The 72,089-nt window shown below is 47.7% G+C and overlaps 1 protein-coding gene across 1 annotated transcript; it reads right to left on the reverse strand.

Moving 5' to 3' along the window:
- Positions 1 to 30,136: 30,136 nt before the first annotated feature.
- LOC144139918 (alpha-(1,3)-fucosyltransferase C-like) lies at positions 30,137 to 57,537 on the reverse strand. The gene is made up of 3 exons (XM_077672142.1): positions 57,469 to 57,537; positions 56,175 to 56,308; positions 30,137 to 31,175 (listed from the first exon to the last, which is right to left on the reverse strand). Exons 1-3 carry the CDS (start codon positions 57,535 to 57,537, stop codon positions 30,137 to 30,139), a joined length of 1,242 nt encoding a protein of 413 aa, XP_077528268.1.
- Between the last annotated feature and the right edge of the window lie 14,552 nt (positions 57,538 to 72,089).

Consider the following 72,089-nt stretch of genomic DNA (forward strand, 5'->3'; position numbering starts at 1 on the left):
ATTCTTTATGCGTCTCTGAAAAACACAAAGACCGGCTTCGTTTTTAGCTCGTAGATGGTCTGCGGATTTACGGAAAAAGATTATCCGTCCTGGCTCCTCGAAGATAAGAAAACAAGTTTTCTTTGTTGGCTGCTTTGGCTGCCTCGAATCTCACAGCAGCCCTGATATTAGAGGCAGCCGGGAATTGCTCACCGCAGTTTCCACGAAAGCTGGCTGGCCTAAACTTTTCTGAATAATATTACGTTCCAACGTAACCTAACATAAAAAACTCACCGAACCTAGCGTTACTAACCGAGCACGTTATAGCCAACCTAAATCCAGCCAAACTGCAACAAACCTAATCTAACCCAGCCCAACGACACAGTACACTACCTTTATTAAACGTATTTAAACCCATTCTAAAAGTCGTGTGCCTCGTTCTCGTGATATAGTAAAAACCAGAGTAAAAGTATTACAGAATCACGGTGACCGAAAAATCTCTGCCCCCCCCCCCCCAAAAAAAAAAATCATCGCATTGTCGCAATCAAACATGAGCCTTCTAGCTTAAAACCGACTAGTATACCACAGCGTTAGAAGGGCAACAGAAACCGTAGCTTTCTAGGGAATATGTATCACGTACACGTAGAATCTCCGGGTAGCATGCTTAGCGAATGAGAGGCGGCAGCCGTGAGAAATTTCTGACGGTAATTCGCATGGTCGCCATGATAACACCCTCTACCTTCCTTGTTACTTCGAACTGAGTGAGGATTGAGCAATATGTGGGCTTGCTGCAGTCAAATCAGCCGCATTGTTTTTACGTTCTCTAACATGGCTCGGCAGTGACAATTCAGCAGAGAATTCAACAGTGTATTCTGTCAATTGTAACTTACTTGACGCAGTAGGTAATCATTCAAAGTAATAAATCTGCCGATCGCCCGTTCAAAGGAAAGCGGTATGCGGTAAACGCACCGTTGCGAGCAAATATATAGCAGACTACGGGGCAGCAATGAACCAGACGGGAGAAGTGGGATGGTGAGGTATTTACCGTTTGCCGAACAAGGAAGGAAAACAGTCAGCGTGTGGCAGACCAAGGAAGGAAAGCAGCTCCCAGGCGTCCGGTTCCAGTGGAATGATAGAATACCGATGACGACGACGACGATGATGATGAAGATGATGCCCTGAACGTTTGGGCGCGTGCCCACGAGGGGTTGACCACGGCTAAATTACTCATGAAAATAAGTAAGCACTTCAAAATACTGAGCATTTTTGGGAAGAAAGCGGCCGCAAAATTAAAGTTGAGCCCCTAAAACACATTATTATTACCCTTCAGCAATCCAAGCGACCTGTAGTAGAAATGAATGTGTGAATACATTTATGCATATTCCTCTTTGCAAACCCAAAACTTGTTTCACCAACAGAGAAGGGGGCCGATAGAACCAACCCCAAATGCCCAATGCGGTCCTCCAAAAACAGTTGTCTGGCCGCCGAGAAGTGGCGACAGGCAAGAACAAAAAAGATCGATGGTTTCCGCGAGCGGGAACCACGCACATAGTTTCGTAGGGGAAAGCCCTCTTCTAAACAGATAGAAATCTACCCTTGGAATCCTGCAGCGCAGGTCGGTGATTGTAACTTCGCATTTCTGCGAACACAAAAAGGAAATTACACCCGAAGTTTAAACCTTGATGTTTTTCAATAGATAGGAGGCCATTAAAACCAGTAGCGTTAATGTCAATGTCTTTTGAAGTGCTGCCGGTCGCCATCTGAGAGGGAGGAATTCAGGAAGGCTCCCCCTTTTTTTTCCTCCTTTCACCCACTTTTGGGCAAAATAAAGTTATTATCATCATCATCATCAATCTTGGAGGAGAAAAAAAGGCTCGATTATGTAGGCCGAATCGAACAGGAGCTGTTACACCGAGATTAGCTAAATGACCTTTTATCTCGCTGCCCCCTGATGTCCGTATGGCCAAGGACCCAAACGAGACATACCTCCTTCCCGTTCCTTGGATAAAAAAATGAAGCAAGCTCACAATAACGCGTAGGAGTTGAAGGTGGAGAAGATGCACGCAACCTTAATGACCATAACGAATGTTTAAGCCCACGATTGGAGCCGCTTTGCTGCTTCGCTGCCGGAGCGACCTTGATTCCATCACTGATGTTTACGTGTGGCTTCTTTCATTTTTTGGTAGCGATAATCTTTGTATATCACCTTGGAAGGGCACATAAGTGTTGCCACGTGTTGCCCCGATTACGGCGAACGCTGTAGTCTATTCTTCCGAGAAAGTGTCAAGGTAACTGTACGTGGTAGCGAAGCTTCGGGCGAAAAGCGGCTCGGAACCGATTGCCAGCGACATCCAAACGGGGAGTAACTGGAGTGGGCATTTCAGCGTGACTAGGTGAGGAAGGAACCAACACTACGAATAAAAAACCAAGTTTTATTCTTTAACAAAACAATATTTATATTGTACGAACAATATTTATTACGTAATAACATTTATTTAGGCACAGTATACAAAGAATAATGATAATGTTATTCATTCTCAAAAACCTTAAAACCTTTTTTGTAGCGCCCTCTGAAGAAGGGTATGTGCCGTTGCTCTGCGATGGAGTCCTTGTAGTATAAAGTTCGTCTGCAAGGAAACGCATTTTTGCGTGCTTTGGTTTTGCGTACTTGGATTCGTTTTTATTTACTTATTTGGTGTGAACCTAATGTTTGCTTAGAGTGGAGTTGCGAGGTGTGTACGACGGGTACCGTGTCCAACGGGATGATGCTGCCAATGGTTGGCGCAGAGCGCGTTCCTCGGTACCCACCGAAACGATGTGCTGTACAAGGTTGCAACAGCAACTCCCGTGCGCCTGATGTTTCAATGTAGCGTTTGCCTTTCATTCTGACAATTTAAGTCAAAAATATAATACTGGTAATAGGTTCCCAGGGGTTGTGTAAGGGGACGTCGTGGTGCTTTAAAAAGGGGTTTAAAGCTTTATGTAATATCACAGTTACCGTTTCATTTCACCTCAACTTTTGCTAGGAGCAAGTGGTGTCAAATACTCTAGCACTTATCAGCGTATTCCATTGGTGGAAGAATTTTGCGCCACTCGGATTCAAACGATTCGTTTTAATTGTCTTTTGCAGGGCCTTCTCTCTTGCATAACAAGGCTTGTAGTGATCGTAGCTTCCCGCGCTTGCACGTGCAAGCAATCTTTCCATCGCATTACTGTGTAGTGTTGCTCTGTGCGGTGCTGCTGCGACATATCTTCCCTCCTATGTGTCTTTAATTACGGCCATCGCTTTCTTTTTCATTGATGCATTTTTTCTCCTTTTACGTGTCTTTCGACGCTTGCCTAAACAATGTTACCATGAAATTGCAGGCATGAACTCTGTGTGAAGTTCTCTAGAAACACATGTCTACTTCATAAGACGCCCGGACAGCAACTGTTTGGAGTGATGTGCTTGCTGCACTTTTGTGAATCGACCTCATTGCGGCTCAGTTTTCTGCGTCAAATTGCAGTTGCTTTCATATTTCCAGTTATCGGTTTTTTGGGGCGCGTAAAGAAAATGATAGTGTATGCAGTGCAAACGATCATTTAGTACTTATTTTCATGCTTGAGTTTGTATAGTGTAACAAATATGTTTTGTGTTTATCCAGGAATAAAATTTGAATGTCACGAGTTTGGCATAACTGTGCGTTATTTCTTCTCTTAGAAGTGAAGCACACACACCGCGCAGGCTTTTATAAGGCCGGGTTCAGGCTATATTCGCAGCTGTCGTAATATCTCTAAATAAGGATGTGATATCACCTCTCAGCCAACCGAACGGTGTGAAACTCCGTTTTTTACGTTCAATTTTTACTCCGTTTTACTTCAGTAGTCTGAACATAACCTAACCTTGATCGAAATTTACGGCACGCACGAAACCTGCGTATGTGCGGCGCAATAACAACGAAGAAGTGGCGTAGGCAGAAATTTGTATCGGAGGAACAGGGGCGCACGTTTGTGGTATGAAAGGGGGGGGGGGCAGCAGAAAAGTGTGGTCTAGTGTCATTTTGTGCTTTGTATCACAAGGAAAAAAAAAAGTTCTAGAGAGGGGGGGGGGGTGCCCGGTTTCGTGTTTGCTACCTGCTGCAATCAAGGTGAACAACTGCTTTCTTATATAGAGCGGTGGAGGCAATGAATGGGGAAGAAAGATTCAGAGAAAATACAAGAAAATACAATACAAATCATACGACCGTATGCTTAAGCATGTTCATCTGGTCACAAGTCTGCACTAGTTATGCTGGTGTTGATTTGAATCATACTCGCCCAGCGCTCGCCGACGTGCGTGGTAAGGCAATGACATGAGCCCTCAGCAATCAGAGGCCTGCTAAAGCTATTTTTCAGTCAAATGTTCGCGCTAATCCAACCAAAGTGACGTTACGTTTTCACCGGATCTTGCATAACATCTGATTTGTTCTTTGTTCCGCAGGAAGTGTTCCCTTCTCAAAAAGACAGCGCTAATCCCGATGAGCAGCTCAAGGGCTTCATTTTCTGAACTCGTGGGTTTCTATGGAAGCTTCGCTACCAGTCACATTCACTTTGCAAGTGTTGTCACGGTTGAGGCGAATGCTGGAGTTTTTTTTGCCAATCTTGGCCAACCTCCCTGAGATGAGCACTAAGCATTTCATTGTATTTCATTGCATTTCATTGCTGGCCCTGGCGCTCTCCTTCGTTTGCCCCCTCTTGGCTCGGTGACCAGACTGGGAGTGGACTCGGTGTCCTGGCGGTTGGAACTGGTGTCCGGGGTCTTCTGCCCGGAGGGGCGGGAAGTTCCTACAGCTCATTCGGCGAGATGCAGGTGGTAGCCCGGTGGTAGCCCTTGGTAGGTTACGGGTACTTCAGTCTCTGTGGGCACTCGCGCGCTGCCGTTGGTCTTCTCCCTGGCACAGCACACATTTGGGCGCAAATGGGTGGGCAGTATCGGGGTTGGCTGTTCCCCATGTCTGACATTTTGCAGTGTCGGGGGTAGGGCCCACATCGGCTCGATTTCCCTCTTGGAAGCAAATTCGGCAGATGTCTCTTGTTGGGCGGTAAGGAGTGCATCGCATTTCGCCGTTCATGTAATACACGGAAAAGGGGAGTCGTTTTCCGGCGAAAGTGTTTACTGCTGTATACGTCTGTCCCAACATTCTGGTATAAAGAATTTCATGCCCTGGTACTTCCAGGTTGTCCAAAGTGTCGTCTGGTGTTGTTCCCGCGGGAATTCCATGCACTATCTCTTTCACTGATTCATCCGGGGCTGCTGTGTATGCCGTGACTGCGTAGTCGCTTGCTCCGAGAGGTAACGTTCGGAGTTTGGTCAGCTTGTTCGCCAGGTTCTACTCCGGAGTGCTGTAAATTATGATGTTTTGCTTCGAGTCGATGCGCAGTTTATTGGGTCGTAGGACAGTTTTGTCAAACGATTTCGATGTGTCTGCTTCCAGTCTGCTGCGAAGGATTGTGCCCACTTGTACGGTTGTCCAATAATTGAGGTCTAAAGAGTCTCGAGGTCGGATGATCACCTTTAAGTCATTTGTCAGAAGAGGTTGCAGCTTTCAGTAGATTTCTCTGGTTCGTTGGAGGCCTTGTTGCCTCAGGCGGTGGCGCTGAAGTACTAGCTAGTTGACGTTTCTTGGCTAGTTTTCGTCGCCTACTGCGGCTATGTATCTCCAACCATGAGCCTTATTCCGCTTCTGCATGTTCCTCTGGTGGCGCACGGTATTTTCTAGGTTGTCTTCGGCTTCTAATTCCATGGCGTGTTAAGGTTCCGTTGCGAGAGGCGTCGCATGTGGGGTTTCGGAAAGCGTGTTGGCTGTTGAGATTGCGCCTTCCTCGCCTGTCGGGTTTCTAGTGGCATGAGCGGATCTTGGGCGGTGCGCACTCAGCTTCAGTTTAGGCAGGGCCCGAGGGCGCGTGCCCAAGGCGAAGGCGCAGCACGAGCCCAGGGAGGGTGGCGCTCATAGCACGTGGCGCTCGTCGCGCGTGGCGGCTGTTCTTTTCTAGGATAGGTTTAGAGAGCCCGCTTGGTGTGGTCGGGGTTTATTGAAGCGACAGCGGCTGAAAATGCCACTCACCGGTGTGAAGTTGGATATGTCCAGTGTCCATTCGTCCTTACGATTGCATCGGTGGCACTCTCTGGGAGATCTTTGCGTTCTAGCCGCAGGTTTGACAAAAAACGTGGGAGCACATGCATCAAGCGACTGATACAGTCAGCCCCCTGGTGGGCTTTGACATTGCTCTGTCGATGCTCGCACTGATTTCGCTTGAGGCAGCATCTCTGATGTTTTGTCTTAAAGATGCAGTTGCGGACATTAACGTGTACATTTAAGGGAACTAACTCCGGTCCTCTAAACCCGCTTGAGAAGTGGACTTTCCCCAGTACTCCAAACGGTGACACCAACCTATATGTTTTATCGAATTCTACTAAATATCTCCATGGTCATTTCCCCATTTGAATTTAGTAGACTGTATATATAGTGATATCAGGGGGGCTTTTCAGTGCTGGAAAACTAACCCGTTTCACGGCCAGTTCCAATCTTTGTATGCTCCATTTAATGAATTAGCAACAACTACAACCTGGGACGTCGAAGCCGCCTAAGCTGCCACTGCTTTCCAGTTTATACTTGATAACACGCTTAGTGTGCCTCGTAAATACATCCCGTGCGTTGCCACGTTACATCGTTGTCCGAATTTCCTAGGCAAGACATCAAAACTCTGCGAAATACACTTCCATGCAAATTCAGAGCATTTTTCAAACGTTTCTTACCAAGTGAACAAATGTTTAACGGAAGAAACTGTTTCTTGAAGACATTGGAAATGCTGCTGCACCGTACTCTTTGGCTGCTGGCTCTTCTATCGAGCAATTATATGCTAAACTAAATATTTTTGATGCTAACCATTACGTTGAAAATAAAAATGGATTTCAGTATCCTTCTAGAAGCATACTGCTAGGGTTCGGGCAACATTTCGTCTCCTGACACTGCGTGAATACAGAAGCATCTCAGTGTTCGCGGAAATAATTTACCGAGCTAATGTCTCGTACATCTTCCTTAAAGCTACCACATTGCAGAATCCCAACTACTCATCACGCACTTACGTAGGTCAATCGCTTGTGGTCACACGCACCCGCTTATGGTCACACACATCTCCGACAAAAGCGATGCATCCGTAGTTTTTGCTACTGCCTGATATGGCAGTCGTCTTACTGGGTGAATCATATACAAGCCCAAAAGTGCCCAAAAATCACTCAGAGCAATTTCCCCTGGCAGTTGACTGCTGTAATGAGTAAATCACGACGGGCTCAGATTTTACCCTTATATTATGCTTCCAATTCGAACCACGTCGCAAACTTAATTTTCGCTGCTCTTATAAATGCCGCCGACGAAACCTGAGCAGCTGCCTGGTGTTGTGAATGGTTCTTTTGTAGTACGCTAACATGTAATGCATCTATTTTTACAGTAGTAGTGAATAGGTATGCCGCCCTCTATCAATATATGAGCCACGGACATAAAGTACACATGACACAATGCTTTTCGAACGGCGAAGCGGATGTTTTATCGCAGCCATTCGTGGGTCCTCTCAGCATTTCCCAAGAGAGAAAAAGCATTTATGAATTCTTTTTTATTCTACATAACACCCGACCACGATCGAAACCCCTGTCATATATGACTCTCTGCAGAGGAAGTAGCTTGTTGATTGAGCAGCCAATGGAGACGCAAACAGCGCCGTTCTATTTATACCAAAGTTTCCAGGCCTTGCCAAAAACCTTTTTAGCAAGAAAAAAAGGAAACAGGCTTCCTCTTCTGTAGCGATTAACAGGTTCTATGTTAGAAAAATCCACAATTCCCCAATATATCTTATTTTTGGAAAACAATTTGTCAACATAATTCGGCATGCACTGGTCTGAGTTCTTGGTGATTCATAAACTTTTGCCAACGGCTAAAAACTACACCAAGGTATTTTGAAAGACTGAATATAAACATGTTCTTTAATGTTTGATGCTCCACTAATTATTTGCATGGGAAGAAAATTTGAGCCCGCTGCTTATGGCAGTAGACGAGGCCCAACTAGCAAGTAATACGAATGTGCCGATGGTGGCCCCACCAGCAAAAGCAGCCCCGTTCTCCGTGCTTGGACGCACCAAAATTATAACAATAAATAAAAAAAATTATTTCTGGAAACAAAGCTTCAAATTAGTCTGTTAGACGTGTCCTGTGCGTATGCTGCACTCCAAGCAGTACCACCTGCCCTAAACAGATTTGAAGATGATAATGACTGAAATTCACCTTTGCAGGTGTATTGGTGGGCCAAGCGTGATTCGTTTGACTGAAGTCTAGACTTCTGTGCAGGGATGGACTTGTTGACGTTAAAAAAGTCACTAAAACAAGTTTCGAAAGTTCAAAAAAGCCTGACTGGGGATATAGTAGCAGGCAAAAATAATACAGGAAAAAATATAGATAAGAAATAATTAAAAAGAAATATTCATATCGGACCGATACTTTATGTATGCTGGTAAAACGTTCCTCGGTTCCTGCTCACGCTTACAATAGAATTATTTATTAAAAACGATCCCAAGGTTCCTTTCGTACGTCCCAGCCATTTATCTTTTGGTTTTCCACAACATTTGTATATATACCAGGAAAAATAACACGTATCGATGTCTGGCAAGTTTCTGTCATTTTGTGCAAGAATGATGGACGCCTTATGGTGAACCTGGTGTCTACATACCGAAGGGCTAATAAGAAATTCTGACCAAAGGGTAGTGTCATGACACGCTGCAGGATCGCGGCTAGCAAACCAGGAGCCGTATCTTTGCTTTAAAATTATACAACGGCTGATGGAGATAAGGGGGACAGTTTTTGAAGGTTCGCTGTAGCCGAGTCTATAGTATAAAACGAAAGACGCTGCACGCATAAACACAGAAAAATCAAGGCGAAGCCCTTTTACCCCGTGAACTGCTTGCACCACAGTGACATAGTACTGAAAAGCCTTCTTTGACGCATCCAACAACAGACAGCCGAGATTAAAATATTCGACAAATAGATTGAGTCCAACATAAATACTAACCCAAAGTATTGATGAAGAAAATAGAACACGTTTTATGAAGAAAAAGTAAAATCGTCACCCGGCCGACATTAGGAGGCGTTTAAGAACAAAGAATCAAGACAGAATCTCACACTTGTACTATCGGAGTAATACACAACAACGCTGTTTCTTCAGTCGCAACGCAAACTAAGAATAAAATGCCAAACCATCACGCGTCACATCATAGAATTTCAACAGCACCTTACTCATTGCTGACTCGAGTGATTAGGCTGTAGCGGCAAGCCATTTTGTCAGCGGAAGCAGGTTGACGTACCCCAAGGAGCAGGCTCACCCGACGGAGGCTCGCGCGGAGCTGGAGTAAGAGAGGAGATACGGTTTTGCTCCGCAGTGGGGTTTCTCTTTGAATGAGCTCTACAAGGTTATTCCGTGCAAAGCTACAGCAGGACATTTCCCAACAGCAAGGTTCCAATGCCTTTCTTTCCCAGCAGCACTTCGAGGAAACGTTTAACGACAGTGAATAACCAAAATGTGAGCACTTTTACCCGACCTCAGCTTGAAGCTGCTTTCACAAAACAGAAATTAGAATGCGCTTTTCGCGCATAATACAGGCAGTGACAAATTAACGCGCACAGTTTAGACAGATAACTTCACACGCTAATCATATTTTTGTAGGCAAGAGTGGGAGCAGTGATTATTATGGTAGCATTAAACAGTTGAAATTTGAACCACTTTCCCATAACCACTTTGACTAGGGACCATGCATAAACTGTGGAATGTTTTTTCAGCGGAAATATGAATAATTTGATATAGACAGATGCTACCTCGGTGAAGTGGATGCTTCAAGTTATCTCTAATTACGTGCAGTGCCTGGTGGATATCATGTGGGTTCTCATGACTATAGGTTTTCGCTGTGTAAAATAAGAAAGCCCACTAACGATACAGTACAAGCATCAACGGCTGGGGTAGCCCAGAAGAAGGCTCTTGGTATTTTCATTCTAAATAGGAACGTAAAAAAACAGTAAACTTTTTGCAGCCTACATAGAATGTGCGGCCGCCGCTTTTGCTTCATGCGGAGAATCAAGAAGGGGAAGAGGAAGAAACATCCTCCTCGCGAGGGGCACGATCAAATGCAGAGCATTTCCGCGGGGGGCGCGCCTGCAAGTCGTATGAATTACGTATTGGTTGTTGTTGTAATTGTTGCCTTTCAGCGTATACATTGTCGATGAAGTCGATGGTGAAACGTTAAACGTGCCGTGAATCCCCTGCCGCGGCTATGACGCAACGTGAAGCGGCTATGACGCAACGTGGCGCGGCTATGACGCAACACAATCCAACACAATCCACTTTAATCCAATCCAATCCAAACCAATCCAAGTCAAGCCAAGCCAAGCCAAGCCAAGCCAATCGAATCCAATCCAATGCCAGTGCGAACCCAACACGGCGAGAGAGGGTGCTGCGCACATCCCCACCTGTTGTGCACCCGAACCGAACGCGGCGAGAGAGGGTGTTGCGAACGGAGAGAAGGCGAGGAGGGTGCGGGGGAGAGGGCGCACCCGTGGCCAACGGTTGAATGAGTCAAGGATATAAGGCGCGTTCGTAACTTTCCGTTCTGTGTCGGCTTTGTGGCCCAGTGGGTTGAGCATCATGTACATTGCATTCTGCCCGCAGAGTCGTGGGATCGAAACCTGGCGCCGGTAGGTATTATTTTTTATATAGTGTAGGGGGAGCGATGAGGACTACGGACGCCAACGCGGGTGACATCGTGGGTTACTGAAATGCTCTGCATTTATAAGGTTGATGCAAATAATTTCCCAAAGACATATTTTATGAATTGTATTGCAAAAGATTCGCCCATTTAGAGTATGCTATCAGACACTGCGAATGACGCACTATGCCGCATATGGGTATCCTCTGATACGGTGGCCATGGGGAATAATGGGTATGTAGTAAATGGGGGCTGTGAAGACGACGAGGAGATATCACCGGCCTCTTGGAGAACGCGCGACGATCTCTGGAGCAGTGGGGCTTGGTCGGTGCAACGGTGATGTTTTTCGCGCTCTTCACTCATTTATTGCCGAGACAGGTCGCTTGCCTTGTTATTCAAGAGCTTCAACCCATTTTTGATCGTTTATTGAAATACCTGTTGGTACATAGGCTCCCCTCCGGCGCCTGGGTCTCGCCTTGTCGGTGAGGAAATTATTGTCATTTGGGGCAGTCGGGCTTGGTCGGTGCAACGGAGATGTTTTTCGTGCTCTTCACTTCTTTATTGCCGAATCAGGTCGCTTGCCTTGTTAATCAATAGCTTCGATCGATTTTTAATAGTTTATTGGAATAGCTGTTGGTACAGTAGTATTGAATTTCTTCGGGTTCCAAAATTAAATACCATCACTGTACCCTATTTTTCCTTCGTTTGAAACTAATTACTAAGCTTCTTCAGCAGTGAAATCACAATAAGACTTGGGCAATCCCCCAGAGTGGGTACGCGCCATTCTCGTCCCGGATCCAACCAACCAACCAACCATCTCTGATAGCTCGCTGCATTGTGATCATTGCTGCGGCTAGTCCTCTCATCGCCTACCTGAACACCGTTACCTGGAACGCTACCATTCCGTGCCAATAAACGCCTCTTCAATTGGTGGAGTGTGTGGTTCCCGTCCTCACCGCAGCCTGGAGTTACGAAGCAGAAGTCTCCGTCGCGTCCTGTCCACTGACGACCCTCGGGAAATGGCGTCTCCTTCGCAACCCCCCATCGTCTGTTCCGGTGCATTCCGCAAGCGAGACCCACCGATGTTCAATGGCGATGACGACCATGACGTCGAGGATTGGCTGCCATCGTATAAAAGGGTGAGCGCACATAACAGATGGGATGACAGGATGAAGCTGAACAATGTTCCATTTTCCGTCAAACGACTCGCTGAGACGTGGTACCTGAACCACGGAGCCGACTTGCAGTCTTGGTCAGCTTTTAAGACCGATTTTCTGAAAGTATTTGGCCGCCCAGCCGTGCGGAGACTTCGCCCCGAAGAACTTTTGCGAAAGCGGGCGCAGAACGCAGGCGAAACATTCACGAGTTACGTAGAAGATGTTATGGGCCTGTGCAAGCGGGCAGACCCTTTTTTGAGCAATGCTGACAAGATCAAGCATCTCCTTAAGGTGATAGACTACGACGCCTTTCAGATGTTGCTGAGTAAGGATCGTCGGAGTGTCGGGAATGTCATCTACTGGTGCCAGAGCTTCGACGTACTCCGCAAACAGCGGCTTTTCATGCTGCGCTCAGCCTTACAGCCGGGAGAGGCCCTTCCAGAATAGGTCGTCGGCAGCGAAGAGTCTTCCCTGATGCCCTGCATTCAAGATTTTATTCGCCAAGAAATCGCGCGTCAGCTATCTCTTCTATCGTGCGCGCCCGCTGCTGTACCAGCACCCCCATTGTCTTCAACACTTCAGCAAGCGATACGGGAACAAGTTACCGAAGCGATACGGGAACAAGTGTTGAAGTTCTGGGAGACGGCGGTCCAATTGACGAACTGATGGCGTTGGGGTAATTAAATGAAACGAAGAGTTTATATACAGCTATTTACAGTAGGAAAACTGGGTGCATGAGTAATAAAGGAAAAACTGCAAATTTCAGCGAGACGCTAGCTCCGAGTGCGCACAAATCACTCGAGCTCCTCAACTTGGTCTAACTCTCCTATTCTCGGAGAATACACAAACCGCTCAAAAAACAACGGCCGAGACTCTGTCTCTCCCCAAGATCCGTCTAGTTGCCCGATATGGCGCTGTACCCTAAACCTCCGACGCGATCTTAACCTCTGGCCTAGCGGGCTCCCAAATCCCAACCTAGCTTTAACGGGCGAGACTCCTTGTCCCGCCGGGAACTGCCCGGCTCGGCACTCAGACAAGAACGATTTCAAACGGACAAGGTCAGCCTTATAAAACCTCGAGGTCACCCTCTCTCGGGGACACCCCTGTAGCGTTCGTACACAGGGAAGGGAGTGCCCAAATTCACGTATACAGCTGTCACTCAGCAGGCCACGGATTATTCAATGAGGCGCCGTCACCTTCTGCTCAAACGAACACTCGCAGACGGGCAAGTGCGGGCGATCCCGCGCGGTGAAAGCGAAAGACGATGACAGTGCCCTGCGCCAGCGGGGGCGCTTTAACAATGGTTTCTTGCACGGCGCGCGCATTGACGCCGGTAAACCCACCACCTCCGCGCGTCTCGCCGACGGTGGTTCCCGGAATCCGATGGCGCCATCTGCTTTCTCAATGGGGTATTATCCCTGTGGTATGCGGTGGGCCAGACAATTCGTCTCCCGTGCACGCCGTAACAAATTGGCGGCGGCTTCAGCGTAGAGTCTATAGTGCTGGGCCACCAGACAGAGCGGCGGGTTCTCACGCGCAGCTCGGCCGCCTGGCCGCTAATCTCATAAGTGGACCCTAAACGCCCCATATGCTTCGTGTGTCGTGTTGCCGGCCACGTCACCCGTTACAGTCGCCGTCAAGCCGTCTGATACGATCAGTCGTTTCAGTAAGGTACGCATTTGGGCTGGTTGGTTCATGATTACGAGTAAAAAAACAGCGCTAAAAGGACAGGACAAGAAAGGACACAGGACCACGGCGCTGACTAACAACCAAATGTGTTTTATTTCTTCAGTCAGCATATATACTTCACCATTATCACTAAGCAAGGTCTCAAAAGAGCCTTCTTCCTTTTTCGTCTGCCCACTCGAAGATTGTAAAACGCGGCATTGCAACAGCGTGCATGAAGGCGGCGCTAAGTAGGTCTTGTGACCACCAAGTTGATGAAAGTTTTCTGTCGCAAGTAGCACGCCTGAAGCTTGCAGGTTTTCCAGCAACGCTTTTGGCTAACATTGCTGAAAGCCTCTTAGCAGGCCTTAAGAAAAAACGCTCAGTTGCCATACAATCGGAGACAAACTCGCAGCAAAAAATAGCCGTCATCCCATATGTGCACAAGGTGGCGCACAATCTCAAGAAGGTTGTCGGCAGGGCAGGCGTTAAGCTATTGTTTTCTGCCCAAAATAAGCTCGGTAGTCTGTGCCAGAAAGTGAATCGAGAGGGGAGGAGGAAAACAAGAGGATGTACTAAGAAACATAAGCAGAAGTATGTTGAATGTCGCCAAGGTGTAGTGTACAAAATTCCTCTTTCTTGCGGGAAATATTATATCGGCCAAACGGGGCGGTGCGCGAATGACCGCTTGCGGGAACATTCGAAAAAGATTAAAAAACAGGCTGCTGATAGTCAGTTAGCCATTCATTGTAAGAACTGTAAGAAATGCAAATGCCACCCTATTTTTGAAGATACCACTTTCTTGTCAAAATACCGTGATGAATGCGCGCGTCTCATTTCAGAAGCCTATCACATCCACAACAATGGCGAGGCATGTGTTAGCCTCCCCTCGATTTCCCTCCTTCCAAAAGAGATAAAATTCATGTCTGATTGATCGCCTCTTAGCCTCTGCGCAGGCTGAGTATTACAATCAATTTGTTTGTCATTGCTTAGTGATAATGGTGAAGTATATATGCTGACTGAAGAAATAAAACACATTTGGTTGTTAGTCAGCGCCGTGGTCCTGTGTCCTTTCTTGTCCTGTCCTTTTAGCGCTGTTTTTTCACTCGCAGTTGTTTCAGTCGCCGTCGTACATCGTTTATGAGCCGCAATTTCGTCAGCAGTCCACCTTGCCGTCGTCGAACTCGCCTCCTGCTGCCTGACCGACATTCAACAGCCGCAGGTCGTCCTCGCCGCGTCGCCGATCTGTCTCGTCCATGCGTGTCCGCGTTGAGCCCACACAAGAGAAAAACTAGTCGCCGCAGTTCCTGAGGCAAGATCTGCGTTCACATCGAAAGCCTTAAGTGATCGATTTTAACCCCATAATGCCATTAACGTTACTGTTGAAGGACTCGTCGTAATCGCCCTTGTCGATACCGGAGCTGCCGTGCCAAGAATCAGCGAAAAGGTCTGGCGCAAATTACGCAAAGTGATGACGCCAGTGTCCGACCTCACACTCCGCATTGCCAGCGCACAATACATCTGGCCTGTTGATGCGTGCACAGCACGGGTCCCCATTTAACACATGACTTAACCTATTGTGTTTATCGTGCTCACTTCGTGCTCCCACGACGTCATTCTCGGTTGGGATTTTCTGTCGACCAACCACGCCGTCATCAATTGCGCCCGTTCTCAGCTGGAGTTATTTTCAGTTCGAGACGCCTCATCGGTCAAGCCCCCTGCCTCTTTTCGCCTGGTTGTCGCCGAAGACACCGATGTTCCTCCTAGCTCTGCCGTACTTGTACCCGTTCTGTGCGACTCAGTTCCCGACGCCACAGTGCTGCTCCGCCCTTCCGAACTGTTTTGTCGCCGACAATGCTTCCCGCTTCCGTTCGCGGTTATATAAAAGCAGCAAGGGTTTAGCTCCATGTTTATTTGCAACCCCTATTCCTCCCCAACTACACCGTTTCGTGGTGAGTGCCCGGGTCGTGTAGAAGATATTAACGCCCTCCTCTATACCGACGTTCCCAAAACCTCATCGTATGTTTCACTTGCTCTCCTCGACCCCTCCGCTCCAGCCCAGGATACCTCTGTTTTCTTTCGCTCTATCGACTAGAGTCTTCCTGCGCCTGAACGAAACCGACTTCGCGTCACGCTTGAAGAGTTCCTCTCGTCTTTCGACTGCCCGACATCCTCCTTGGGCAGCTCATCTACGGTTACTCACCACATTGATACAGGATTACTTTTTCTTTCCTACGACGGGCCGTTAGAAGAGCCAGTCCCGAATCAAAGCTGTTTTATTTCGGCGCCGGAAAGGTCCGTGCCCGGATGAAAACTTTAACAAGCTGTCCGTGCCCTCCCGTTCTCAGCTGCTCTACAACACGTGCACACATCTACCCTCCACGCAACCTTCTCCGCTTATTTATAGGTCACAAATAAACACTGTCTCATAAAACGTTTGTAAGCAACCGTGATTTGAAAACAGGTATTGAAAAGTGCAGGGGTCGCCTGAATGCGGGAATTTCCAGGGGAGACTGCTGGGTTTATGGTAGGGACCACAACAATTCATTGCAAATGCTCGACCCGCCTGAAATGCGCACATTGTTTCGGTTGCTACCCGGCCAATGTTATGCGGCCTCGTTCGTTGCTAGGAGTCGCTTTGGGAATTAGGAGAACGTGTCTTTGTTACAGAGAATAATTGCAGTTACACTACTGAGTGTTCATTTCGTAACACATGGCCAAACTTCAAATTCAGTTTCCTCAGTTTCATATTTTTGGTCGTTTACCTCAGCCTTACGCAGGTTTTTGGAAACTTCTTTTTGCTTCATAAGGTCATTCCTGGTACCATTTTCTTTTTCAGTACAAATTGAGGTACCCGATGACATTCTTAGTTTTTCAATTAAGACCATTCATAAATAATGACTTGCAGTTATTTCGATGAGCCAAAATATTTAATACTGCCATCTTTTATAGTTGACAATTTTTTTTTAAATTCCATGACTTTTGAGAAAAATGAAGAATGTCATCGGGTATGGAAACTCTCCGGCTATCAATTCATGTAAATAAAAGCTACAAAGTGCAATGCAAAAGTTCATAAAAGCTGCGTAAGAAATAACATAATTGCGGTTTAGACTTTGTATGATAAGTTTTAAACTAACAGCAGCAACTCAAATATAATTGCATAGTTGAAATTACAGAGAACAATACACTTGTGTGCAAATTTTCATAACTTTCTACCAATAAATAAAAAGTTAGTTTTAAGACCCTTGTTCCCCCTCAAGCAGATGAATTTATTTTTTGTATCCCAGCAAATTTTTACGTCATGTTTTGCAAATGGCACTGGTAGGCCCATTTAAAGGTGAAGAAATCCTCCTTCGTACACTCTTGCCAAAACGCACCGCATATCTAAAAACAGGGGAATACTGAGTTTGTACAGAGTATACCCTGCCGAGGCATACCTAAACGTAAAATTCTTTTCCAGAACAGCCCGTTCAACGAATGTTTCACAATAAGAGCAATTGACGCGAGAATTTGGTTAGTTTTCTGTAGGCTTGGTGAATGCGAAATGCTGGAGAAATAAGAAGTCTGGCTCCTGCAGCAACCGACGAAGAGCGAACGAGGACAAAAAGCTGGTTAGGTACATTTTCACCATCGGTTCACTGGGCATTTGCTCTGCGTCTTTCAAATTTCACATCAATATATTCGGAAAAAATTCTGGGAATAGCGCTCGCGCTTTGAAAACTCAGTGAAGATCATCAAAAGGTGATAATTGTGACGGAGATTTTCGTTCCGCTCTGCTTTACCTTCCCCGACCGTTACTTTACTTCGTCGATCGCTGCCGATGTTTGTACCCGCACTCGTCAGGGAATTACATCCGGTCTGGGTCCCAGTAGGCAAAGGTATTGAACTTAACGGAGCCGCGGATTACGTGTCAGGAGTAGCACTGAATGGTCCTCTGGTTGATACTGTGCCCCCGACAGCCTACGTTGTTGCAATTAGGTTTCGAGGGTACAGTTCGCTGGACAGCTTCCCACCACAAAGCATCGCTGGCTCCCTGACGTTGAGCATCTCCGGCACTCTTAGAAGTGTGACTTTGCGAAGTATCGTCTCTGCGAGGTCACACTGACTTGCTTTCGATGCCGAACTCCTAATTTGAATTTTTATCTACACCGCGCAAGCATAGGGCCATTGGCCATGTGCGGCTTCTGCCAAGAGGAGGAAACAATTGACCACTTTCTGTTGTCTTGCCGGCGGTTCTCCTCCCTCCGAAATTGTTACCTGGAGGTTCCCCTCCGGCGCCTTGGTCTCGCCTAGTCGGTGCCTAATTTATTCTCATTTTGGGCAGTGGGGCTTGGTTGATGCAACGGGGATGTTTGTCACGCTCTTCGTTTTTTTATTGCGGAATCAGGTCGCTTGTCTTGTTACTCAATCGCATCAAGCAATTTTGAATCGTTTATTAAAATACCTGTTGTTCTTTCAGTATTGATTTGTTTTTTTTCATGTTTAAAATTGTTAGCCTCACTTTACCCACTATAATCCCACTTCTATTTTTCCTTAGTTTGAGTTCGTAAGCTTCTTCAACATTGAGACCACAATCAGACTTGGCCAATCCCTTAGCGTACGTTTCATTCTTGTTGATGCAAAAAAGTACTTATTTTGTTTTATGTGTAATTTTCGGCAAAAGCACGCATGTCGAGAAAGTCGCACAGACGTAGCAAACATACACTTGCCAAAATAAGAAGGGACTTGATAAAACTCTCTATATCCTGTCTAAATAGACGCACACCAACTTTCGGCCCACTTTCGGGACAACGGTGACTTATCTGAAGGGTTGTGGTGGGTTCAATAAAATGCTGAACGTCTTCGACATCAAGGATGAGAACATAACTCTATCTTTATACCCGCAAATGGGTGTTCACTGGGTGCCAATTTCGCGGCACAATTGTTTGACCATGGTCCAGAACAAGTCGTTCTCCAGCCGCCCTACGACAACCGCGTCTTGACCTTCTGATTGTGCATCACGTAGTGCCTTTTAACGAGAGAATCTCGAAGAAAGATTCTGGAGCAGGAATATGTGCTTTAGTTTCAATGACGTACGCCGACCCTAACTGGAGGGTATAGATAGTGACGCTCTCGATTCATGTAGTCGTCCCCTAAAAATATTTGTACGGAATGTGGATGACTGCTTTTGAGTTTTGAAGCAGGACATCCGCAAGCACTTTTGCAACATCTCACCTCCGTCTAGCCAACAACAGGTTTACGGCGGGCGGGAAGCCAGCCATTCTGACATTCTAGTGTGGTGCAAAAGAAATTTTGACGTCTTGACGATGGTCGATCTGAAGCATGTATATGGCCGTCAATACCTGGACTTCGCTTGTGCGCAACCTGAGAGACAAGGATACTCTCTTGCCTCTTCAAGTTGTTCACATTTGCGCATGAATGATGTCTTTACACGATTAGAAGTGACCTAACAAGAAGTGGTTATTTAAAGCAAATAATTTCGCTGAGAACGCTGATCAGCAACATTCCCCTCCAGCTGAGAGCAGAATCGGGCCCCCGTTCCTATCCAGCGGGTTAAGGCAAATATTTAAATGGATATTTACCCAATAGAACGACCACAATTACCACAGTGCTATAAGTAGGCTCAGGCAGCAACTTTAAAATGCCAAATATGCGCTTAAACGCAAGGACACCCCGAATTGATAAACTAAATGTGCTGTGGTGTTTGCGACGCACCAAATTTACGCTAACTGGAAAAACCGAAGGAAGACTAAATGAGCACACAAACGGCGTTGCCCAAAGTGACATAACGCTAATCGTGTTGCAGGTACACCTCAAACACCCCGGTCACACTATCGCTTGGGACTCGGTCCCAATCATTGCCATCGATACGTAGCTATCAACGCGCGTTCTCCGGCAATCCTTTCCCATTACAGTCTAGTCCACTTATAACAATATCCATGTGCCAAGGAAATCTCATCGTTATAACCGATGATTGTTATATGCGGGTTGCTAAATAAAAAGACGTACCAGAGCTAAAAACATTTTATTTGTAGGCAAGCAAGGTTGTACTGCTACCTATTTGCGGAAAAAAAGCCATACCCCGTCAGCATTGTTTGCTGCACATCAAGCTGGTACACAACTTTTTCAAGAGCATCTATAGGTGCTTCACCAAGCTAAGCCAAGGTCCTTGGTGGAAACGAAGTCCTTGAGGGGCTATCACGCGTTGGGCCTTCTGCGAAGGTCCTACCCGAGTAGGCTGTGCAATCGCGTGTGTTAGAGCTGTCCTTGCTACCGCTGTCCGCAGCACGTATCCGCGCAACGATTGCATCTTCAGTGAGGCACTCAGACGTTTCCAAAACACTGGCCCTGACTTCTGATCTGCGGAAAAACGGAGGTAGTTGAAGAGGCACCCAGTCAAATAAAAAGCAGCAGGCCTGGGGACGGGGCTAAGGCGGCGGCATCGAGAAGGGAATTTGAAAGGAGAACTATTCCCCTCCTTCCCTCGCAGCTCGTAAGCTGCGCAGTTGACTCGTTTTCTGACCGGTGGACGGGACGCGGGCGCGTCGCGGCGCATAGAGTCGGCGTGGTTGGCGGGGACAGCCGGCGCACCTCGCATTTGCGGTGCTTGCTCTACCTCGATTCAATCGTTATATCCGATATCGCGGCACTGGAGCATTGTAATAAGCGGTTTATTTTCCCACGGAAAGGACACAAAAGCGGACGGTGCAATAGCTGTTCATAGTTATATCCGATATATTGTTATAAACGGTATCGTTATAAGTGGACTCGACTGTATACCGATACCGCACGCTCCTTATCAGAATCTGCGCTCATGCGTACAGCCTAGGTGTGCTCATCGAAGTTTTAAAACGACGGGGCATATTGTCCAACGCTGTACAAAGAAGCCCGTGGACCCGGCGCCGCTGCTACTCCAGGCTTGGCGCATGCGCTCTCTGCAGCTGGTGCGCCACCAGGCCACGTGAGTAGTCGCGTTCATGTGATTTTGGCTGTGGATGACACGAGTGCCGGACCGCCTTATTCCCTGAGCATTCCGCGGGACCAGGAAGCTTTCAGCTGCCGTCGACAAGCCACGTCGGACAACTTGTGGGTCATTTCCCGGCGAGCTGCTACACTGGAGGAATCCCAATCCCGCAGAGCTATCGTCAGAGACTCAAAATAAGCCAGCCGTTCGGCTCGCAAAGCGCCGAAACCGGTGCTTTAACCATAGGCAAAGGCAGGCTTCGGAAGAATAGTATAATACCAGGTAAATCAAAAATTAAACAAGGGGAACCAAGACCTAATCAGGGGAAGTACAGCCTTCGATTTTCATATCCAAGGTTTGCTGAGCTAAGCTGCAGCCATTTTTCTCACTTCGCAATTTTGCGGTGCGGAATACAAAAGACGGTGTGAAGATGAGAAGAGAGAGGAAAGTATAAAAGCAAGGGAAAGATAAAGCAAGAAAGCGGGATAGAAGGAGCCCAACGTTCTCGGGGATTCAGGAAACCGATTACACCGGTCAAGGCTACAGGTAGTTGGCTGCGCGGTGGCTGCGCAGGGGTTGGCCTTAAGTGTTCGTCTCAAAAGCTTTGAATACCTCTACTACATCATTTTCGTTATGAGTTCGCTCTTGCAATTGACCCAATTCGAAGACGCCGAAGTGAATGGGGCATGGAAAAAGTCATGCACTCTTTAGGTATTTAACAGCGCAGCAGTCTCAGCTGCTAGTTCCGCCTCGGAGGATTACTAGGGAACTAAGTTAATCTGTGAAAAGGAGAGACTGACAATACTAGGCGAAAAGGTATGAGGCAAACTGTCGAGGAGGCAAGAGCTCACGAGCGCGTGTTTGTGCTCAAGAACAAAAAGCGGTTAGAAAGGCTCTGTAAATTGAACTGGGCATAGTTACGTTGTGAAACCGTACACCGAACCACTGGGCCACTCTAAATGCCCGACAAGTACGGGGTAAGCAACGGCTGGGTACAATAACAGCAGATTGGACAGAAGCGTAGCCCCTATTGACAGTCGTGAGCAACACGAACAAGCCAAGAAGGCGAAATAGAAATTTTTAGGAGTTTATATTAAAATATTTTAATTTTGAAGCGAAAAAATATATAGGCCGAACAACAAATTCCGCCGCTTATTGCGCACAGAAAACACGCGGTCTCGCCCTCTCATGTCTCCTTATTACTAGATGTGAAAGCAAATGCAAACAAAGGTTAGGGAAGCTATAAATAACTTATAAAAAGAATACAGCAAGAACATCCCACACCAAATTCAAAGCAGCAGAAAACACTTAAGATATCGTCACTACATAAAAGACAGAGAGACGAACCAGGGCAAAACGCTTTCCGGTGTCAAAGCCTAACCTGGCTTCCTCAAGATATAAAAGCGGTGTCCTTGAAGTAGCGGTCATGACATGATCTCTTGCGCGCTGTTCTCCAAGCCAGTTCATGTGCATTGGCGCCTAACATTGGGAACACCGACGCCGAGTTCGCGCTACAAAAACTCATTTCTAGGCCTTTCTGACGCCGCTCGCTATTTCCCCTTGCAAAATTGTTTTGTTGTTTCTACGCTGTCAATTTTACCAAATAGACAGCGTGGTTGTCTATTTGGTCTATTTGGTCAAACAAATAGACAACTACGCTGTCTAAAACAAAAAAAAAAACAAAGTTGTTTTTTAGACATGTATAGAATTTTGTGCATAGCGTCGCAGAGGTCAGGAGCATCATGTTGCACTGAATATTTCAACATACGTATATATTTGTGTGTTATGCGTTGTTTCCATATTTTTAGGGACGAAAGTCTTGAGAAAACGAGAAGAAAGCGTAGAAAATTCAGCAGCTAGAGCCATCGCGTGCGTCGCCATTTTGTTTGTTAACACTCGTAGTAATCTTTCTAGCCACCAGATGGCTCTAAAATATTCATTGTTAGACGAAGGATACTGAAGTATGTTTAACTAAAGGAAATGATTTGTTGCGGTAGTTCTTGTTGCCAGAAATACGAGGATTTAAATGTACCCAGTGGTGTACATAGAGTCTGACAGGGCTAGAAGCCGGTGGCTGCGGGATCAAGCGCGTGCTATTGGAAAGATCTGAAAGCCGGCAGCCAAATGATCCGGGGCAGACATCATTGAAAACTTTCCGCGGTAAATTTAGAAATCCATGGGAGGTGGAACAGGCAGGTCTCCGAAGAAATGTTTATTGGCCTTGCACCCTTAGTGAGAGCTGCTCCATTTATTACCAGCTCAGCTCTTGATTGCGCCGTCTATACGCCGTGGAAATACCAACAAATGCCGAGCGCGCATACACACGTGGGAAATCGACCAGGAATTGGGTGTAAAGAGGACAAATGCACCCGCCACTCAAACATGGAAATTAGAACGTTAAGCTTTTGACTGAAGAATGTGCGTGTAATACCAAGCGATAATTGATAAAAAATGGTAAGGTAGAGGTGAGAACAAAAGAACAACCAATTTTAACTGGAAACAGTAAACGCTATCAGGGCAGGCTCGTATTCACAGATACGTATTCAGTCATGCGCGTGGGGTTGCGCAACGTGCGGAGCTCGCAAAAACCAAGAAAAAGAAGACCGAGCGCACTTGCCAGTCAGCGTTTTAGCAAACTGTGTCGCCGACAAAGCGACTGTCGTCTGCTTCTAAAACCCCTCGCTTCGCGTTGGTAGGGGCACTTGCGTGCACTCATAAAATTTGAGATCGCTGCGGCAGGAGCGGCAGCAACGCTCTCCCTGACTCTGCGGCTCACTTTGGGGACGGGGCAACTAAGGAAGATCCGGACGCCTAAAGAAGAGGCGGATAATCAGGACGCGTGCCGCGCTGCCAGCTAAGAAATGACTGGCCAAGAAGAGTCCCAAAAAACGACAGGAGGAAGTCGAGGTATTCAATGGTGAGATAGCGCTCAGTGAAGTCTTTGCGGCGGCGGAATATGTAGCATAGAAACACTGAAAGGGCGCTGCAGAAATAATATCTTGTATACTTTACTGTGCGTGTGGTCTTGTCGTCTGCTGACGAGCGCCTTATATTACACGGGGTAAATGGTTCTCAATCATTTGCATCGTGGTTGTCGAATTTAGCTTAGTGGGACAAACACCCCCTGTGACTCCATGCTGTCACTGTCGTGCAAGCTTGCTTTGTATTTTTCGACAGAATTTATAGATGTTTCCTTGTAAAATATTACGCTGCAAAACAATTTGCTCCTCTTCACAAACGAGGAACAGCTCTTGGCACCTGTATTATTTTAATAGGAGAGCTGTTTAAGCACTTGGTTGTGGCGTTCCTACGGAGAAAGAAGTAGCAAGAAAATTCCGATCGCGAGTACAACCGTTGGGGATTCGCGGAAATCGTGCGTAGAGAGTAATAATGCGGCATCCATCGCAAAGAAGATCCGGATGCCTAAAGAAGAGGCACATAATCAGGACGCGTGCCGCGCTGCCAGGGCCAGAACATCCGCTTCTAGCCCATGATGCGAAGACCGACAGATCCCAGCGTGTAGAACGCGTACACAAGGAGAGAGCGGGGCATCGCCACAATAGTACAAATAGTACAACAGTAGAAAGCGAGTAGAATAAAAAAAATTCCTCGCATTTCCCCGAGGGGAAGAATGTGAAAGTGCGAATGCAGGAGTTGAATTTGCGCGGTTCGGTAATGTTCGCGAAACAGAGATCGCACACACACACACAACTACAAAGAAAGAAAGATGCATTTATTCACAGACACCAATTTGTGCTGTCGTTGTACTTGATTGCTAGAGCGGATCTCAGCTTTGAAATTTCGTGTCAGTACTCCTTTAAGCGGGTGCATTAGCCCTTCTCACGCCCGATTCGGGGCCAATCCCCCACGTGGGTATGTGCCGTGTCAGCGGCCACACAGCGCGCGCCCATTTCCCCCCGTTGCCAAGGAAGACGAGGAGATTCCTGGCCAATCCCCCACGTGGGTATGTGCCATGTCAGCGGCCAGGCAGCGCGCGCCCATCTCCCCCCGTTGCCAAGGAAGACGAGGAGCGCGTGCACCCGCAGCTGTTGCTATGTGGACGGACGGCGGTCACCGGAATTCAGGGTCGCTTATAAAGTGAATTCGCACTTAATAATTTTTCATTTCATGCACAACCTGTTCACTGCGTTATTTGTACCGTATTGTTTACTTTTTCTCGGTGTCTTGTTATACAAATGCAAACCTAATTAGCATTTTTTACAATTAACCTAACGTATATTAACCTAAATTCCTCCGCAGAAACTGATGCACGTGCCTTTTTTATAAAGGCTGCCCACAGCAGGCAGAAACACCGCTTTGGCGTTCGAAAACCACCTCTTAATGCGATATTTCCGTGTGACTAATAACACGTTAACGAAAGAATTCCTGCACCGAGTGCAGCCGATTCCATAAATGGAGCGAGCGATGTTTTTATAAACGTATACAAAATCTATGAGTGAAGTTTTAACCATTTTTTATATCCTTGTTCCCAGGTATCAAACCCAATCGCTAACTCGACCCAATGCACCTAATTTGTTCGGGTTTTTAATATCCTTAAGCGACATTTTTTAACGCGAGTGAAGTGGATACCAGACTGAGTTCGATTTAAAAAAGTGAAGAGTGTCACTGGGAGCTCGTGCCACACAAAATATATATCAACCATAAAAAACGCAAATTTCTTTACAAAATGATTTCAGATGAAAAAACAATAATAGTAATAATTTTAGTGAACGAGTTCCTGTTTTTTTTTTTACGCACTTCCCAACCTGCAATATTTTTTTATCACACATTTTATGTCTCAATGATACGCAAATCTTTTACCAATTATACAACCATCGGCCAGAAAAAAGCGCCGAGCACAGGCATATAGGACGCAAGATATTTAACTGACTGGTCAGTTCACAAAATTTTACCAATATATATCGCAGCATAGAGGACAATGTTCGGAAAGAATGGGCGGTCAGCCACAGAATAGCTTACAGTTACAAAGAATTATGAAAAAACGGAATGACATACTGGTTTAAGAGTGTCCCACGACGCCGAATCAACCTATCAATAGTTACGCTGTAAAAAAAATGACCTTTTACGAAACTTACTATGACGAACGGACATGTGACTACAGCTTAACCGGACAGCTTATCTAACGCGTCTTTATCAAACGCTCTTTCATTGAACGTCGTGTTATCGACGAGCGTCTTCTCGAGTAACTTCCCCCAGGCTTCCTACGTATTACAATTTGCTGTAATGATTTTAGTTTCCTCCACGCTTTCTACACACCTGTACTGAACGGCGTTTGTGTCCTCAGCGAGGGCTTGTTCAAGAGAACTTTCGGAGTCATTTTTCCCTCTAGAGTTCTTATGTTTCTCTGATGCCCAAAGTTTGCCTCCAAAAATTGTTCTTAAGGTTCCTACCGCAAGTGCGGCGCTGTTAGAAAATCTCAATCTCGCTCCATTCTCCACTAGGATCACAGCAAATTACCGCCTTGCAGTATATAGCCTAAAAAAACCGTGATATAATCTGTTTATGTTTCATTACTTCACTTTTATTGACCTTCAAAAGTGTTGAATAATTGTCGCTTATGTTCCGCGAACGTATGGTGCTGCTTGTTGATGTTCCTGATGGAAACAATCTCCGATGGAAAGCTGGAAATCGGGTCCCTCTTGCCACATCTAAAGGCGGTTACTTGTTAAGTGCAGACTGGCAGTTGTTCTGGTAACCTTAGCAGTGAAGAACGCAGGGTTACATTTTCAGCTTGGGGGATGACCGCTGAAGAAGTAGAAAGAACATCAAAAGAGAAGTGAAATAAAGGACTAGAATAAGAAGAATGAAAAGTCTGAAGAAAAAGTAACCAATTCCAAATTGAAACAAAACCGGAATGCAATCTCTGGATGACCCCCTGATTGTATTGTTTCCCTATGTATTGAGGGACATTGCAAAATGGCTGATGGTTGTAGTGACAGCACGCGGTGGAGCCGCCAAGGTTACGGCGCAGCTCCCAAGAGAAAAAAAATCTGGAGTCGCTAGTTGTTGGCCTGTGATTATTCCCGCCGTCACAAGGCGTTTCGCTATCAGGCGGTTGGTACTATGACGATTTGTAACAGGGGAACATTCGGCAGAGTCTGGTTCGAGAAACTGGAAAATAAATATTCACGCTTTTTTTATGAGTATATGGTCCTGAGGGAAGTTGGTGGGACGGTTAAACAGCTAAAGAGTATGCGGAAGGGGAATCGGTAAACTAAAAAATGGGCTCCAAAACGCGGTGTGAAGGTGTTTGGAAAGCAAAGCTTTGAAACCCACAGCAATCATTCATGTGACGTCAGTTGAGTAAACGAACGTGGCTCTACAAGGAGTGAAACCAGAGATTCTGCCAGCCGGTACGTGGGATTCGCGGGGGCGGCGTCCCAAACGGTGCAGCATCAGCCAGGGCGGGGCTTGAGTGGCAGACCCGCTGCTGCAGCCCGACCATGCATCGCAAGAAAGAACCCAGAGGAGCGTGTTCCGAAGATTGAGAAAGCGGCACCTAGCCATCATGATGTGCTAGCTCGGGGCTACACCACCGCGCGACACAAGCTCAGACACCAAAACAATCTGGCACGTGGGCTTAAGATTCCCATTTATACATATTTAAACTGAAAAGTTTCGTAAGCTTGACAATTGCGAGAACGCTCACGGAATTTTTAAAACCGCTGTTTATCAGAACCACTTGTTCAATTCGCCTCTTGTAATACTTGCTAAAACACAACCGAACTGGTTTTAAGTATTTTATATGACGCAGTCTTATTCGGGACAAACAGTGCGGAAAAGGTAACGTTTCTGTAAAGGCAAGATCTCTGTAAGGGGTGTTTGCTTTTTGTTTTCCTGACCTGCAAAAGAATTCTTCATGTACCTTTGCCGTACTACCACTTGGTTCCTTCGGGTCCGGGTTACCCAGGAGCTGCTGTCGAATAAGTTAATCAAGCCATTCGAAGTAGGCGCGCTATTGACACGAAGCTGCGCTAAAACAGGCCCAAAACCGTCGCTAGAGCAGATGACAAAGCCGACGGAAGGGGGCCACCGACGCGCCCGCCGCTGTGAGCACGGGGAACGCTGGGCAACAGCGATCTATTCCCGCGCCATCTACACTGCGCTCCGTGAGTGAAAAGCGCCATCCCCCTCACCAGCCTCGTAGGGGTTTCTTGTACCGCACGCCACGAAATAACCGCTGGCCGGTAGATGTAGAAAGCGTTGGTTGAAAATAGGGACTTTGCATTAAAAGTGGGACAATAACTGAAACAGCTTGGGAGGAAACGAAGGACTTGCCCCCTCTCCCTTTGATTCATGAGGCCGGTTTGTGCATCCTTCAGCCCCACACCTGGACGGAAAGAGATATAGAGTCACCCTTTTGAGCGCTCACTTACACACGCGCACGCAGATTCTTCTGTCACGCACCCGTGCATGCAAACACACGCGAGTACAAGCACGAGCTCCACTGCACAACTTTAGGTTAAGCCGCCACAACCTAAATCGACTAGAGATATGGTAATCAGCTTCATAAATTGCATATGTCAGCCGGGACATTTCACCTAATAAACCCTTCGTTAGGTGTAGTCATAAGCACCAATTCCTTTGTCTACTTCGTGGTGATATCACGGTGATGTTCATTAGTTGGGCGCCGCTCCGCGTGCTGTGGCGTCAGCACGTTAGATTAGATCCAATATGTTCTTCTTGTTCTTCGCGTTCGCAGGCCGCTCACATTTCAGCCAGGGTATTCTGTTGAGTAAAGGAAGGGAACTGTGCAATAACATCAACGCCGAAATTGGTGTCAGTACCCCTTTTGGTTACGGCGCATGGAACGCAATGTGTAGCCGCGGAGTGATCCAATCCGTCATGACATTGGAGCTGTTCACTGCAGAACAGGAAGCCGTCACTCTTCCCAGCAGCTGTTCTGCAGATGCCTTCCATTAAGTAGGTGAGCTGACCACCTTCGACATTCACGCGCCTTACTCAATACCCCGGCCGAGTTCGTACATGCTGGAGCAAAAGCGAAAAAGGAGATAACATCGCTCCCATCGTCACACCAAAATCGATCATCACAGCAGATCAAAAAGACCCTGGATTTTGTGGTTTTCCTGCACCATATCTGCTCCGTAAAGTAACGGCTCTTACGTATGTGTGAAAATGTTTATCGAAACCATACACTGGCAGCTTATGTCTTACGATTTTGCGTTCTGGTACAGTTTCTGGTAATATTAATTTAGCGCATTCTCTTTACAGGCCGATGACACCAGAGCCACAGAATTTATACTCCCGCCTTCAGCCTGTGTTTACACGGCTGGCTTCATTTCTTTAGGGGAACATCACATCCAAGCGGCTATTTGGGGGTGCCTGATGGTATTTCTCACTGTTTTAAAACAATGTGGTCACATTTTTGACCACAGAGCAAAAACTTCACTATATAAAACTCTCGCTCCGAATGAAATACTCCTGGAAAAGGGTAGGAAGAACGGTGAACTTGGGTTCCCAAAATGTTGGGCACTGCCTAACCTAGCGACGCTAGTATAACCTGCTACGGAAAAGGCAAATTTGTGAAGCTTTTTACAGCGCAAGGAGCCAAGACGGTATGCCGCCTTTCATCCTGATTGGAGCTTGGCGATGAAAATTTTGTTTTGCGTGGCCGTCCGTCGTCAGCATCCTTTTTTGTGTTCATAATTCGACTAGCATTAGCGGAGCGAAATAGGAGCGGCTTAGCTGGTACTCCTTCCCGCTCTTCGCGGAAAATTGCTTTTCAAATATGGTTGCAATGCGCCTCATCTGAGGCAAAAAACGTGTTGCAGGAAAGCTACACAAAATAAGTTGCAAGAAATATAGGATAAGAGTTCTGTAGCGCATAATCACAAAAAGACTAACACCCCGGAGTGATTTTTCTTACCTGTTTTCTAAGCGCCACAATTTTGCGTTACCAGAGCGGCAAAATTTGAAATCCACAGTGTTCTCCTAAGCAGCAGCAGAAAACGCTTAGACGCCCAGAGAGGCTAGCACGTTAGTCGTACAAGCCTACACTTTTGCCAATGCGTGCAGCTGGAGCAGTGCCGTAGATATCCAGAACACGTTGTTTTTAGCTGTCTGCATTATGAAACGGTGGCCATTTGTTTTCTGCGCCATTCAGATGCGCACCGGACGGGCGAAGAGCCGGGAGAGGGCACAATCATGCTTCGGCGGTGCGTGTCCCTCAATCCTGGGGATGTTATGTTTTTATATCATATAGGGGGCCATGAGTAGATATTTTATAAACATGGCCTAACGCCGCCTATCCTAAGTCACTCGAGCGGCATCACAAGATCTCTCTGCACACAAAATTGTTCGTCTTGTGGGCTAGAGAAGTAGCCCAGCGAAATTTTGTTTCGCATGCTTAAATGTATAGCAAATCGACTTTGCAAGCTGGCGCATAATGTTTTCGGCTTGATAACCACACCTAGGTTCATGAAGTTCTGCTCAGTACACACATTTGGTTTCGCTGCCAAGTAATGTTAGGATTATGCATTCGGGACAGGTATGTTTGAGTTCAGCAAACATTTAAGCATTCTTTGCATCCTCAAAATTCACTTTATTGCAATCACCGCTTCACCACAATGGTCATGACAGCTTCATGGTATGGTTGTTCCAGGCACGGCATTGAGACGTGTTATTCCACCAATGAACAATGTCTGGGTAAACCGATTCTTCCTTAAAGCTGGTGCTATAAAGCTTAGCACAAAGGTTGCAGTAGGTATAGTACTCCCAGTGCTTCACGTCATAAAGTCCTTTCCACGCAAAATACTTTCTGTACAAACGAAAGTCTCGTTTAACATGCTTAAGATAGTCGGCGAGGTCCTTCGGGGTCTTGAATGCAAGAGCGTCAATGTAGGAAAGTGGTGGGGCGAAAGATTTGTAGTCAGCAGCACCAAAGGTCACCGGTATTATGTCAAATTGAATGGTTAAGTAGAACTTTTCTGTAACGTAGTCTTTGCATACAGTGTTTTCGAAAGACAAATAAAAGAAATATTTTCGGGAAAATTCTTCATGAAATTTTGAGCCGCGGGGCTGACACGTATAGTTGCCACAGTCTCCATAAACGTCGACCCGAACATACTTGCGTAGCTCCTCGACAAAGTTCTCTCGCTGGCCGAATGTATTGCAGTGGCTGACAGGCCACACCGCCGTAATTTCTTTCTGCATCCATATCTTTTTGATGTGGTCAATGGAATACGACTCTGGTGCTGCCTTTCGTTTAACGCTTCCGTACGTATCCAAAACATCCGAGTCAAGCCTGTATGTCATGGTCCAGTTTATAGCGGTCCTCCAGGAAAGAAGCGGCCCCATCTCAAAGTTCGTGGGCGGCTCCAGTGACCAGAACACCCACTTCTGACCCAGCGCTCTTCGAGTAGGCACGTCAGAGGCGTTCAGGTCGGAGTAGTAGAAGACGATGGCATCACTTACGGCCATTGTACGCCGGTCATTTGCTATATAACAGAGATGTGTGCACTCAGGGTTTTGCGTCCAATAGGCCAGTTCAGCAGTTCCATTTTCGCTGAGTCCAGAATAACCCCACCAGCCGGATATCGTCGTCCAGAACAGAATCCGTGGTTTGTCAGGCTGTCCAAGTTTGTCGGTGCGCTCGAAGAACGGCTTCCATCTATTGTCCGTGACAGAAAAAAAAACGTTATTTTGATTCCGAAAATCAGGTATCATGGAGGCAGACTTACAGGGCAAAAATTTGAATGGGCCCAGAAAGAGGCTTTGAAAAAACATGCATGTTCACATAATCAGATACATCAATCTTATCGAAATAATTGTATACTAGATATACTAAAAATAACGTTTAAACCAGGGCCACTCTCCGTGTGGTATATCAATATATCCTACCGGTGCGAAGGAATTACTGTCTTGTAAAGTAAACCTTACTTGAATAACGCTTCTGCAGCATAGTTCTCTGAGTCTTGGCGCCCATTTCTACATTTACGCTCGTTTCTTTCTCTAGTATTGATTCTTTCGTAATTAAATTACCTTCTGTAGCTAGTTTTTTCCACATAACAAACTTTATAATTTATACGACCACACCGGTCACAAACGATTATGCAATTTGCAGCTCCGGAGAAACAACGTTGCGAAGCGCACGTTCAAAGAATCGCAAGCCAAAATACGGATCTCATTTGCACTTCTGTTGAGTTTTATGGGCGTCACATACCTTACTTAGTTTATTACACTCTAGAAACTAACAAAAATCAGCCACATTCACTGCTGCACAAATGTTTTCGGTGCACAGTTTTCGCTTCTCGATGGATTCTAGACGACCCGCTGGCCTGTCGATTTTGTTGGCGTCTTTGGTTTTGCAAGCTAGTCTATTGCACGGACCTTCGATCGGTCAACGTGTTAATTTCACTGTCGGCGTCCTGTGAAAACGTGCTCGGCGAGCGCGGAAGTCGGCGTCACCTTGGTGTTTTCGTCGTATCGCCACAGTGCTACCGAGTGTTATGAAGAAGCGTGGTAATACAGTGAAGAAGGCAAATAGGGCTAACACAATAGCGTTTAACCGTTCTACAGGAAGAAATAATTAACAAAAGCTACGGCCACAACCCGCCGACACTGGTCAGAACACGCTTCCTTTTGCAGGGAATATCTTCTTTGCGACGTACATGGCAGAATCGATGACGTACAATCGATTTAAATGGCGGTGCACAAAACGCACAGAAAAGGTTGGGAATAGGGTGAAAAGTTTTGCAAGCAAAGTGGGGGCTTGCAGCTACTCGTGCAAAAGTTATACATGGCACAGGAAAAATTTACCACCCAAATAAAAAACTGCGGTGGTTCCTTTAGTCGGCTCAAAATGCTTTTTAGGGACCTTTAAGGAAATAGAGTAATAACGTCTTCAATTGATGAATCTAGGAAAATCCATAGCGTTCAGCTGTGGCGTTTTTCTGTGGCCACACTCAAACGTCAGCTGCCGCGTTAGCCGAAATTTTTTTTCTGCCTGCTTCCTTCGTCTCCGCGATTTCAGCTTGTCTCAAATAGAAAATGTATTGCAGGGCAACATAGCCACCAAACCTGCCATTTGCTTATTGCTCAGTTATCCAAGCAAAAAAGAACACGCTACTCTAATGCATCTCCATTATTCCTTGAAAGCTATAGGAACGCTGAACGCACAGGCCAATTCCATTGACACACGGAACCTTAGGAACGTTCAAGCAGAGATAGCCGTGGAAGTGCCGTAAGTACGGGTTTAGTAGATAGATTTGATACCCTGAGAGAACCTCTTAATGCCTTTATTTTATTTCTGTCAATGGCTACGAGCCACCTCAGCAGTCCAACGTTTGCCGCTCCTGTAAAGCAAGCGGCAAAGGGCTGGATTGAAGAGTATTCGTGTTCCTTTTGAATGTATATTTTCAACCAGCATGCTCATGCGTTACGGTATTATCTGAAAGCATTCCATTCTATTTAGTGTCAAGAGTTGAGGGACTATCCTCACATGCTTGCATTATCCTCGTTATGTTAAGAAGGTCGCTTGTGCATTGGGAATTTTTCCTTGTATTCTTCTTACAACATGGCTAATTATATAGAAAAGTTTGCCGTATGCCTGTCTGATCGACTAAGGACTAAAGCTCGTATTGTACCGGTCTGCTCATGGGATCGTGATTAAGATCGTCTTACTGCAACTCTGTGTCGTAAATCTTAGTCCTTACAACCGTGGTTCCGAATGAAGTCAGGAACAATCTACAAACAAAAGTGCAGCTCCGTTGCGCAAGGAGAAATATTCTCAAAAAACTACATTGTAAATAAAGCGTTACTTTATTTTCTGTACTGGACATTTGCCTTCGCCCAGGACTTCAGGTAATTTCGGTCCTCCAGCTGACAGCATGCTTTATTTCTGAGATTTTTTTACCAGGCGTCTAGCCTAACGCATTGGTATATCAAGCAAGAACACCCTGAATGCCTATAATAAAAGCTGCACGACACGTCACTGGTTCTTTGTATGGCTTGACACTCTTGTTCCAGAAAGAATGCATTTCAGTTTTATGGCTATATTTATGTCGCCTTGAATGTTATATCTTTGCTCGTTGTAGTAGAATATAGTGTGAACCCTTGTAGAAAAAATACTTACCCAAAGAGTCCACCAGATTTATTTCCGAGTTCAGAGAGCCAGGGACGGGTCATATTCAAGTGTTTTAAAGGTGAAATTTTAATCGTGGGGAGGTGAAAGGCGGTCAGCAGAGCAACGACGAGCAGTGTACTGAACTGCAGCATCGCCAAGTCTGCAGCATCGCCAAGTTAGACCGTGATCAGCTGTATACACTTAATGTTTAAAATGCACAACAAAGCCAACTGGCGCAGTCACAAAAAAATGAATCTGTGCAATTTCAATGCTTGTCGTTATACGGGGTGATCAAAATTAGGTCGACAGAATTATTTTTTTTAATTAGGCGTTTAGGTTTACATGAACACCACTTATGTAGTGAGGTTACTTGCCCAGGGGGACACAGAATGGAGTGGTAATTGTTGATGTCGGTGGCTGAATTCACTAAAATATAATAATTACCTTTAAGTGGCTGCAGTAAGAAGGAATGTTTCGATTGAAAAAATTAGTCGCAATCGTGTTTCTACGTAGTATAATTTGTCCGAATTCTTCTATCGCATCCGCACTGCGAGATACTGAACTGCGAAGTTTATTTGCCGTTCGCATGATTCCGCATGCTAGATAGTGACGACCGGCGCAAAGCTCCTCCCTTTTGTTCAGCGGTTTCGCATACTAGAGATTGCGATAACGTGGGCCAAGGTTGAAAGGGTGCCAGTAATCACTTTTTTCCATGCCTCCACCCGGTTGTCAAACTAAACACCGTTCAGAGCAGGCACGTCACAAAAGGGAGGAGCTTTCGCCACACCGCACTGTCTTGCATGCGTAATCATGCCAACATCAATTAAACTTCGTAGTTCGACATCTTGGCGCATGGTTTCACAAGAATATTTCTGCGAAATGAAACTGCATAGAAACACAATTGCGTTTAACTTTTCAAAACATACCTGTCTCCTTATTGCAGCAACTATAATTTTTTTTTAATTTTCGTCAATCAATATTTACCACTTCAATCGGTGTCCCCCTCCGCGCATAGCCTCACTGTAGAGTTCGCCTTCACCTAGATTCAAGTGCATAATTTTGAAGAAACCTTTCGAATTAGGTTTGGTCACCCTGCATTGATCACCCTCCATGATTTACGCGGGTGCACCGACACATCGGCGGGAGAACGCGCTCGAATAAAATGACCATTCGATTCCAGTGCCAATCCTACCAAAACCAAAAAGTACAAGGAATCCGGAAAGTTATCAATAAGTGTATCACTTCGGAAATATATAAATAATGTATGTACAAATTATTTATCTTCTTCCCGTCCACTCAACTATCCGCATTCCACACTTGCAGTTTTATTCACTTCTTTCATATCTCGTGTGAATAACTTTGTTGACGAAGCCCCACACACCTTTGCAGGCCTAAGAATTGCGAGACGTTTCATCATCATCATTTATTAAACACTTAAGGACCCCAGAGGGGCATTACATGAGGGGGTGGGGCCAGAGTCATCGTAGTACATATGTGGCACAAGGAAAATACGATTCGATACATGGCTCATATAGAAAATGTATACAACAAATTTAGTTTGAGAATTTAACTACAACCAAAATATTAATAAACTAAAAAAGGAGCATAAGCAATTCGTAGGGATTATATGAAAATGAAGGCTGAGGTTAGATAACAAATATTCTTTGAATTTGGCCGGATTGTGTTCACGGACCAAAGAGTTTGGCAGCGTGTTCCATTCTTTGATGGCACGTGGTAGGAATGACATATTGAATGCGTTAAATGAACCTTTCAGCACAACTGCATTAGTTTCGTTCATACGCTTTAAGCATTTTATATTCCCGTGACCGCTTCCAGAAATAAGACGCCTCACTTCTGTAGAAAAAGGAGACACGTACACTTCCTTCCGCAGTGCTACACCACATTCCTTCTAAAGTACTGTAATATTGAGATCCCGGGTGAGAGAAATCTAATTATTATCTGAACTGTAACAGGGTACAATAATTTAATACGACGAACCAGTTTAAGCGCAGATAGGTCTAAGTAAGTATTCAAGAGTTCAAGAGCACCAGATTTCTTTCAAACGAACGACACAAATTACGACTCTGTCGGCCGTTTGGAGCTGCGGTGCTCTGAGGAGAGCAGAATTCTCGCACCGAATCCAGGTAGGAGAAACGACGCATCATGAGGCTGTCGTGTCACGAAGCGGCAAAGCAAAAACTATAAAACAAATGCACAAGTGCCTCCGAAATTTCGTTTAGCTCCATGTAAATCTCGCGCTGACTATGCCTGTGCCTAAAATGACGGTTCGGTGATAGTCAAATCTCGACATAACTAATCGCGCGGGACCTTCGAAAAACCGTTCGTTATTTCAAAATACCCTTGAAATAAAAAACTGGCGCTTATAAGCCAGTGCTCAAAATAAAGCATCACAATAGAAGCGTGTGCATACAGGCAAACTACCAAATAAACATGTTGCGCTCACGTCAAAGCTGCTTCATCAGACATAAATCAATAATTTTCTTATGGCGCGTGTAGCACGCGCGACCGATCGGGAACGCGTTTACATATTCTGTCTTCCACAATACCTTATCGGGTATGCCATTGCACCGAGCAAAGAACGTGCGGGATTTGTTCATATGAAATAAAAGATAAATGTTCGACCCGGTCTCATCTCCTACTGTGCTCGGTGAACCGCAGTCGTGATCTTTCGCGTCGTCATCGTCACTAAAGTTGATGCCTGCACAAACTTGTTCTTTGCTTTATCGCCAGCTGTTCTCATCTATGGATCTCGCCAGAACAACGCCATAAAACTATCCCCAACAAAGAAATACCTGCCCGCACATCTGATTAGCCTGAATAACAACTAACCGGCCACCAACACCCAACACAACGAGAGAGAAGAGAGACAAACTAGGCTAGGTCTGCTAGGCCATTCCACATGAAACCACATCTTTATGTTGGCGCTAGCTGTTCGCGCTCGATATGGTGCTGATTAAAGCTACTGCACTCCGGGAATACGTAGAAAAACGGCGGTTTTTATTGCACGCGATAGTTCCGGCGCTGTTACTTATAGCCGAATTCGTACTACTGATATTCCTCAATTAAAACAGGAAAAGAAATTACGTGCGTTTTTCTGAAATGTGGGCTATATTGAGATCCGTAATTCGGAAATATTTTTACATTGAATAAGAGGCAATCGCGTAGGGATTCCTAAAAGATTCGTAAATTTGAGAAATTGGTTTGTGGTGTTCGCAGTCACGGGATTTGACTGTCGACGCTGTCTCTAGTGTACAAGATTCATATTCCCTGCCACTAGGGCTGAGTTGTACTGATGCTGGCAGTGTTTTGGAATAGCGAGACGCCTAAAATTCATGCGTAGCATTCTTTGACGAGTACCCCCAGAGCCAGGACAGTGTAGCACCTTTCATTTCTACTAAAGCACAGATATAGCGGGAGATTCAATTGTAATTGTCACAATAGCATAAATGGAGATAAATTGTCGAAGATATTTTCAAACATTGATCAAGAAAACACAAAAAATACCTAAAATGGCGAACCGTGTAGTGTCCTGAATTTTGAAAATAATGCACATTTACGGAAAGTTCTGCTTCTAATCGTCATAATAATGTAAATGGAGACAATTGGTCTTAATAAATTTTGAAAAAAAATGAAATGGAACAAATATTAAAAGACATTACGCTAAATGGCCTACTGTAATCCACATTATTGCGGCATTACCAAAATAATACGATTTCGTGGAAGTTCCACTTGTAATAGTGATGATAGCGTGAATTGAGATAAATGATGGCTGAGTATTTAAAAGAAACAGAAAATGTGACTGTCAAAAAATCACACTCAAGACAAGCGGCGTAAGAATGCAATACGTTAGTAGACGATTCTTAAAATTTCTGGTATCTTCTTCTGCACATTCTTCTTCTATGTAAGCGCTGTGCAAAGGTCATGCGCTTTTAACTTTGTAGTCGCTGTGGCCCCAAATATAGTCCGTGGGAATGTAGCTCACCACGTTCTTGGCTTATTCGTGTCTTCTCTTTAAGCAAAAGTTCTACGGCAAATATTTGGCAGAAAGAACAGCAACACAACGCCTAAACTGAACTTTGACATGCCTACTTTTGAACGGTGGGAAGTGAACTTTTCTTGAGACGTGCATATTTCTAATTCGCCAAAGCGTTACGACGTCTGAAACAGTTTTTACCACAGACAAACTGTTTCCACCAAGAACTGTCGTTTGGGCACGCTCTGAGGCATCACGTAAAAGTGGATAATCTCGCCGCTTATTATGGGCCGCGTCATTCACTCCTTGCTGATTGGGATTGGATTGTGTGCGTACGTAATATGGATGATAAAGTGTGTATCTGGGATTATATTTTGCTATTTCTGCAATCGTAATTTGGTGATGATTACCCACTAAAAACTTTTTTGCTACCTCAATGGGGACAGCACAGTGGCTAGTTTCTATAAAAAAACTGTCTGTTCATTTGCTGTGTCATTTATTTAGTGGCGAACCAGATGCTAGCCCAGACTTTGTTTTCAAGAGCAAAGTTTAAGCTATGCCTCTCAAGGGGGATGTAAAAAAAGGGCTGTCATGTGTAATTCAGTTATTTTTGGCCCGTGAGCAGGGCACCGCGAATGACACAGGGAACCAAGATCCATACTGAACTGAAAAAGTGTCACCTGACTACCATTAGTAGCGTCATCTAGGATCCCTTGTATACACAGACAATGGAAATGTTTAGTTACAGTGAATAAGAGTAAACTCTTGAAGCTTCATTTAGCAGCCAGTAAACGTAGCCGAAAATTACGAGCTCAACCATGCTGGCCAGGTCGGAAAATTTTCCAGAAAATATTTTTTCCCGAATGCGAATCACGCGTTTCGTTAATGCCATGTCCCGCTAAAACATACCGTCCATAATACAACTGAACAGCGCTGTGAGTACAAAAACGCTGACGGCATTACGCTATCGTGGCCAAAGCGCGCCCAAGCGACGAAGCACAACATATATTCAAAATTATTTTGAATTACGATTTGTGCAACGCTTCCGGGACAACCCCAGCGAACACATCCAAACTCATGCAGTTCTGGTGACACTGGGCGAAGCACCAGCAATTTGTTGCAATTTTCGTTCAACCCGTGAATAAAACATAGGAGGTCGGTGCAACCACGAAACGGTAGGTATTTTAGGTCAAGTTATGTGGACCAGCCCGGGTACAGCCGCGCTATCTATAGAAAACACAATATGATTTATTTATACTCCCTAAAAAAATCCCGGTAATGTGCAGGTGATACCTTTTTCAATTTGAGCAACACAGGCCTAATGTTAAGCAATGGCATGAATAGGGTATATTGAGATAGACAAATAGGGACAAGGCATGGCAGCGTTTATTCCGGCTTTCTCCAGCAAGCAGCACATGAAACCAGAGCGAATGATGATGAGAATTGAAGACTCTAATATTTGTAGAATGATGATGAGTATGTACATGAGGTGTACAAGGTGTCCTGCGTTATAGCGTATCAGTTCGCAAAATACTTTTCTCACAATATTGATTTTATTTCGAAGTTCTCTCTGAAGATTTATTCTAACGCCCTCGTCTTGCCACGCTCCCAAAAGCCGACTTAAGTACAAAAACAAGGCTCGGAGAAATTCAATCACTCTGCATAAACATTTATGGGTATATATACCAGTACACGTAGAAATACACAAAACTCAAGAATGGGATAAGCATTTTTTTTGCAATTCTTTACCCCGAGGTTGTATTTACAGCAACCTAAAAAATTGAAAAGTGCATGTTACACTCAAGCAAAGTCATGATTATAAGAACACAGTAAGAATTGCCAAAAGAACCACTTACAATACCCCGGAAGCTCTTGGCGTTACGTCTACCAAAATAAATAAAAGCGTTAACAAACAAATAACAGGTGCCTCAAGATCCGACTTTTCCTATCAGGAGGAGGTAATATTGTGATTTGCCTATGACCCTCACAAAAGCGCACCCTCAGCCCATGTGAAGGCTAAATTACCAGGTCACCCATAAAATTTTCGTACATTTTTGCACCTTTTCTTATGCTACTGTCTACAAAAAGGCGCTATTATTTTAAAAGACCTCTAAACTCCACGCAATGCCTTTCCACCGACGACAAGGTACACGCCGAATGAATAGTGTAAAATTACGAAGACGACAAACGGGCCCGACATACTTAACCTTCCAGCTGTAGGAACAGCGCTGCTTCTCGCTCGTGTAATTGCATAATCGTCATTATCACGTGTACTGCCACTACCTCTCGTCGCTACTGCTGCATTTGCATTAGTGCGTGGTCGTGCAACGCAACCGGTGTCTCGCTTGTTATTGAAAAAAAATTCACAATTCTTTATGCGTCTCCGAAAAACACAAATACCGGCTTCGTTTTTAGCTTGTAGATGGTCTGCACATTTACGGAAAAAGATGTACCGTCCTGGTGCCTCGAAGATAAGAAAACAAGTTTTTTTTTTGGCTGATTTGGCTACCTCTAATCTCATATCAGCCCTAATTTTAGAGGCAGCCGGGAATTTCTCACCGCAGTTTCCACGAAAGCTGGCTGGCCTAAACTTTTCTGAATATTATTACGTTCCAACGTAACCTAACATAAAAAACTCACCGAACCTAGCGTTACTAACCGAGCACTTTATAGCCAACTTAAATCCAACCAAACTGCAACAAAGCAAGTCTAACCCAGCCAAACGACAGAGAACACTACCTATAATAAACGTATTTTAACCCATTCTAAAAGTCATGTGCCTCGTTCTCGCGATATAGTAAAAACGAGAGAAAAAGTATTACAGAATCACGGTGACCGAAATATCCCCCCCCCTCCCAAAACAAATCAGCGCATTGTCAGATTCATACCCAAGCCTTCTCGCTTAAAACCAACTACTATACCACAGCGTTACAAGGGCAACAGAAAGCGTAGCTTTGTAGGGAATATCTATCACGTACACGTAGAATCTCCGCGTAGCATGCTTAGCCAACGAGAGGCGGCAGCCGTGAGAAATTTCTGACGGTAATTCGCATGGTCGCCGTGATAATACCCTCTACCTTCCTTGTTACTTCGAACTGAGTGGGGATTGAGCAATATGTGGGCTTGCTACAGTCAAATCAGCCGCATTGTTTTTTACATTCTCTGACATGGCTCGGCAGTGACAATTCAGCAGAGAATTCAACAATGCATTCTGTAAATTGTAACTCATTTGACGCAGTAGGTAATCATTCAAAGTAATAAATCTGCCCACCGCCCGTACAAAAGAAAGCAGTGGGCGGTAAAACGCACCGTTGCGAGAAAATATGAAGCAGACCACGGGGCAGCAATGAACCAGACGGGAGAAGTTGGATGGTGGGGTATTTACCGTTTGCCGAGCAAGGAAGGAAAACAGTCAGCGTTTGGCAGACCAAGGAAGGAAAGCAGCTCCCAGGCGTCCGGTTCGAGTGAAATCATGGAATACCGATGACGACGACGATGATGATGATGATGACGATGATGCCCTGAACGTTTGGGCGCGTGCCCACGAGGGGTTGACCAGGGCTAAATTACTCATGGAAAGAAGTAGGCACTTCAAAATACTGACGCATTTTTGGAAAGAAAGCGGCCGCAAAATAAAGTTGAGCCCCTAAAACACATTATTATTACCCTTCAGCAATCCAAGCGACCGGTAGTAGAAAGGAATGTGTGAATACAATTATGCATATTCTTCTTTGAAAACCAAAAACTTGTTTCACCAACAGAGAACGGAGCCGATAGAATCAACCCCAAATGCCCAATGGGGTCCTCCAAAAACAGTTGTCTGGCCGCCGAGAAGTGGCGACAGGCAAGAACCAAAAACATCGATGGTTTCCGCTAGCGAGAACCACACACATTGTTTCGTAGGGGAAAGCCCTCTTCTAAACAGATAGAAATCTACCCTTGGAATCCTGCAGCGCAGGTCGGTGAATGTCACTTCGCATTTCTGCGAACACAAAAAGGAAATTACACCCGAAGTTTAAACCTTGATGTTTTTCAAAGGATAGGAGGCCATCGGAACCAGCAGCGTCTAAATGTCAATGTCGTTTGAAGGGCTGCCGGTCGCCATCTGAGAGGGAGGAATTCCGGAAGGCTCCCCCTTTTTTTTCCTCTTTTCACCCAGTTTTGGGCAAAATAAAGTTATTATCATCATAATCATCAATCTTGGAGGAGAAAAAAACGCTCCATTATGTAGGCCGAATCGAACAGAAGCTGTGACACCGAAATTAGCCAAATGGCCTTTTAACTCGCTGCCCCCTGATGTCCGTATGGCCAAGGACCCAAACAAAATATATCCCCTTCCCGTTCCTTGGATAAAAAATGAAGCAAGCTCACAATAACGCGTAGGAGGTGAAGGTGGAGAAGATGTACTCAACCTTAATGACCATAACGAAGGTTTAAGCCCACGATTGGAGCCGCTTTGCTGCTTCGCTGCCGGAGCGACCTTGATTCCATCACTGATGTTTACGTGTGAGCTTCTTTCATTTTTTGGTAGCGATAATCTCTGTACATCACCTTGGAGGGGCACATAAGTGTTACCACGTGTTGCTTCGATTACGGCGAACGCTGCAGTCTATTCTTCCGAGAAAGTGTCAAGGTAAATGTACGTGGTAGCGAAGGTTCGGGCGAAAAGGGGCTCGGAACCGACTGCCAGCGACATCCAAACGGGGAGTAACGGGAATGGGCATTTAAGCGTGACTAGGTGAGGAAGGAACCAACACTACAATTAAAAAACCAAGTTTTATTCTTTAACAAAACAATATTTATATTGTACGAACAATATTTATTACGTAATCACATTTATTTAGGCACAGTATACAAAGAATATTAATAATGTTATTCATTCTCAAAAACCTTTTTTGCAGCGCCCTCTGAAGAAGGGTACGTGCCATTGCTGTGTGATGCAGTCCTTTTGCTGTAAAATTCGTCTGCGAGGAAACGCATTCTTACGTGCTTTGGTTTTGCCCATTTGGATTTGTTTTTATTTACTTTTTTGGTGTGAACCTAAAGCTTGCTGGGCTGGAGTTGCGAGGTGTGTACGACGTGTACGGTGTTCAACGGGGTGATGCTACCAATGGTTGGCGCAGAGCGCGTTCCTCGGTGCCCACCGAAACGATGTGCTGTACAAGGTTGCAACAGCAACTCCCGTTCGTCTGATGTTTCAATGCAGCGTTTCCCTGTAATTGTGACAATTTAAGTCAAAAATATAATACTGGTAATAGGTTCCTGGAGGGTTGTGTGAGGGGACGTCGTGGTGCTTTAAAAAAGGGTCTAAAGCTTTATGTTATGTCACAGTTACCGTTTCATTTCACCTCAACTTTGGATCGGAGCAAGTGGTGTCAAATACTCAAGCACTTATCAGCGTATTCCATTGGCGCAAGAATTTTGTGCCACTCGGATTCAAACGATTCGTTATAATTGTCTTTTGCAGGGCCTTCTCTCTTGCATAACAACGCTTGTAGTGATCGTAGCTTCCCGCGCTTGCACGTGCATGCAATCTTTCCATTGCATTACTGTGTGGTGTTGCTCTGTGCGGTGCTGCTGCGACATATCTTTCCTCCTATGTATCTTTATTACGGCCATCGCTTTCTTTTTCATTGATGCATTTTTTCTCCTTTTACGTACCTTGCGACGGTTGCCTAAACAATGTTACCATAAAATTGCAGGCATGAATTCTGTGTGAAGTTCTGTAGAAACACATGTCCAGTTCACAAGACGCCCGGACAGCTACTGTTTGGAGTGATGTGCTTGCTGTACTTTCGGGAATCGGCCTTCCTGCGGCTCAGTTTTCTGCGTCAAATTGGAGTTCCTTCCATATTTCCAGTTATCGGTTTCTCGGGCGCGTAAAGAAAATGATAGTGCATGCAATGCAAACGAGCATTTAGTAATTATTTCCATACTTGAGTTTGTATAGTGTAACAAACATGTTTTGTGTTTATCCAAGAATAAAAATTGAATGTCACGAGTTTGGCATGACTGTGCGTTATTTCTTCTCTTAGAACTGAAGCACACACGCCGCGCAGGCTTTTATAAGCCGGGTTCAGGCTATTGTCGCAGCTGTCGTAATATCTCTTAATAAGGACGTGATATCACCTCTCACCCAACCGAACGGTGTGAAACTCCGTTTTTTTACGTTCAAATCGCACAATATGGCTGTTACTTCGGTAGTCTGAACATAACGTAACCTTGATCTAAATTTACCGCACGCACGAAACCTGCGTATGTGCGGAGCAATAACAACCAAGAAGTGGCGTAGGCAGAAATTTGTATCGGAGGAACGGGGGCGGACGCTTTTGGTATGAAGGGGGGGGGGGAGAGAAGGGGGCAGCAGAACAGTGTGGTCTTGTGTCATTTTGTGCTGTGTATCCCAAGGAAGAGAAAAATTTCTTGAGACGGGAGGCGGTGCCCGGTTTCCTGTTTGCTACCTGCTGCAATTAAGGTAAACAACTGCTTTCTTATATACAACGGTGGGAGCAATGAATGCGGAAGAAAGATTCATAGGAAATACAAGATTTTTTAGCAACACGTTGTCGAATCATACGACCGTATGCTTAAGCATGTTCATCTGGTCACAAGTCTGCACTAGTTATGCTGGTGTTGAATTGAATCATACTCGCCCAGCGCTCGCCGACTTGCGTGGTAAGGCAATGGCATGAGCCCTCAGCAATCAGAGGCCTGCTAAAGCTTTTTTTCAGTCAAATGTTCACGCTAATCCAACCAAAGTGACGTTACGTTTTGACCAGATCTTGCATAACATCTGATTTGTTTTTTGTTCCGCAGGAAGTGTTCCCTTCTCACAAAGGCAGCGCTAATCCCGATGAGCAGCTCAAGGGCTTCATTTTCTGAGCTCGTGGGCTTCTATGGAAGCTTCGCTACCAGTCACATTCACTTTGCAAGTGTTGTCACGGTTGAGGCGAATGCTGGAGTTTTTTTTTTGGCAATCTTGGCCAACCTCCCTGAGATGAGCGCTAAGCATTTCATTGTATTTGATAACTGCCGAGCGGTCATCGCGAGGCCCGCCCTCACGTATTTTTATTTGCACACGGGAAATTAAGATTTGCGACACAGCTTCGCTGTATAAGCAATTATGTGCCCTCCATGGTGGCTCAGTGGCTACGGCGTTGTGCTGCTGAGCACGAGGACTCGGGTTCAAACTCTCGCAGCGGCGGCCGCGTTTTTGATGGAGGTGTGAAGCAAAAATGCCCGTGTGTTAGAGGTTTAGGCCTATGCTCATGATCCTTAGGCGATCAAAATTATTCCGGAGTCCTCGCATACGGCGCGGCTGAATGCCTGTGTAATGTCGAAGAATTAAACCTCCGAGTCCATTTAAAACAATTATGTGCTGTACAATTGATAGTAGGAAGAGCAACTTGATGCCGATATAAGTGACATCAAATCGGATAATACCATGATGTCTGATACCTAACAAGGTACTTTACATAGAGCGAGAGCTATTGCTAAATATTCTAATATAGAAATGAGTGTGTTGTCCGGGATTTGTGGTGAATAATTCAATATAGAGATCTTGCCCTCTCATGTGGTAGTAGCAACGGATGCGTCGAAACTTGCTCCAGGTACGGGCGACAAAACTCTGAGCCCACAACCTAATTGCTGACTTTGTTATGGCTTACATGGCTATATACTAACATGTGAAGCGATGGTTTCTTGCAATAGTTCTTCCCTTACAAATCTCACCTCGCCAATTTTTAAATGTTGTTGTTGGAGCCTTTCTGTCGGTCGCACATCATAACATCTTCAAAAGATTTGTTACTCTTTCGCACGTTTCTTTTCTGGCTCTCTATTTACACATGTGCCTCATATGGAATCCAGGTCACTGGGACTCGCGACAAAATGAAGCGGCTGATTTCACCAGCCGCACCATCAAATCATCTTTGGCCAGATCATCCATGGCAGCATATATTTGAATTATCCTGTATTGAACCTCCGCCCATCTCCGTCTCTGCAGGCGTGGGAAAGGATTTGCAAATACCATTGCATATGGAGAACACAACAAAGTGCTATTATATTCATAGAAGACCATGCATAATGCCGCAAACCATACATAGGGTTTGTTTATTTGTGTTTTGCTTTTACCGCACGGCTGTGCCGGGCTGCGTTATCTCTGCGCCAAGGGAAGCGCGTGTTCCATTCTTTCTTTCTGTGCCGCATGTGTTATCTGTTGTGATGGGGAGAGCATTCCGATCTAACGTGAACAGCCCAGAATAATCTTCTTGGATCTACTATGTTCTCGATGCGAATCGACGTTTCGAGAACCACGCGCGCCGAAAGATAAAAAGCCTGCAGTGCGGACGCCGGGGCATTCGATCCGACGACACTCGCCTGTGCAAGTCACTTTGTTGACCGCTGCTTCGCCGCCTCTGTATTCTTTTGAGTTTTTAGGGGAGCACAAGTTCGCTCCAATAAACGTATTTCTCATTCAAGACAACTGCTTAGTCCTTGTCTTCGTGACATCTGGTGGAGGTGCTGGGTACGCACCCTTCATGCCCACTACAACCTCTGGAAGCCGCCAAGTCAGTCCAACAAGAGCCAGCCTCCGCGTGCAAGATTTGCCACCCGAGTTCGGTCTACTACCGGAGAAGACGAAGAAGAAAGACGTCGCAACCAGCACCATGCTCAACCAAGCCAATCCTCCTGTCGTTCTGCAGCAGCCACGGGACCCGCCATCATTCCGAGGAGCCCCCGCAAAAGACCCAGAAGAATGGTTGGAAAAACTGGAGCGCGTCCGGAAATTCAACAGGTGGGACGACGCAGAAACGTTCCGGCACGTTTTCTTTTACTTGGAAGATTCGGCTCGCACTTGGTTCGAGAACCACGAGAGCTCCTTGACAAACTGGGCTCAGTTCAAAAGCGAGTTCACTAAGACCTTCACTACCGTGGTCAGGAAAGAACGCGCAGCACTTTTACTCGAAACTCGAACGCAGCACCCCAACGAAGGGGTAGTGATCTTTGTTGAGGAGATGAAGAGGTTGTTTCGACGTGCGGATCCGGAGATGACAGAAGAAAAGAAACTAAGGTTTCTCATGCGAGGGGTAAAGCAGGAGCTTTTTGCTTGCCTTGTCCGCAATCCTCCCAAGACGGTGGCCGAATTCGCGTCTGAGGCGGCCGCGATGGAGAAGACGCTGGAAGCTCGAACGAGGCAGTACGATCGCCCGGTCAACGTGATGGTTTCCGAGACGATCGGTGCCGGGGCTACAAGCTCCGACACACTGCGTGAGACCATCCGAGCAGTGGTTAGGGAGGAGCTTCGGAAGCTTTTTCCGACGACGCCGCAACCTCAAGTGGCTTCCCTGACTGACGTCATCCGCGGAGAGGTTCAACACGCTTTGGGCACTTCTATGCCACCCGAGGCACCCCGCGAGCCACAGGCGATGACCTATTCTGCGGCTGTTCGTCGACCCCGCCATGCTCCAACCCGTCTACAAGAAGCTCCACCGTACCGCCGTCCACTCTCGCCGCCGTCCCCACTCTCGCCGCCGTCGACCGTACCGCCGTACACAGCCCAAACCCAGACGCCGAGAAAGACTGACGTTTGGCTAACGCCAGATCATCGTCCGCTGTGCTACTCTTGCGGGGAGGCCGATCACATCTATCGTCGCTGCCCGTACAGGAAACTAGGACTGCGTGGTTTCTCCGTCGACGCCCCACGCCCCCGACCCGGCCAGCGCCCTACTGAGATCAACGAATACCTGTCAAACACCAACCGAGGACCAGCCCGCTCACACCGATCGCCATCGCCCTACCCATACCAGTCGCCTAACCACCGTAGCAATGCTGATTTCGCACGTGGAAGGTTCCCCAGCCCACGCGGGGGAAACTAAAAGCAGCAACTTCTGGAGGTGAAGTTGCTCTTCGGCAAAATACTGGAAACCCTCCAACGACGCAAGGACGCACTGAAGACAGTGATTCACGACATGCCCTCATCCCGACGACCCGACCCAGCCCTGACGAGACTCCTGAACACGACGACCGCCACACGGTGCGACGCTTACCCGACCTGACCGAGACGTCCGTTGAGAAGACGACGACAACGACGATGCACATGCCCGACCGTCAACACGTACAAGCAGAGATACGACGCCCCGACGAACCCGGAACTCGAGGAAGACTGCATCTGACGTCAAGGTGTCCATCGACGGCTTTGACGTAGTCGCCCTCGTAGACACGGGAGCTGACTATTCGGTAATGAGGGGACCATTTGCGTCTAAACTGAAGAAAGTTATGACCAGATGGGACGGTCCGCATATACGCACAGCAGGAGGCCACCTCGTGACGCCAAGTGGAACGTGCACATCGCGCGTCACCATAGACGGCACGACGTACCCTGCCGCGTTCGTCATCTTGCCTAACTGCTCCCGCGACGTAATTCTCGGAATGGACTTTTTGACCGACAACGGCGCAATAATTGATCTGCAGACCAAGTCGATAACTTTTTCCTCCGATCACTCCATGACGCCGGAACCGAACCCCGAACACCGTGGAGCTGTAAGGATAGCCGATGATCATGTCACCCTGCCACCCCGCGGAAGTTTGATGATCACCGTTTACTGTGAAGGTGCTGCTCCTGACGTTGACGCTATCGTGGAGAGTGACCAAAGGTTGCTTCTCGACCGCGGTGTGTCTGTCGCAAGAGGCATTTCGCGCTTCAAGGAACACCAATCCCACATTTTGGTTACTAATTTCACCGAGGAGTACTAGCATTTAAACAAGGGCGCGGCAATTGCATTCCTCGAAGAAACGCAGGAAGCAAGTGACGTGATCGCGGTCGCCGACTTTGAACGCACCCCCGTAGAAACCTTCAAGCTCCCGCAGCCCTTCGATGTGAATCCGGCGCTACCGCAAGAACAACGGAACAAATTATTGGCTTTGCTGCGTCGCTATAGCGAATGTTTTTCGTCGAGCGCAAAACTACGTCAGACCCCTCTAGCGAAGCACCGAATAATAACCGAAGATAGAGCCCGACCTACCCGACAGTCACCGTACCGCGTCTCTTCACACTAACCGGAAGCCATCCGGACTCAAGTCGACGACATGCTCAGCGACGACATTATACAGCCATCGAAAAGCCCCTGGTCTGCGCCCGTCGTACTCGTAAAGAAAAAAGACGGCACATTAAGGTTTTGTGTTGACTACCGGCGACTGAACAAAATCACGAAAAAGGACGTGTACCCCCTCCCCCGAATCGACGACGCCCTCGACCACCTCTGCCACGCGAAGTGCTTCTCATCGATGGACCTGAAGACCGGCTACTGGCAAATTCAAGTGGACGAGAGAGACCGAGAGAAGACTGCATTTATAACCCCAGACGGCCTATACGAGTTCAAGGTGATGCCGTTCGGGCTGTGCACAGCACCAGCGACGTTTCAAAGAGTCATGGACACTGTGCTAGCTCGCCTTAGGTGGCACACCTGCCTCGTATACCTCGACGACGTAGTGGTATTCGCCCGGACTTTCGACGAACACCTTGCAAGGTTGGAGTCTGTACTCGAGGCCATTCGTACGTCGGGGTTGACGCTGGAGCCTGAAAAGTGCCGTTTCGCATACGATGAACTCAAGTTCTTGGGCCACGTCATCAACACCGCGGGAGTCCTACCTGACCCGGCAAAAACTTCAGCTATCACGAACTTCCCTAGGCCGAAAGACAAGAAGGGCGTGCGAAGATTTCTCGGGCTGTGCGCATACTACCGGCGCTTCATCGCAAACTTCGCACGCATTGCAGAGCCACTCACGCGCTTGACGAAAGACAGCACCCCTTTCAGCTGGCAAAACGACCAAGAAAAAGCATTCTGCGAGCTGCAAAAACGCCTGCAAAGCCCGCCCATGCTCGCTCATTTCGACGAAAATGCCGAAACGGAAATGCACACGGACGCCAGTGATATAGGCTTGGGTGCCGTCCTTGTCCAAAAGCAAAGCGGCTGCGAAAGTGTAATCGCCTATGCCAGCCGTGGTTTGTCGAAGGAGGAGAAAAACTATTCTGCCTCTGAGAAAGAGTGCCTGGCTATTATATGGGCGATTTCAAAATTTCGCCCATAGGTGTATGGAAGGCCATTCAAGGTTGTAACAGACCACCATGCGCTGTGTTGGCTCGCCAATTTGAAGGACCCCTCTGGCCGTCTTGGGCGGTGGAGCTTGCGCCAGCAGGAGTTCGACGTTACAGTCGTTTATAAATCCGGCAGGAAACACTCCGACGCCGACTGCCTGTCCCGCGCCCCCGTCGACCCACCACCACAAGACTCTGATGAAGACAGCGGGTTCTTCGGGATCGTGACGGAGAGCGACCTAGCCGCCCAGCAGCGTGCCGACCCCGACTTACGCGTCATAATCGAGTACCTCGAGGGATGCAACGTTGCCGTTCCTAGGACCTTCAAACGCAGCTTACCAGCATTCAGCCTGAGAAACTCCGTCCTCGTGAAGAAGAATTTCAGCCCCGGAACAAGAGCGAATTACCTTCTCGTCATCCCCGCGGACCTTCGTGACGAAATTTTGGAAGCGTGCCACGACGACCCGTCTTCCGGACATCTCGGCACAGCCCACACTATTGGAAAAATCAAGGCGAGGTACTACTGGCCCGGCCTTACCTCTGACGTCAGCCACTACGTCCAGAGCTGCCGTGACTGCCAGCGACGAAAAACGCCGCCGACAAGACCCGCCGGACTTCTGCAACCGATCGCCGTCCCATCGAGACCATTTCAACAGTTTGGAATGGATCTTTTAGGCCCGTTCCCTACGTCACGATCACAGAACAAGTGGATTGTCGTAGCGACAGACTACATGACGCGCTACGCAGAGACCGCCGCTCTTCCGAGAGGGACTGCACAAGAAGTGGCAAAGTTCTTTATAAGCCAAGTTGTGCTGCGACATGGAGCCCCGGAAGTCCTAATCACCGACCGCGGAACGGCATTTACTGCGGAGCTGATGCAAGGAGTATTACGCTACAGCAGCACGGATCACCGAAGAACGACGGCGTACCACCCCCAAACGAACGGACTAACAGAACGTCTGAATAAGACAATCGCAGATATGCTGTCAATGTACGTTGACGATGAACACAAGACTTGGGACGAAGTGCTCCCGTATGTCACGTTTGCGTACAACACGGCTATCCAGGAGACGACGCAGCTGACGCCGTTCGAGCTTGTCTATGGTAGAAGGCCGACTACGATGCTCGACGCCATGCTTCCGCACGTAGAAGACGACGACCTCAACGCCGACGTCCACGGATATCTTCAACGTGCGGAGGAGGCCCGCCAGCTTGCTCGAGTTCGTATAACGGACCAGCAGCTGGTGGATGCGCGCCGCTACAACCTCCGACGCCGAGACGCCGAGTACCAACCAGGGGATCGTGTGTGGGTTTGGACTCCCATCCAACGACGCGGACTCAGTGAGAAGCTCCTGCGACGCTATTTTGGACCCTACCAGATTCTACGACGTGTTGGCCAACTTACCTACGAAGTGATCCCTGATGGTGACTCCGGCACATCACGACAACGCAGGCGGCCTGAAGTCGTCCACGTGGTTCTCCTAAAACATTTCTACGGACGATGACGAACTTTTATTTTCATTTGTTCGGACTGTCGCTTATGTTAGCATCGGGTCGATGCACTCTTAGAGGGGGGGTAATGCCGCGAACCATACATAGGGTTTGTTTATTTGTGTTTTGCTTTTACCGCCCGGCTGCGCCGGTCTGCGTTATCTCTGCGCAAAGGGAAGCGCGTGTTTCATTCTTTCTTTCTGTGCCGCATGTGTTATCTGTTGTGATAGGGAGAGCATTCCGATCTAACGTGAACAGCCCAGAATAATCTTCTTGGATCTACTATGTTCTCGATGCGAATCGACGTTTCGAGAACCACGCGCGCCGAAAGATAAAAAGCCTGCAGTGCGGACGCCGGGGCATTCGATCTGACGCCACTCGCCTGTGCAAGTCACTTTGTTGACCGCTGCTTCGCCGCCTCTGTATTATTTTGAGTTGTTAGGGGAGCACAAGTTCGCTCCAATAAACGTATTTCTCATTCAAGACAACTGCTTCGTCCTTGTTTTCGTGACAATATCTAGGTCACACTTCGGAATTGCAGTTTTGTGACTCCCCCGAGGTAGAAGTTACAATACTAGCATGACATTTCAATTACTTCGGCAAAGCTTTTTATTGCATCGCGCTGATCTCATCCTATGCGCTCTTTGTGATGCTTGCGGTGAAAGGACAACAAAAGATCATTTTTTTATTGCCACGGTTTCCCTGTCGTTAGCAATTGTTAGTCAGCCACACCTATTCAATAGCTTGAGGAGACGAAGGAGGAATAACTTTATTTTACGCTGGTTAGGTAAGGGTGTCGTTTGCTCGAGGAGGGGAGGTGCCCCTATTCCAGGGCCCCTGTAGCTCTAGCTGCACTCGTGGCCCATCGTACCAGCTTTCGCTGATCTTCCGGGTGCGAGCTGAGCAACGCAGCTTTCCACTGCTCAAGAGTTGGGTTGGGTATTCGGGGGATGTTTGTAATGGCGGGGCAGTCCCACGTAACGTGGTACAGGGAGGCATAGTGCGTTGTGCAAGAAGGGCATTTGTTTGAAGGGTGAATTGTAGGATACATGGCATGGAGACTGCCTAGGTGCGGGAAGGTGTTTGTTTGCAGTTGACGCCAGAATGTCGCTTGTTCTCTTGTTAAGGATTTGTGCGGAGGGGGAAAGGTTGTCGTGTGAGTCGCTGGTGCTGTAGGATTGTGTTGTATTGCAGCATTATGGGCTCCGGGTAATAATTCTCCAGTGGTGCCCGGGAAGCATGGGCTCGGGCGACAGCGTTAGCTCGCTGATTGCCACAAAGAGAGTCGTGTACAGGAGTCCATACTATTGTAACACTTGGGAGGTGTTCTGGTGCCTTGCTGGCGAGAATGCGGTGTGCTATACAAGAGACCCTGCCCCTTGCATAGCTCCGGCAGGCGGCCTGAGAGTCGGTGATGACGCGTACGTGTTTTTGGTTTGACGCGCTGGCTGCTATGGCGATGGCTATAGCTGCCTCTTGTGCCTCTGTTGAGCTGCTTGTGTTGACGGAGGCCGAAGATATCTCCTGCAGGTCTGGGTCGATGACCGAAATTGCCATCGCTGACCGATGCGGATATTTGGCTGCGTCCGTGAACCTCGAATATCGGTGACTGCCGAATCTAGACTGAAAATATTTCGCTCTCGCCGATCTTCTCCCTGTATTATGCTCGGGGTGCATGTTCCGAGGTATTGGTGCCACGTTGAGTTTATCTCTGAACTCGAGGCGTAAACTCTCCGTCTTCGCGGTGTGCCCTCCAGCGTTTGTTGAATATCCCAGACGCCGGAGTACATGTATTCCGGTAGGAGTGAGCCTGAGACGTTCCCGCTGGCTTATAAGGTGTGCTTCGATATGCTCCTCCACTGTGTTAAAGACGTCTAAGGAGAGGAGCTTGCTAGTTGCTGTGGTGGGTGGTAGACCGAGTGTTTGTTTGTAAGCCTTGCGGAGGATGGTATCAATCTTTTCCTTTTCGTAATTCTGGAGCTGGAGATATGGAGCTGCGTACACGATCAGGCTGATAATTAGGGCTTGCATAAGTCTCGTCACGTCTGATTCTTTGAGCCCGTGATGCCTGTTGGTAATTCTGCCAATGATTCGAATTATTCCGGCTGCTGATTGTGTGATTCGTTGAACTGTGTATCCGCTCTCACCTATTTGCTGTATATGCAAGCCAAGGATGCGTGCTCGATCGACAACGGGAATCTCTTGCCCGTCCAAACTCAGTCTGATCTGGGGTTGCTCATATGCAAACCCTCGTCACCGGCGTTTAACTAGAAGTAATTCCGATTTCTCCAGCGCGCATTGGAGCCCACTCGAGTGTGCGTATTGCCGCACTGTATGTACGGCGCTTTGCAATTTTTATTCTATCTCGCCATCCGATCCCGTGTTGGTCTAAATCGTTATATCATCGGCATAAATATCATGATGGATGCCTTGAATCTCGTGCAGTTTTGAAGGGAGCTTCATCATGTCTATATTAAATAGGGATGGAGAGAGTATGGCACCTTGTGACGTGCCTTTCTTCGGGGTTCTTATGGTGTCTGTGCGGAGATCTCCGATTAATATTGTGACCGTTCGGTTCGTCAGAAAGGATCGGATGAAGTTGTACGTTCGTACGGCACAGTTTATTTCCATTAGATTTTCGAGGATAGTATGATGGGCTACATTGTCAAAGGCTCCTTTCAGATCTCACGCCAAAATTGCCCTGACGCCCTGTGGAGAGGCCTGCTGGATGATGTCCTCCTTTAGTTGTAGCAGAATGTCTTGGGTTGATAGTTTCGGTAGGAACCCGAACATTGTTTGAGGAAGAAGTTCGCGATCTTCTATATATGTCCGTAGACGGTACAGAATTATGCGCTCGCGGAGTTTCCCGAGGCACGACGTGAGTGATATTGGTCTCAAGTTTTCTAGGGTCGGAGGTTTAATCGGCTTCGGGATGAGTACTATGTGGGCGTGGTTCCAATCCTCTGTTAGGGTGCCGGGTTCCCAGTGTTTGTTGTAAAATTTCGTTAGGGCTTGAACGGAAGAGTTGTCCAGATTTCTTAGGAGTTGGTTTGTAATCTGATCTAAGCCCGGAGCTGTGTTGCGAGTGAGAGCGGCAAGTCCTTGATTGACTTCAGCCAGCGTTATAGGGCGGTCTACTAATTCGTTCGGTTCCCCTGTGTATTCAGGGTGTGTTGCATTTTCAATGTTGGAACCTATATATATCTTAGTAAGCGAACCTAGGATTTCATCATCAGTACCCGGGTGTTGATGCACGATGCGCTGAATGGTTTGCTGACGCGCGAATTGCTCCTGGTCGGATCCAGCAGTTGGCGGAGCAGTGACCATGTTTTCGCCGTGCTCAATGTGACTTGCAGGCCATTGAGTAGCTGCTGCTGCCTATTAAATCAGGTTAACTCAGCGGCATAATTTGCAGCCTTCTCGGTGATTTTGGCTATCCTGAGTTTAAGCTCTCTGTTGTGCCTCTGCCGCTTCTATTTTTTTCTCAGACATCTTCTTGCATCCCACAGATGTAGGAGGTGGGAGTCTGCCGTAGGTGCATCTGTAGATAGAGCAACTTCTGTGGTGCACGTTTTTACGTCGGCGTGTGTCTGGGCAATCCAATCTTGTATAGATTATATTTCCGATATGATGCCATTTCTGGCGGTACGGAAGGAGTGCCAATCTTTATTATTGGTAGCCCCTATTTTCTTCTTGGTATGTGAGACGGGAAACTGGGTAGCAACAATATAATGATCACTTCCCAGTGTTTTTTCGGTATTCTTCCATTCGGCGTATTCTGTGTTTCTAATTATAGTTAAATAAGGACAAGTGTCTCTAGACACGCTATTTCCTACCCTTGTGGGGTGCTCTGGGTCTGTGAGCATTTTAGGTCCGTGTTTTTGTATTTTCTCCCATAGGCGGGCGCCCTCGATTGTGGAGACATGGTATCCCCACGCAGGATGAGCAGCGTAAAAGTCGCCCACAATGATTAGCCGGTTTCGCCCAGGTATTTTAAGTGTTTTGGCGAAAAGGTAATCGATGAAATGTTTTCTGCGGCAAGGAGGGCTGTATACATTCAAAACAAATGTGCTTAAATCGTAGCGGTTTGGTGGCAATATTTTCACTATAACATGATTAACGTTGGCTCCATCTATTGCGTACTGTATGACTGCGTGATTACGTCTGACCAACGTGGCTGTCTTGCTTTCTTGATCGGTTGTGTATGTGATGTATTCGGTTTGAGAGTGTTTAACTCGTATTTCTTGCAGAGCTATTACATCCGGTGGTTCTTCTAGGTTTGATATAAATTGCTGTAGAACGTCCTTTTTCTTCTTGTATCCCCGACAGTTTCACTGCCAGACCTGCAGGAGAGCTTTTTTTCCCATGCGAGAACTACCCCTGTGGCAGAGTTTGTAGATTGGTGTTCACGTCTGAAGGCGACGCTTCCGTTGTTCGATTTTTTAATTTCTTCGGCGCAGCCTGTCTATCCAGGATAGGCTGTATGTCTTCACGTAAATTCGATATGGAGAGCATGTTATCCTGCGTTGCCTTATATAAGTCCTGCATAGGGCGCTGCGTATCCTGAATGACGTTCATATTCATGTCGAGCTTCGACTGTTCTGGTTCTGACGGGTTCTCCATTTCGAGTGATTCATTTCTGGATGCAGCTTGTGGAGACGCTTGTGGTGGGTGTGTAGCTTGAACTGGTTCTATAGGCCGTTAAGCCGATAGAAGCGGCGACCTTGGGGCCACTGCTGCTAATGCGGCTCGTAGTTGACGGATTTCGTCTTGTCTCTGTCTGTCGGATTCTTGAAATTGCCGAATTTGCGCCATAAATTTGGCATTTATCTCATTAGCTTTCCGCAATTGGGCGATGAATTGCTCTCCGCGCGGATGACGGTTTTGAAAGGTTTTCTGTTGCAGGTGTAGAGGTGGGGAGGGATTGAGCAGTGGCACTGTGAAAAAGCTGCGCTCCCCAGCTCACCTGTGGTGCTCCGGGGTCAGGCTGACTCTGGCTGCTGGCCCTGACGCTCTCCTTGGATTGCCCCCTCTTGGCTCGGTGACCAGACTGGGAGAGGACTTGGTGTCCTGGCGGTTGGAACCGGTGTCCGGGGTCTTCTGTCCGGAAGGGCGGGAAGTCTCTGCGGCTCATTAGGCCAGATGCAGGTGGTAGTCCGGTGGTAGCCCGCGGTAGGTATGGACGCTTCAGTCTCTGTGAGACCTCGCGCGCTGCCGTTGGGTGTTTTCCCTGGCACAGCACACATTTGGGCGCACATGGCTGTTCCAAATGTCTGACATAGTGCAGTGTTGGGGGAGGGCACACATCGGCTCGATATCCCTCTTGGAGGCAAATTCGGCAGACGTTTCTTGTTGGGCGGTAGGCAGTGCATCGCATTTCGCCGTTCATGTAATACACGAAAAAGGGGAGTCGTTTTCTGGCGAAAGTGATTACTGCTGGATATATCTGTCCACCAATCCGGGCATAAATAATTTCATGCCCTGGAGCTTCCAGGTTGTCCAAAATGTCGTCTGGTGTTGTTTCCTGATGTTGTTATCGGGGGAATTCCATGCACTATCCCTTTGACTGGTTCGTCCGGGGATGCTGTGTATGCCGTGACTGCGTAGTTGATTGCTCCGAGAGAGAATGTTTGGAGTTTGATCAGCTTGTTCGCCAGGTTCAAATCGCCGTTCATGTAATACACGAAAAAGGGGAGTCGTTTTCTGGCGAAAGTGCTTACTGCTGTATATATCTGTCCACCAATCCGGGCATAAATAATTTCATGCCCTGGAGCTTCCAGGTTGTCCAAAATGTCGTCTGGTGTTGTTTCCTGGTGTTGTTATCGGGGGAATTCCATGCACTATCTCTTTGACTGGTTCGTCCGGGGATGCTGTGTATGCCGTGACTGCGTAGTCGATTGCTCCGAGAGAGAATGTTTGGAGTTTGATCAGCTTGTTCGCCAGGTTCAAATCCGGAGTGCTGTAAATTAGGATGTTTTGCTTCGAACCGATGCGCAGTTTATTGGGTCGTAGGACGGTTTTGGCAAACGAATTCGATGTGTCTGCTTCCAGTGTGCTGCGAAGGCTTGGACCCACTTGTCCGGTGTTCCAATAATTGAGGTCTAAGGACTCTCGAGGTCGGATGATCACCTTGAAGTCATTTCTCGGAAGAGGTGGCAGCTTCGGTATATTTCTCTGGTTAGTTGAAGGCATTGTTGCCTGAGGCGGTGGCGCTGAAGTACTAGCTAGTTGGCATTCCTTGGCTAGTTTTCGCCGCCTACTGCGGCTGTGTATCTCCATCCATGCGGCTTCTTCCGCTTCTGCATGTTCCTCTGGTTGCGCGGGGTCATTTTCTAGATTGTCTTCGGCTTCTAATTCCATGGCGTGTGAAGGTTCAGTTGCGAGAGGCGTCGCATGTAGGGTTTCGTGAAGCGCATTGGCACTTGAGCTTGCGCCTTCCTCGCCTGTTGGGTTGTCTAGTGGCACGAGCGAATCTTGGGCGGTGCGCACTCAACTTTAGTGGTAGGGCAGGGCCCGGGGGCCGTGTCCGAGGCGAAGGCGGAGGACGAGCACGGGGAGGCTGGCGCTCATAGCACGTGGCGCTGGTCACGCGTGGCGGCTGCTCTTTTCCAGGTTAGGTTTAGAGAGCCCGCTTGGCGTGATCGGGGTTTATTGAAGCGACAGCGGCTGAAACTTCCACTGGACCGACGTGAAGTTGGATATTTCCGGTGTCCACTCGTCCTTACGATTGCATCGGTGGCACTCTCGGGGAGATCTGTGCGTTCTAGCGCAAGTTCTTGACAAAAAACGTGAGACCACATGCATCAAGCGACTGATACAGACAGCCCCCTGGTGGGCTTTGACATTGTTCTGTCGATGCTCGCACTGATTTCGCTCGGGGCAGCATATCTAATGTTTTGTCTTAAAGGTGCAGTTGCGGCCATTAACGTGTGCCTTTAGGGAACTAACTCCGGTCCTCTAAACCCGCTTGAGAAGTGGACTTTTCCCAGTACTCCCAACGGTGACACCAATCTATATGTTTGATCGAATTCTACTAAATATCTCCGTGGTCATTTCCCCACTTGAATTTAGTAGACTGATTATATAGTGCTAGGAGGGGGCTTTTTAGTGCTGAAAAGCTAACCCATTTCAAGGCCTTTTCCAATGGCTGTATGCGCCATTTAATGAAGTAGCAACAACCACAACTCGGGGAATCGAAGCCGCCTAAGCTGCCACTGCGTTCCAGTTTATACTTGATAACACGCTTAGTGTGCCTCGTAAATACATCCCGTGTATTGCCACGACACATCATTGTCCGAATTATCTAGGCAAGACATCAAATCTCTGCGAAATACACTTCCATTTTTTAAAAGTTTCTTACCAAGCAAACAAATGTTTAAAGGCAGAAACTGTTTTTTGAAGACATTGGAAATCCTGCAGCACCGTACTCTTTCGCTGCTGGCTCTTCTATCGAGCAGTTATATGCTTAACAAGATATTTTTGATTCTCAACCATTACGTTGAAAATAAAAATGGATTTCAGTATGCTTCTAGAAGCATAGTGGTAGTGTTCGGGCAATATTTCATCTACTGACACTCCGTGAATACGGAAGCATTTCAGTGTCTTTGGAAATACTTTACCGAGCTAATGTCTTGTGCATCTTCCTTAAAGCTACCACATTGCAGAATCCCAACTACTCATCACGCACTTACGTCGGTCAATTGCTTGTGGTCACATGCACCCGCTTATGGTCACACACATCTCCGACAAAAGCGATGCATCCGTAGTTTTTGCTACTGGGTCGTATGGCAGTCGTCTTACTGAGTGAACCTTACACAAAACCAAAATTGCCGAAAAATCACTCAGAGCAATTTCCACTGGCGGTTGACAGCTGTACTGAGTGGATCGCGACGGTCTCAGATTTTACCATTATATTATGCTTCGGATTCGAACCACGCCGCAAGCTTAATTTTTGCTGCTCCTATATATGCCGCCGACGGAACCTGAGCGGCTGGCTGGTGTTGTGAATGCGTCTTGTGTATTACGCTAACATGTAATCCATCTATTTTTAAAGTAGTTGTGAACAGGTATGCTGCCCTCTACCAATATACGAGGCACAGACATAAAGTACACATGACACATTGCTTTTCGAACGGCGAAGCGGATGTTTTATCGCAGCCATTCGTGGGTCCTCTCAGCATTTCCCAACAGAGTAAAATCATTTATGAATCCTTTTTATTATACATAACACCCGACCACGATCGAAACCACCTTCATGTATGACTCTCTGCAGAGGAAGTAGCTTGTTGATTGAGCAGCCAATGGAGACGCAGACAGCGGCGTACGATTTATACCAAAAGTTTCTAGGCCTTGCGAAAACGTTTTTAGCAGTAAATAAAGAAAACAGGCTTCCTCTACTGTAGATTTAAACACGTTCTATGTTAGAAAAATCGAGAATTCCCCAATATATCTTAGTTTTGGAAAACAATTTGTCAACATGAGTCTACATGCATTCGTCTGAGTTCTTGGTGATTCATAAACTTTTCCCAATGGCTAGAAACTACACCAAGGTATTTTGAAAGACTCAGTGTAAACATGTTCTTTGTTGTTTCATGCTCCACTAGTTATTTGCATGGGAAGAAAATTTGAGCCGACTGCTTATGGCAGTAGACGAGGCCCAACTAGCAAGTAATACGAATGTGCCGATGGTGGCCCCACCAGCAAAAGCAGCCCCGTTCTCCGTGCTTGGACGCAACAAAATTATAACAATAAATAAATAAAAAATTATTTCTGGAAACACAGCTTCAAATAACTGTGTTAGACGTGTCCTGTGCGTATGCTGCACTCCATGCAGTAACACCTGCCCTAAACATTTTTAAAGATGATAATGACTGAAATTCACCTTTGCAGGTGTATTGGTGGGCCAAGCGTGATTCGTTTGGCTGAAGTCTAGACTTCTGTGCAGGGACGGACTTGTCGACGTTAAAAAAAGTCACTAAAACAAGTTTCAAAAGTTCAAAAAAGCCTGACTGGGTTATACTAGTAGGAAAAATTAATATAGGAAAAAATGTATATAAAAATATTTCAAAAGAAATATTGATATTGGACCTATACTTTATGTATGCTGTTAAAAAAGTTCCTCGGTTCCTGCTCACGCTCACAATTTAATATCTATTAAAAACGATCCCAAGGTTCCCTTTGTACGTCCCAGCAATTTGTCTTTTGGTTTTCCACAACATTGGTACATAAACCCGGAAAAATAACACGTATCGATGTCTGGCAAGTTTCCGTCATTTTGTGCAAGAATGATGGAGGCCATAAGGTGACCCTCGTGCCTACATACTGAAGGGCTAATGAGAACTTCTGACCAAAGGGTAGTGTGATGGCACGCTGCAGGATCGCGGCTAGTAAACCAAGGGCCGTATCTTTGCTTTAAAATAATACAACGGCTGACGCAGATAAGGGGGACAGTTTTTGAAGGTTCGCTGTAGCCGAGTCTATAGTTTAAAAGGAAAGGCGTGCAAGCATAAACACAGAAAAAGCAAGGCGAAGCCCTTTTACCCTGTGAACTGCTTGCACCACAGTGATATAGTACTCAAAAGCCTTCTTTAACGCATCCAACAACAGACAGCCGAGATTAAAATTTTCGACAAATATATTGAGTCCTACATATATACAAACCAAAAGTATTGATGAAGAAAATAGAACACGTTTTATGAAGAAAAAGTAAAATCGTAAAGTAAAATCATCACCCGGCCGACATTAGGATGCGCTTAAGAACAAGAGAGAGAGAGAAATCAAGACAGAATCTTACACTAGTGCTACCCGAGTAACACACAACAACGCCGTTTCTTCAGTAAAAGGCAAACTAAGAATGAGGTGCTACCCCATCACGCGTTATATCATAGAATTTCAACACCACCTTACTTATTGCTGACCCGAGTGATTAAGCTGTAGCGGTAAGCCATAGTATCAGCAGAAAGCAGTGTGACGTACGCCAACGAGCAGGCTCACCCGACGGAGGCTCGCGTGCAGCTGGCGTAAGAGAGGAGATACGGTTTCGCTGCGCAGTGGGGTCTTCTCTTTGAATGGGCTCTACAAAGTTATTCCGTGCAAAGCCACACCAGGACATTTCCCAATAGCAAGGTTCTAATGCCTTTCTTTCCCAGCAGAACTTAGAGAAAACGTTTAACGACAGTGAATAACCACAATGTGAGCACTTTCACCCGACCTCAGCTTGAAGCCGCTTTCACAGAACACAAATTACTATGCGCTTATGTGGCATAATACAGGCAGTGACAAATAATCGCGCACAGTTTGGATAGACAACTTCAAACGCTAATCATATTTTTGTAGGCAATAGTGGGAGAAGTGATTATTATGGTAGCATTATACAGTTGAAATTTAAACCACTTTACCATAATTTACTTCGGAATAGGGACCATGCATAAACTGTGGAATATTGTTTCAATGAAAATATGAAATTGATATAGCCAGTTGATAACTCGGTGAACTGGATGCTTCAAGTTATCTCTAATTACGTGCAGTGCCGGCTGGATATCACGTGGGTTCTTATGACTACAGGTTTTTGCTGTGCAAAAAAGGTTAAGGCAAATAATTTCACAAGGACATATTTGTATGAACTGTAGTGCAAAAGATCCGCTCGTTTAGAGTATGCTATCAGACACTGCGAAGGACGCACTATGCCGCATGTGGGTCTGCTCTGATACGGTGGCAATGGGCAATAATGGGTATGTTGTAAACGAGGGCTGTGAAGACGACGAGGAGATAGCACCGGCCTCATAGAGAACGTGCCACGATCTCTGATTGCTCGCTGCATTGTTATCATCGCTCCGGCTAGTCCTCTCAGTGCCTACTTGAGTACCGTCACCTGGAACGCTACCATTCAGGGCCAATAAACTCCTCTTCAATTGGTGGAGTGTGTGGGTTCCCGTCCTCACCGCAGCCTGGAGTTACGAAGCAGAAGTCTCCGTCGCGTCCTGTCCACTTACGACCCTCGGGAAATGGCGTCTCCTTCGCAACCCCCCATCGTCTGTTCCGGTGCATTCCGCGAGCAAGACCCACCGATGTTCAATGGCGATGACGACCATTACGTCGAGGATTGGCTGTCATCTTATAAAAAGGTGAGCGCACATAACAGATGGGATGACAAGATGAAGCTGAACAATATCCCATTTACCCTCAAGCGACTCGCTGAGACGTGGTACCTGGACCACGGAGCCGACCTGCAGCCTTGGCGAGCTTTTAAGACCTATTTTCTGAAAGTATTTGGCCGCCCAGCCGTGCGGAAACTTCGCGCCGAACAACGTTTGCGAAAGCGGGCGCAGAACGCAGGCGAAACATACACGAGTTACAAAGAAGATGTTATCGGCCTGTGCAAGGGGGCAGAACTTTCTATGAGCGAGGGTGATAAGATCAAGCATCTCCTTATGGGGATACACGAAGACGCCTTTCAGATCTTGCTGAGTAAGGGTCCTCGGAGTGTCGGGGACGTCATCAACTGTTGCCAGAGCTTCGACGAATTCCGCAAGCAGCGGCTTCTCACGCGGCGATCAGCGTTACAACCGCGAGAGCCCCTTTCGGGATTGGTCATCGGCAGCGAGGAGTCTTCCCTGATGCCCCGCATTCAAGATTTTATTCGCCAAAAAATCGCGCGTCAACTATCTCTTCTATCGTGTGTGCCTGCTGCGGTAACAGCGCCCCCATTGTCTTCAACACTTCAGCAAGCGATACGGGAACAAGTGACCGAAGCTCTCCCTTCGGCCTGCTCATCGGGGCCTATGGCTGCTGCCATATCGCCACCGCTAACCTACACAGGAGCATTGCTATGACCTCGCCAGCAGGCATGGCTTTGCGCCCCACGAACGCCGCAGCTTCCATCAATGTCGCCACCCTGACCAGCACCTCATGCGCCAAATGTGTGGAGAACGCCTGATAACCGCCCAGTAAAGATCGTTTCTCCGAAGTCCGGTGTCGATGAGGAACCCAATCGCCCGGGCTCCGGTTGATTTGGCAGGAGGCTGGCAGGGCGATGGTGTTGAAGTTCTGGGAGACGGCGGTCGAAATGATGAACTCAAGGCGTTGGGGTTGATTAAATGAGACGAAGAGTTTATATACAGCTATTTACAGTAGGAAAACTGGGTACATGAGTAGTAAAGGAAAAACTGCAACCTTCAGCTAGACGCTAGCTCCGAGTGCACACAAATCACTCGAGCTCCTCAACTTGGTCTAACTCTCCTATTCTCGGAGCGTACACGAACCGCTCGAGAAACGACGGCCGGGACTCTGTCTCGCAGCAAGGTCCGTCTAGTTGCCCGGTACGACGCTGTACCCTACACCAACAACGCGATCTTAACCTCTAGCCTAGGGGGCTCACAAATCCCAACCTAGCTTTAACTGTCGAGACTCCTTGTCCCACCGGGAACTGCCCAGCTCGGCGCTCAGGCAAGAACGATTTCAAACGGCAAAGTTCGGCCTTATGAAACCTCGAGATCACCCTCTCTCAGGAACGCCCCTGTAGCGTTCGTACACGCGGACGGGAGTGCCCAAATTCACGAAGACAGCTGTCACTCAGCACGCCACGGAATATTGAATGAGGCACCGCCATCTTCTGGTCAACGGCACGCTCGCAGACGAGCAAGTGCGGGCGACCCCGCGGGGTGAAAGCGAAAGACGGTGACAGTGCCCTGCGCCGGCGGGGGCACTTTACCAATGGTTTCTTGCACGGCGCGCGCTTCGACGCCGGTAATCCCACCACCTCCGCGCGTCCCGCCGACGGTGGTCTCGGAATCCGACGGCGCCCTCCGCTTTCTCAATGGGGTATTATCCCTGTGGTATGCGGTGGGCCAGACAATCCGTCTCCCGTGCATGCCGTGACGATTTGGGGACGGCTACAGCGCAGAGTTTATAGTGTTTGGCCACAAGACTGAGCGGCGGGTTCTCACGCGCAGCTCGGGCGCCTGGCCGATAATCTTATAAGTGGAAATTACAACTCCCCCCCTTAAGGGTGTTACTGAACCTCTTGGTTTAGTCAGTTCGAAAATAATTTAAAAGGGCCACTCGTTTCATCTCTCCTTCAGCAATAACAGCGGAACAAACAAACAAACGAACAAAAAAAACACGTGGAAGGAGCTAGGTATAACCACAAATGAGCCCCCTTCTATTTCTTCAGTTCAGCTGATCCGAACTCTCTCTCACCTAAGCTACAAACACAACCTATTCACTAGCCGATCAAACGGGACGGAATACTCTAGCAAACCGAAAACACAAAAAATGCTGAAAACACTAAGAGCAAGTAAAAAGAAATTGGGTCGTGTCTCCGGGGCACGTAAACACCACGAACAACGAGACAACTCAACCTATAACACTGATCCGCGCTTTAACAACAACCACGCACAAACATTCCCGCACTCGACAACCAGAACAAAAGGAATAAGGACTGGCAAAGAACACGAGCAATTATGCAGTCAACCAAAATGATACGTTAAGAAAGTTTGCGTTGCCACTATGCGCACGCGCACAAACGTCCTCCTTGAAGGCATAGCCTGATGATGTTCCATCAAGAATGTTCGGCTGTGCTTTCGGTCACTTGCGGTGCACAGGAAGTTCGGTTCGGTGCGCCGATCGATCAATTCTGTGCACGGATCGAGCACTCAAGGCATCTCCTCGCACACAACCGCGGCACACACACACATCCATAACCAACGAAAGAGGAAGGGTGAATGGGAACGTTCACGTCCGTCGTAGCGGTGTTAAGGCTCAGAGCCAATTCAAGACTAGCCCCCCCCCCAAGCAACAATGTGAAAGCAGAGGAGTGCATTCGCGTACTTCCAGCCCCCTCTGCAGATGATCCAGACCGCGTAGCGTTGCAGTGTCAACGCAAGTCTCGACAATTTAACCTATGAGGCGAACAGAACTTCGGAGAAGACGGAGTGGTATCACAAAATGCGACACCATATCCTGCCCCGTAGGCCAAGTGGCCATGCCTCCCCAGTGCCCCAACGTAAAGCAATGCTGCGTGCTGGCCGCGTGAGCGCAGGGCTGATGCTGGAGCGGTATGGCGGCCCGCGAATGCGACGACATTCTCGTGATCATTCTTTTCCCTACGCACAAACTGCCCCACAACAACAACCTTACAAGCATCTGTCATTACCAAAAACCGCTCGTGCACGTTCGGCGAATTCTGCTCAGCGGCCCGACAAAGACAGTTTTTCGGCTGTCCCAGCACGCACTCATCCTGGCACAACTCAGAACTAGGGCCTGTGACCCACTGCCAGGTCGCAGAACGTAGTGCATCAACCCATCCAGCGCGGCTCCCGACTAAATCTCGGTAATGGCCACAACCACCACTAAAGCTACGAAGCCCTATCTCAGACACTGGTTTCGCGAGATCGCCGATTGAGTCTCGTTCCTCTGTTTCAACTGTAGCTGCCTCATCACAAGGTTTCTCGCTCTCCTTCGCAACCTCCTCGGGACCTCTCACTCTTGGTTTCGCAGTATTTATGCATGCGTTTTCGTGTACTCCATTGGCCTCCTTGGTTACACTCACACCATCAAGACTACCAAACCCACGCGACATCTCCGTATTGTTCCTACCCTCTTCAACCGTTCTGAGCTCCTCATCCTCCGTCTTCTCGCGTTCTCTCACACTTCCTCTTCCATTTTCTACATGTTCGACCCAGTCGACCTTCTCAGCTCCCTTATCCGCCTTTACTTCTGCTTTTCCTCAGCCTGATCGTCAACTCCGTCTCTTTTTCGCTCCGTCTCGTCACATGCTTTCTCGTCTTCTATCTTCTTTTTCTTCTGGGCGAGCTCCTGAACGCCCGACACGGAGCTCGCTTTCTCGTGCAACTTTCGAGCGCAATTGCGAGCGTGGCGGGCGCCAAGCCTTTCCTGCGCGACTCTAGTCTCCTCCGGTCTACCGATTAGAATTTGGGTACTGGCCGTGCCAGCAAGTTCAGCATGCATTAGCGCAGTGTCCAGTGCAAAAGCAGGCGGCTCTACACCCGCGACAACGGCGCTACCCCTTGAGTCTGCTCCCATACCGGATGCGCTCGCTGGGATGCTCCGCGTGCTCGCATCCCTTTCCATGCAGCTGCTCCAGGCTGGGCCGCTCGCTTCCCGAGCGTAGCCACGGCCGCTTATCTCGTTTTCGCGCAGCTTAAAGGTGAAAAACGGGCTGCCCCCATTCAACTTTGCTGTCAGTGCATAAGTCGGCCTGCTCGAAAGGTTCTGCCTTATGCACTGCAGCTCTAGCCCCAAATTGCGCTCGCGAAGCTGCTGGTCATGTTCGAGCATCGCTTCATTACGCCGCTCTACGGTATCACCGGACGCGCTTACCTCGTCGCTCCTCATCCCAATGTCCGTTTGCACGCGTTCGACACCGGCGGAAATGCCAGCCTTGTATAGGGAGTCACGGCTGCTTACTTTCTCATCGCAATGTTTAATTTCCGAACACTGGCCGGAAGCATTCAACTTCGCGGTCGCTAAACGACTTGCTGGGTCTGTGCCCCATTCTTTCTGCTCGCGGGTGTGCGAGCGCAAGGGCGTCTGCCTTTTCCGCTCCAGCTCCAACTCATGCCTTCGCAACCCATCTTCAGATTCGAGCTTCAGCTTTTGCATGCGCTCCTTAAATTCTTGCGCCTCTCTTCTCTCTCGCTCCTCCGCTTCGCACTCTGCTTTTCTCTCCCGCTCTTGAAAGTCCAATTCCATTCATCTAATAATTATTGTTTCGGACTCCACTTGGGGAGATCCTCCTGCTGCCGAGCCTCCTTGCGGTGGCTCTTTGTGCGTCTGACCATTTTCGTCTCCTTGTGTGATGTTCGCCAGCATGCTCCTCGTGACTACCATGCAACCCCCCACTCAGCCTACACCGCCACAACGAAGCGCAAGAAATCCCACTCACCCGCACCTTCGGTGGTCGGCCGCCGCGTCGTTGGCCACGTGCGCTGGCTTGGCCCTGCCGCTCCACTTCGCGCGGAGCTCGGAAGCCGCCGATGAAGGCGGGACTGCGTCTGCTTGCCGCCCCTGGTTGTGGCCTGCTGATTTCTTCTGCCAAATCCTGTAGGCTGCACCAGTAAAGGTCGTTTCCCCGAAGTCCGGTGTCGATCAGCAAGCCAATCACCCGGGGTCCGGTTGATTTGGCAGGAGGCTGGCAGGGCGATGGTGTTGAAGTTCTTGGAGACGGCAGTCGAATTGACGAACTCAAGGCATTGGGGTTGATTAAATTAAACGAAGAATTTATATACAGTATTTACAGTAGGAAAACTGGGTACATGAGTAATAAAGGAAAAAATGGAAACTTCAGCTAGACGCTAGCTCCGAGTGCGCACAAATCACTCGAGCTCCTCAACTTAGTCTAACTCTCCTATTCTCGGAGCGTACACAAACCGCTCGAGAAAGGGCGGCCGAGACTCAGTTGCACCGCAAGGTCCGTCTAGTTGCCCGGTACGGCGCTGTACCCTAAACCTCCGTCGCGATCTTAACCTGTAGCCTAGGGGGCTCACAAATCCCAACCTAGCTTTAACGGTCGAGACTCCTTGTCCCGCCGGGAACTGCCCAGCTCGGCGCTCGGACAAGAACGATTTCAAACGCCAAGTCTGGCCTTATAAAACCTCGAGATCACCCTCTCTCGGGAACGCCCCTGTAGCGTTCGTACACGCGGAAGCAAGTGCGCAAATTCACGTAGACAGCTGACACTCAGCACGCCACGGAATATTCAATGAGGTGGCGCCATCTTCTGGTCAAAGGCACGCTCGCAGACGAGCAAGTGCGGGAGACCCCGCGGGTCGAAAGCGAAAGACGGCGACAGTGCCCTGCGCTGGCGGGGGTGCTTTAACAATGGTTTCTTGCACGGCGCGCGCTTCGACGCCGGTAATCCCACCACCTCCGCACGTCTCGCCGACAGTGGTCCCGGAATCCGACGGCGCCATCTGCTTTCTCAATGGGGTATTATCCCTGTGGTATGCGGTGGGCCAGACAATCCTTCACCCGTGCACGCCGTGAGGTATTGGCGCCGGCTGCAGCGTAGAGTCTATAGTGCTGGGGCACCAGACACAGTGGTGGGTTCTCACGCGCAGCTCGGGCGCCTGGCCGCTAATCTAATTAGTGGACCTTACACGGCCCGTATGTTTTGTGTGTCGTGTTGCCGGCCACGTCACCCGTTCCTGTCGCCGCCAAGCCGTCTCATACGATAAGTCATTTCAGTCCCCGTCCTACGGCGTGTATGAGCCGCCACTTCGTCAGCAGTCCACCTTGCCACCGTCGAACTCGCCTCCCTTCTTCGTGACCGACATTCAATAGCCGCAGGTCGTCCTCGCCGCGTCGGCGATCTATCTCGTCTATGCGTGTCCGCGTTGAGCCCACACAGGAGGAAAACTAGTCGCCGCTGTTCCTGAGGCAAGATCTGCGTCCACAGCGAAAACCTTAAGTCCTTGATTTCAACCCCATAATGCCAATAATGTTACTGTTGAAGGACTCGCCGTAATCTCCCTTGTCGATACCGGAGCTGCCGTGTAAGTAATCAGCGAAAAGGTCTGCCACAAATTACGCAAAGTGACGACGCCAGTGTCCCACCTCACACTCCTCACCGCCAGCGCACAACATATCCGGCCTGTTCCTGCTTTTTCAGCACGGGTCACTATTGAACACATCACTTACCCCATTGAGTTTATCGTGCTCAGTTTGTGGTCCCACGACGTCATTCTCGGTTGGGATTTTCTGTCGACCCACCATGCCGTCATCAATTGCGCCCGTGTTCAACTGGAGTTATTTTCAGTTCCACACACCTCATCGGACGAACCCCCTGCCTCTTTTCGCCTGGTTTTCGCCGAAAACACCGAGGTTCCTCCTAGATCTGCCGTACTTGTACCCGTTCTGTGCGACTCAGTTTCCTACGCCACAGTGCTGCTCAGCCTTTCCGAGCTGTTTTGCCGCCGACAATGCTTCCCGCTTCCGTTCGCGGTTATAGAAATGCCGCATGGGTGTAGCTCCATTTTTATTTGCAACCCTTATTCCTCCCCAACTACACTGTTTCGTGGTGCATGCCTGGGTCGTGTAGAAGAGATTGATGCCCTCCTCGTCACCGACGTTCCCAATAACACATCGGACGTTTCACTTGCTCTCCTCGACCCCTCCGCTACAGCCCCGGATACCTCGGTTTTCCTTCGCTCAATCGACGAGAGTCTTCCTGCGCCTGAACGAAACCGACTTCTCGCCATGCTTCAAGAGTTCCTTCGTCTTTCGACTGCCAGACACCCTCCTTGGGCCGCTCATCTACGGTTACTCACCAAATTGACACAGGAACTCACCCGCCATTACGACAACGGCCGTATCGTGTGTCAGCCAAAGAACGTGACGTTATTGACAGTCATGTGGACGACATGCTTCAACGTGGTGTCATACAGCCTTCCAACTGCCCGTTGGCGTCACCGGTTGTTCTCGTCACAAAGAAGGACGGATTAATTCACTTCTTTGTTAATTATCGCGGACTCAACGATATAACACGCAAGGATGTCTACCCTTTGACAAGAATGCACGATGCCCTTGACACTTTTTAAGGAGCCGAGTTCTTTTCTTCCCTTGATTTAGGGTCTGGCAACTGGCATGTCCCTATGTCGGAAGCTGATTGTGTGAAAACGGCCTTTGTAACACCAAATGGTTAGTACGAGATTACCGTCATGCCTTTTGGGCTTTGAAACGCACCCGCAAGGTTTAAACGCATGATCGACAATATTTTGCGCGGCCTAAAGTGAAAAACCTGCCTCCGGTACTTTGATGATATTGTCGTCCCTTCTTCCGATTTTGACACGCATATTACCCGCCTCCGACAAGTCTTGCAATGCTCACTGATGCAGGACTTCAGCTTAACCTCAAGAAGTGCCGCTTCGCTGCCCGCCAACTTACAATTTTAGGTCATGTTGTGTCCAAAGATGGCGCCAGTCCTGATCCTGACAAAGGTCGTGCGGTCACCGCGGTCACCGAGTTTACCAGGCAGCTACGAAGCTTTATCGGCCTCTGTTCGTACTTCCGACAATTCGTGAGGAACTTTGCGTCGATAACGGCACCTTTAACGAAGCTTCTCAATGGGTTCAACTACATCGCTCATTGGTCTCTAGAGTGACGAGGCTTTCATAAAGCTCCGTTCTGTGCTTACGGGTCCACCGATCCTTCGCCATTTCGACCCGTCAGCCTCTACTGAGCTTCATACTGACGCCAGCGGCGTTGGCCTCGACGCTGGGCTCGCCCAAGGGAAGTCTGGCTTCGACGAATACGTCGTTGCTTGTGCGAGCAGGACACTCACAAGAGCGGAGGAAAACTACTCGGTCGCGGAGAAAGAGTGCCTGGCTATTGTGTGGGCATAAGCAAATTTCGTCACTAATTGTATGTCAGGCCCTTCAACGTAATCACTGACCACCATGCCCTATGCTGGCTATCTTCTTTGAAGGATCCGTCTGGTCGTCTTGGAAGGTGGGCCCTTCGCTTACAAGAGTACGACATTCGAGTGCTCTATCAATCTGGCCGCAAACACACCGACGCCGACGTGCTCTCACGCTCTCCTGTGACCGCCGACAGTGCCTTTTTGTCATCCCTAGACGGAATTCTGTCCTCTCTGTCACTTGACGACATGCCTCGCGAGCAGCGCAAGGATCCCTAGATCACTTCTCTTTTGGACTTTCTGACACACCCTGCTTCGCCAAACGCCCCTCGAGCTGTGCGCGACAGGCCACTCACTTCTCTATTCATGACGAGCTTCTGTACCGCCGAAATTATAACGCAGACGGCCGGAAGTGGCTCCTCGTTATTCCCCGCCATCTCCGTTTAGACATTTGCGCATGTTTTCACGCCGATGCGCAGTGTGGTCATGCTTGAGTGCTGAAGAGATACCGATGACTCCGCATGCGGTACCACTGGCGTGGAATGTACACTTTTGTCACCAAGTTCGTCCATTCCTGCGAAAAATGTCAACGCCGTAAGTCCCCACAAAACAAACTGCCGGCTCCGTTGCAGCCCCTGCCGTGTCCAGTACGACCTTTCGACCGCGTAGGAGTAGATTTCTTTCCAGTTTCCGCAAACCGCTGGGCCATCGTCGCGGTAGACCACTCAACGAGATACGCTGAAACCGGCGCACTACCAGCCGCTAACGCCCGTGAGGTCGCCTCATTTCTCCTCCGCCGTTTCATTTTTCGTCAGGGCGCACCTAGAGAGTTGCTCAGCGACAGAGGCCGTCTGTTTCAATCTGAAGTAATTGAAGCCCTGCTCGCAAAGTGGAACGTTATCCAACGCACGACCACTTCTTACCATCCGCATACCAATGGGCTCACGGAAAGATTTATTCGGACACTGGGCGATATGTTGGCAACTAATGTTTCAACAGACCACACCGACTGGGACCAAGTTCTTCCTTACCTGACTTATGCGTAAAACAACGCCACTCAAGAAACTACGGGGTTTACGCCTTTCTTTCTTCTTTACTGGCGCGAGCCGTAGTGTCCGCTCGACATCATCCTGCCGTACCGACCAGATGCATCTGAATGTACCCCCGTCGCACAGGCATCTCGGCACGCCGAAGAGTGTCGCCAGCTCGCCAGGGCGCTCACTTCCGAGGAACAATCTCTCCAGCAGCAGCGTCATGACGATGGAACACCGCCCCCTGAGTTCGCTGTTGGTTATCTTGTGTGGCTGCGGATGCCCTCGGCTGTTCCTGGTCTTGCTCAGAAGTTACTCTCCAAATATCATGGTCCTTACGGTGTAATTGAGCGCGCATCCCCAGTGATCTACGTAGTTGAGCCGTTCACGTTGTCCCCGGACCTTCGTTGTCGCGGCCGCGAAACTGTGCACGTTGACGATCTCAGGGATTACCACGGTGGCCATGGGCAATACT

This window comes from Haemaphysalis longicornis, unplaced genomic scaffold (assembly GCF_048455015.1).
Source record: "Haemaphysalis longicornis isolate Haplotype H1 unplaced genomic scaffold, Haemaphysalis longicornis Haplotype H1 scaffold_5, whole genome shotgun sequence".
NCBI classification, from domain to species: domain Eukaryota; kingdom Metazoa; phylum Arthropoda; class Arachnida; order Ixodida; family Ixodidae; genus Haemaphysalis; species Haemaphysalis longicornis.

Coding starts and splice junctions, on each gene's coding strand:
- LOC144139918 (XM_077672142.1), bottom strand. CDS start 57,537: ATGACCCCGCGCAACCAGAGGAACATGCAGAAGCGGAAGAAGCCGCAT. Junction 56,309..57,468: donor GATGGAGATACACAGCCGCA/GTAGGCGGCGAA, acceptor CCTTCCGGACAG/AAGACCCCGGACACCGGTTC. Junction 31,176..56,174: donor CTGACCCCGGAGCACCACAG/GTGAGCTGGGGA, acceptor CACGGACAATAG/ATGGAAGCCGTTCTTCGAGC.